Raw genomic sequence first — 72,089 nt, 5'->3', positions numbered from 1 at the left:
AGTTTTTAGGCAGATACTAAGTTAAACAGATAAAATTAATCCCTAATTTTACTGATGGAATTTCATATAAACAGTTTAAAGTAGGCTTCTTAAAGGAAATCATGGTTTTTTTTTTTTACTGAAAAAAATTTTTTTTGCCTTTGTATATTTCAGGACATGCTCTTTATCTGATTTGGAATTCTCTATAACACTAAAACATTTACACCTATTTCTGAAATATGTCATTGCTCACTAAGCACTCTGTAGGAAACCCACCTCAGAGGAAATTTTGTAAGATGGATTCACATCAATTTTCACTGTTCACTTCTTTTTTTTTTTTTAATAAAATATTTGCTAAAATGTCTGCAATAAGTCAGATCATATGGCTCCTCCACCCAGCCCTCCGTGGCTTCCCATCCCACTCAGGGGCACAGCCCTGCCCCAGAGCGAGCTGAAAGTCTCCACAGAATTGTTCCCCATCTTCTCTCTGACATCAGCTCCTATTACCTTTTGGTTCACTCTCCCCAGTGACGTGGGTCTAGTTGCCGCTCTTCTTCTTTCCCAAGCCTTCTTCTTCCTCATTTGCGTTTCTTTCTTCCTGGGCATTCCTTCCCTAGCATCTCCATGATTTATGACAGCCTCACCTGATTTGCTCAAATGTCAAGGGAGGCCTTACCTGACTGCTACATTGAACATGCCTAGCACGCTGCATCCTGTCTTCTCCCTAAATATTGTACCCCCTTCTCTGCATTATTTATTCCATACGTGTAAAAGCCTTTATACTGTTGAGCATACTATATCTTTTATTTCACTTATCTGTCTCTCACTACTTGAATGGAAAACTCCAGGTAAACTGGAGTTTGTGTCTGGATCATTTACTTTTGCATCACAGAAGTTAAAATAGTTTATAGTATGTAGAGACATTTAAAATTTTTTTGTTGAGCATAGAAATGAATGATATTACACCCAGATGCTTGCTAGCGTCATGGCACCTTGATGAAACACCATTGTCTTGAAGTTGCAAAATACTGGGAGAGGTCGCTGGATAAGAGTCAAGAAGTGGTACTTAGTGGGAGAGAGAGGTTAAAGAAAAGGTTGGAATAAAGGCAAGGAAAATGCACGAAAAAATGAAACTGTGATCTGACTTGCTTGACAATTTAAGAAGACACGTTTTCTTTTATTTAAGAGTTAAGAATACTATGGGTTTTTTTTGCGGTACGCGGGCCTCTCACTGTTGTGGCCTCTCCCGTTGCGGAGCACAGGCTCCGGACGCGCAGGCTCAGCGGCCGTGGCTCACGGGCCCAGCCGCTCCACGGCATGTGGGATCTTCCTGGACTGGGGCACGAACCTGTGTCCCCTGCATCGGCAGGCGGACTCTCAACCACTGCACCACCAGGGAAGACCAGGAGTTAAGAATACTATTTGATGAGCTTAACTAAGCTTTTGGCAAATTCGAAAGTTAAGTTTTCCAAACTTGAAACTTGTTCTCAAACCACACATTTATCTTTTTTACAACAACAAAATTGGAGTTCTTCCTAATTTGTAATCTTATGAGGGAAAAGAATAAACAATTATTTAGGCTACTGCTAACACAACTTCAGTATTTGGGTCTATATGTTTAAATAGTCATCGTCCTTTGCATAATTTAACCAAAACCATAGCTAACATTAATTTCTAAATCAACTTTTAATATTCAAACTAGAGCCATTAAAAATTCTATCTGGTTTATAAGTTAACCAAAACTTGTCTGCTATTTTTGCCAATAGATGTCAGTGGTTGACCATATTAGTGAAATGATTGCAGATGTACTTGTTTTATGCCCCTGTTAAAAGGCTTGAATTTAAAGGAATGTATCATTCCTTAAATGGTCCTTTTTATTATTTCACCTTGAGAGAAGTAATATATATTTATGATGTGATAGGGTTGACAATAGGAAATGTTAATAGATTCCTTAATTGATTGCAACTATTGAAATACTTAGGAGCTATAGGAAGCATTCACAAAATCAAAATGGCTTTTTAAAATGCTTGCTTTGTTTATATAGATTTATGTATAAATCTTTGTTTATATAGATTTACGTATAAATCTTATGTTTCCTCCCACCAAACAATTTTCAAAGTACAAGAGCAGCTGTTCATATATACAGTGTCAGTGTTTTATTCACATTCATGCCTACAATTGGAGATTTTTATTGAGGTTTCAAGCAACTTATTTAGAAACAAACCCCAGGAACATTGTCCAAGGCAGTTTGCAAATAAAGCTTTATTTTTTTATTATAAATGGTTATATGGTAGTTGAGTAGTCATCATTTCCATCTGTTAAACATGATTGTGAACATTCATTCAACATGAAATAGTCTCATTCTCAAGTCTTCCAATCAGATACAATTGTTTTTCCATTTCCTTTTCTACTATTGAATGTTTTATCCTCTTAATGTTTCTTTCCTTTAATATATCTTCTTGAGTTAGATGTAATGTTAAAGTAAAACAGTGTATGGTAGGTTTATCTAGATTAAGAATTTCAAAAAATTATTACAGTTCTTTGGAATTTGCGAGAATAGTAACACATGCTTCTCTTCTTTGGTTGATGGGAAATGCACAAGCCTCTGAGACATTTCAAAAATTTTCTTATTTTTCTCCTAGAAAACTGCCATTACTATATTGAATAAAATATTGAGGTAATATTTTGATAAGGATTTTATTGAGCAGAAAAGACATGTATGCCATCATTTATTAATTAATTCAACACATACTTATTGAGCTCCTACTTTATACCGGGTCTTAACATAATTTCTTTCTTGCCTAGGGTTATCTGATACCATGTAGAGTAAACCTTTGCTCTCTTTTTCTCTATGTATATAGATAGTGGTGAGCATGTTTTAAATAAACTATTTGAGTGAAATAAAATACAAGCCACAGAGTGGGAGACAGTATGGGAAGAATATAATCTGACAAAAGATGTGCACACAGAACGTGTAAGGAACTCATAAATAAATCAAGAAAAAGACATTCAGCCCAACTGAAAAGCAAACAGGCAAAATGGTTAAGCAAACACACTTCATAACAGAGGCTATCCTAGTAGCTAATAAACTAAAGGAAATATGCCAACCTATTTGAGTCATCAGAGAAATAAAAATTCAAATTATTAAATACCCACCATAGTATCTAAAATTTTTAAAAAAGAAATGGTGATACCAATGGTAGGCAAGGCTGTGAAGCAACAGGGTCCCTCGCACAGCTCTGATGTGGATGTAAATGTTACAACCATTCTGGAAAACTGTTTGGAAGTTTCTTTTCAAGCTGAACATATGCAAAACCTATGACCTGGTAATTCAAGAGAGTGGCGCACACATGTGTAGTGAAAGATATGCATCAGAGTGTCATTAGCAGCATTGTTTGCAAAAATGCCACACCAGAAACAACCCACAAGTCCACTTAGAATAGAAGGAGTAAATTAATTGTGGAATGTGCATGCAAGGAATACTCTGCAGCAATGGAAAACAATGAACTAACACTACATGCAACAACGTGGATGCAGCTCACAAACATTAAGCAAAACCAACTAGTCGCAAAAAATGTACAGTATAATTCCATTTATATAAATTAGTTAAAAAGCAGTCAAAACTAATCTATAGAGACAAAAACAACAATACCTTTAGGAGGGGTAATGACTAAAAGGGATCATGGTGGAAACTTCCAGAGAGATTGTAATCTTCTTTCTTGATCTGGATGGTTTTACACAGGAATGTACACTTTGGAAAATGATTGTGATTCCTCTACTTTTCTGGTCATGTTCTCTGCCCCAACACAATACTTGAAAATTGAACTGACTCTGCTTCATAATTGTTAACAGAATAATACTGATATATTGTCTTTCATTTTATAAAATCACTTTATTCTAGATAAAGGATTTTTTGAGGCTCTTCACAAGGTATGCAGATGACTTTCCTCATTCACTCATTCACATTCTTACCATAATATGTAGGTGAAAGGACGAGACTTAGGTAGTGAAGAGGGGGAAGTGAAGTAATCTAATAGAGTTCCTGCTCCAAGTAAATCCATTTAAAGCGCAAAACTTAGTTCTGAAATTTCTTGAAGATACCATCAAAAGAGAAACATAGTGGAATACAAAATTTTTTTTTGTTTTGCTTTTACCTGATACAATAAAGAATATCAAAAGAAATAAAGCTTTTTTTTTTTTGGCTAGCTCTTATGTTGAGGAAATCATGTTTTATTTGTTTTTTCTTTTTTTAAATATAAGGGTCATTAAACAACACAATGCCTGTCATTTATGGCTGTTTTATACAATATACATATACAACCAGAAAAATTCAAATCAGGAATTATGTTGCCTATTTATTTAATGCTTCCTGACAGTAATAGTTTACGTTTAATTTCTCATAGATACCCAAATCCTATCATGAAATACAAGTGAAATGGCCAAACTCCCTGGAGAAGAATGTTTCCCTAAGGATTCTGGGAAATATGTCACTCCTTCTTACTTTTAAACAGTATTTTGGACAGAATTATTACTTAATTCCACAAGTGCTTATAGATTGCTTATATTTTGTGTAACAGGTGCATAAAATAATAATGAAAACTAGAGCCTTTCCAATGAGAAAAACACTTAAAAACTAGGTTCTGATAGTTCCTTTTATCCATGCTGCTTTTGTTCTAGCCTGACATTTACTCAATAGAATGTACACTGCTTAGGTTCAGTTCATCTGTCAGGTTTTTTTTCTTTAATATATAATTTTTCTTAAGTTCTACGTTTAAAATAATAGGAGGAAATAAGTGAAATAAGAGAGACAGAGAAAGACCAATACTCTATAATTTCACTTATATGAGAATCTAAAAAACAAAAGAGCAAACATAACAAAACAGAAACAGAGTCATAGGTACAGAGAACAAACAGGTGGTTGCCAGAGAGGAGGGGACTGGGGAGAGGAGAGAAATAGGGGAGGAGATTAAGAGGTACAAACTTCTGGTTACACAATAAATGAGTCATAGGTAAGAAATGTACAGTGTGGGGAATATAGTCAATTATTACATAATATCTTTGTATGGTGACAGATGGTAACTAGATTATCATGGTGATCATTTTAAAATGTATAGAAATAATGAATCGCTATGTTGTGTACCAGGAATTAACATAATGTTATAGGTCAGTTATACTTCAGAAACAAATTCATAGAGTATTATGAATGTTCTATATTCATAGAGATTAGATTTGTGGTTACCAAAGGTAAGGGGTTGGGAGAAGGGGAATTGGATGAAAATGGTTAAAATATCCAAACTTCCAGTTATAAATAAATACTAAGGATAGAACGTGCAATGGAGGTTGTTGAGAGAGCAAATCTTAAGAGTTCTCATCACAGGGAAAGATTTTGTTTTTTAGTTTCTTTAATTTTGTATCTATACGAGATGTTGGATGTTCACTAAACTTATTGTGATAATCATTTCAGGATGTGTGCAAATCAAGTCATTATGCTGCACACCTTAAACTATCCAGTGTTGTATGTCACTTATATCCCAATAAAACTGGAAGAAAAAAAAAATGGAAAGAAAATAATGGTATGATTTAAGCTTAGCCAAAAATCACATCTCTTTTGCATTCATTTGTGTTTCAAAATTGAACGTCAATCTTTTTTCACCTTAAGGAAGTGAGCTTCAGGCTGATCCTACCTGAAGGTCAGCTGTGAGGTGGGACCAGAGACTTAGCTCACATTCATTTCCTTAGTTTTCTTCACTCAGAAGCTGAACACGCAATTATAAAGTGATAGGTTTTGTTCATGATGACACAGATGAGATAAATGCAAAAGGGGGTTATATATGTATGTATAGTATACATGTTATATGTATATATAGTCTCTCAATATAAATATATACATGTAATTTTTATTTATATACAAGTTTATGTATACTATATAAGATATACACACATATATGAAAAAGGGAAATAAGGACGATTGTTAGGAAAACTCATACTTTATTTTAAAATTTCATCTTCTTGTTCTCTAGGTTTATGTGATGTTTCTCTTGAGGTTTCTTACACAGTAAAGGAAAAATAACTGTTTATAAGCATAAATCTTTCTCTTATATTTAGCCCTAGTCCTTGGGCAACATCCTGAGACTTAATAAACTTGAATTTTATCAGAAGAAAAGTGAAGGTAATTTAATGGTCAAGACCCTGTCATAGGAAATAGGTTATTCTTGGAGCTCTCTGAGATTTAAGTTGGTGAGCTTCTCTCTGGCAAAAGGCAGTCAGAGACCAAATAGAAGAGACCCTCTCAAAGCCAGTGAAGGCAGAAGCTATAAAACCACATTCAGTTTAAAAGTACTGCTTTTATGGAGGCCACTTGCTATAGGAAAACTTAACGTAGTGGGAATTTCACTGGGGTTAGAAGACATAAGTTCAAATCCTGGTTCTGCCATTTCTAGCTGAACAATGTTGAAGAGGACAGTCATTTCTGGACCTTGGATTACCCATTGGAAAAGTTAGGAATTAGGACAAAAGATTCAGACAGTCCTTGATGGTTCCAAAGTGATGCTATGCATTCCAACACATTCAAATATCAGCAATTTAAAATAAATGGACAGATATCTTCTATGTTCTATTGAGTGTTATAATTGTTGCTGATGGAATACAAAACAAAACAAAAAACCAACCAAGAACTCACAAAAATACTCTGGTCTGCTCATGAAGGGCTCATAGTCAAAAGAGACAGAATTTAAGAAATCCAGCAAGAAATAAAGTAGATGTTAAAATAAAACTTGAATTCATATAGTTCTGTTTCCTGCTTTTCTTTCACTTGCATGGATTTGTATCAAGAACTGCAGTTCTACCAACTAATTTCTGTGTACTCAGGCAAGTTGAGCTTTGCTTCTCTCAACTGTTAAAGAAGAACACATATATCCCCCTTGGCAAGAGTTAGTGAAATTAAAAAAGATCTGTAACAAATGCAAAGCCCTTAACACTGTATCTGTACTTTGTAAGTGTTCAGAATGGCTAGTTCCCTGCCTTATCATTTTTTAAAAACTTTTTATTGGAGTGTAGTTGATTTACAATGTTGTGTTAGTTTCAGGTGTACAGCAAAACGGATCAATTATACATATACATATGTCCACTCTTTATTTATTTTTGGCTGTGTTGGGTCTTAGTTGTGGCTTGAGGTCTCTTCGTTGTGGCATGCTGGCTTCTCTAGCTGTGGTGTGAGGGTTTTCTCTCGCTAGCTGTGGCGCGCAGGGTCCAGAGCGCGTGGGCTCTGTAGTTTGCAGCACGCGGGCTCTCTTGTTGAGGCGCGTTAGCTCAGTAGTTGTGGCGCATGGGCTTAGCTGCCCCTCGGCATGTGGGATCTTAGTTCCCTGACCAGGGATCAAACCCACGTCCCCTGCATTGGAAAGTGGATTCTTTACTACTGGACCACTAGGGAAGTCCCGATCCACTCTCTTTTAGATTCTTTTCCCATATAGGTCATTACAGAGTATTGAGTAGAGTTCCCTGTGCTATACAGTAGGTCCATAACAGTTATCTATTTTATATATAGTAGTGTGTCCAACCTTATGATTTTAAACAAATTATGTTTCGTTTATTAGAAAAGGATAACTAAGAGGTCAAAGATAATAATATAGAATCACTGGGAGATAAGGGCAATAATATAAGATCCTCAGCTTTGTTGAAAGAAAACTCTTCTGTGCTGGTGGATTTTTGTCCTGGTCTCTCATGCTGTCTGGAAAGGCATGTCACTGTTCAGAAAGGAAAATGTGTGTAAGAACATCTCAGAGAGAACCTCTGGCTCCTGGGGGAATCAGAGGAACACTAATGGATGGTGAGCCAAGAAAATCACCATTATTTCAAAAGGATGGTGATCCTTACTTTATTTTAAGGAAGTTGGACATCTGTTAACAACAACAAAAATACGATTTAAAGGGCTTCCGTGGTGGCGCAGTGATTGAGAATCCGCCTGCCAATGCAGGGGACACAGGTTCGAGCCCTGGCCTGGGAAGGGCCCACATGCCACGGAGCAACTAAGCCTGTGCGCCACAACTACTGAGCCTGCGCTCTAGAGCCCGCGAGCCACAACTACTGAGTCTGTGTGCCACAACTAATGAAGCCCATGCGCCTAGAGCCCGTGCTCTGCAACAAGAGAAGCCACTGCAATGAGAAGCCTACGCACTGCAACGAAGAGTAGCCCCCGCTCACCACAACTAGAGAAAGCCCCCGCACAGCAACAAAGACCCAATGCAACCAAAAATAAATATATAAATAAATTTATAAAATAAAAAAAAAGAAATACGACTTAAAGATACAAAACTTTTGTCCTTGAACTTCACTGGCGAACTTTATTACTTCAATTGAAATGTGTCCTGGTTAATGTTTAAAGTACACTTTCTCCTTTCCATTTAAGGATGGGTTTTTAGAAATTTCTAGATAATATTAATTTGATTGCCTTATTATCATTGCTTAACACTTAGAGTGGTAATATATTTCTAATAGAACAGTAAGAATTTGGTAAATTAGTTGAAAGAATGAAAAACATAAGATTAGAATTTCTAACTACATTTTTCAGCTTACACCCACTTTGTCTGCAAAACACTGACTGTAACAGGATTAATGATACCAGTGATAACCCAAGGGGACTGTGTGATTTACACACAACCTTTAGCAATATCTTAAAAAAAATAAAGTCAGATGTTTGGTTCATTAAACCCAATATTTGTCTCTGACACTGTCTCTGACTCTGACACTAAGGGAATAATTTTAAAAGTTAGTCTATTTTCTGAGGAAATCATCCATGACGGTCTCAAAATGCTAACTATAATTCTCCCAAATATCTTAATTTTCCTTTAACATAATCTGTTACAAGCATATCATCCATTACTATGTAATGAGTATCATAGAATCTAATATTTTTAAAATTTTGGAATAACATGTAGTATCGATTTTCTCTCCTTCATGTAAAGTACTTATTTTATCTTCTCTGTTTATCTCCCTTTCAAGATTTTAAGGTGTATCACTCTTTCTGGTACTTCCATTGTTCAGTTTAAGATGTTTTCCTGTAAGGGTAAAATTAAATTCTATTTCTCATTGCTCATGGTATTATAAATGTTTTTATCCAGAGGGCCCTACTGCACTGATATATTCAGAGAGCATGCTACAGTAACTTGTACTCCTTTTTCCCCAGTAAAAATCAATAACTTTGGAGTCCATCCTCGTATAACTATTATTCAGATTGTTTTTGCTCTCAAATTCCCAAAGTATTTGTGTTTACCATCTAAACAGCTTCGCTGTATCTTCCTGTAGCTCAGGGCTTTTTTCTGTTTTGAAATGTCAGTTTGTATGGCAGAATATGCAAATTGCATTGCCTCAAAGAAACCACTATCATCCCCTCCTTCCCTTTATTAATGGAATCCCTGAGTTTTAGCTAAGCCCATTTCCCAGCTCTCTTTGCCGCCAGGTGCAGCCATGTGACTAGGAATTGTTCAAGGGCATACAGCTGGAAGTAATGGGTTTGAATCCTGCATCATAATTTGATGAGAACATTGCACATCCTCCAGTTTCCCTCTTTCCTTCTTACTGGCTGGATTGTTGGTGTGATAAGGTCATGGAACAAGAAAATAACTACTAGGATCTCTGGATGATGCTGTGGGACAGGATTCTGGACTGGCTGTACATCTCTGGATTTTTATGTGGGAGATAAGTGAACATCTCAGCTGGGTGAGCCGTTGAGTTTTGGTTTATCTTTGTTAGAGTAGCTTGGCCTATCAACTGAATAAGGCACTGAACTGAAATGTTTTTGCATATCGCTCTAGATTTATGAAGTGCCCCAGGTACCCACATTCTTTATATTTTTCTCTCTTTAGTTTTTTAGCCTCCCTCTAAATGAGTTAAGCAACTCTTTGAAAGACAATTGAGGGTACACTGAAATATATGTTAAGTTTCTTTTAGGAAGGAAAAAAGATTTCAACAAATAAAACAATAAACCAAGCCACTTAGGCATTCTAAGAAAATCTACATACCAAAACTTCTTGACATAGCTTGCAGCAGTTTCCAAGGGGTTACTGAATCTAGTTAATGTAAGAGCAATGGAAATGTAATCAATAAAATAGAAACACATGGAAAAGTGGCATAATATTTTTGCATAAGTTCATTTTGAAAAGGTTAGTAATGAGTTAATGTGTTAATCTCACAGAGGGTGACAAAGATGAGAACAATGTCTCTGTTTCTTGAATTAGAATATTATGATGGTGAATTCTGTTTCAATAAAGAGATATTGTGTATGTTCTGATTTGAAAGTGTATCTTAGATTAGACACTTTTTGTATTTGCGAGCAGTCTGGGGAGATAAATGCTTTGCTTTCTGACAGAATTTGATTTCATTTATTTCAATATTGTAATGTAAATTGCAACTTATTGGACTTATTTTCCTTCCTTCTAGACTGTGGCCTTCTTGAGGTTGGCATCTGTATTGTTCACTGCTCCGTCCTCAAAACATGTAGAATTAACCGATAGATGAATGAAAGAAAACATATATAAGTTATTTGTTGTCATGAGGCTTTGCAAGGGAATCACTTTGATAATATTAACTTATTTATGATGAAACAGGTGATTATTTTATCAAATACTCAAAACTCTATTTGAGTTCTATGTATTATAGTACATCATTTCGTTTTGGGCATTATGGAGGCTTTAAAAGTTACATCAGTGTGAGAACAGCATTAGTCCATGACAAAACTTCAAAACTGGCAGATGATGGGCTTCTCTGGTGGCGCAGTGGTTGAGAGTCCGCCTGCCGATGCAGGGGACACGGGTTCGTGCCCCGGTCTGGGAAGATCCCACATGCCGCGGAGCGGCTGGGCCCGTGAGCCATGGCCGCTGAGCCTGCGCGTCCGGAGCCTGTGCTCCGCAGTGGGAGAGGCCACAACAGTGAGAGGCCCGCGTACCGAAAAAAAAAAAAAAAAAGGCAGATGATACCTTTATTTATTTATTTTTGAGTCTTGCAGCCTCGTCCTGCCCTCTTTTGGACCAGGTGGTTAGTACGGACTTCATCCTAGACAGTCCTGGAGAGGTTGCCCCTGTTTTCTGTGTGTCCTCTGTTCTCTCTCCCAGATACCATTGAAACTTTCATCCTATCTCAGCCCCTCAGGGTCTCTGTCTCAGTACTTCAAGGTGAAATTAGATCACAAGAGCCAACAGTATTAAGATGACTAATAGTAGATTGGGCCAGGGCTTTCTTTCCTTCTCTCATGGAAGATTTTATTGAGCCAGAGACATTTTTATGCTGTAATTCTGTCTTGATTGTTAATTCATCATAGGGACTACATGACGGTAGTTTTAGAACTGATGAAACATCCAGACAAGGACGGGATGTGTGCAGTTATGTACGGAGCATCTCAAATTATGACTATGTATCTGTCTACTTAAATGGTAGGCTGTTCTGCTTGGGCTGAACTTGCTAAATCTGTATATTTGGCATTATATGCATCTAATAAAAATGTTGAATCACATTTTGCAGAGAACACAATACGATGTGTCTCTCATGTGACATTTTGGAGGCTTCATGCCAGCTTCCTTACAAATAAAATAGTGATAACATACACGCACAACTTGAATTCTAAAGTTGTTATGTAATTCAGATTAAAAAAATGAGTAATTTGTGAACCATAGAGTGCTATAAAATGAATAGTATTGTTTGTGATTAAATACAATCGGAATATAGTTTTACATAAAGACTGTGGCATAGTTTTCCTCGTAAGACTTACAGTATGTTCAACTTCACCGAGTCTAGCTATTTGTTTCCTGGTGACTACTAAGGATATAACTGAATGATATAAATACCCAAGTTCCATCCTGCAGACTTGCTATTTGATGAGGTATTTGCATTACCGTGAGAAAAAAAGAATAGAAATGAAAAAAAAAAACCCCAAACATTCCATGTAGTATACTTTACTACATCAAACTAAAAATCCCAAATACAGATGCTAATCAACTTTTATTGAATTATTTAAATAAAAGTAACGAATATTCAGTTATGCTGCAATCAGTAGTTCAGTAAACTATTGTTGAGAGAATCTCTAAATCCTATATAGTAATAATAGAAAAGCTTAAAAATTCAATTCTTCCAAATTTATGTAGAGATCTCAATTTCTACTTCCTACCAAAAACTTTGTCTCCTGTTACTGAACTGCCCTTAAAAACCAAGCCTCCAGGTTTCCAAGATTGGGAAATCTGTTGGTACTTTGGAGATTCCAACCCTTAACTCTTTTTTGTAAGTTCAGCTGTTCATTACAAAGAATATTTGTTACATTTGGCCAGGATTTATGTGTTTCTTTTTTTGTTGGTTGGTCTTTTTTTTTTTTTTTTTTTGCTTGAGGTTTTATTGATCATCAGGTGATATTAATCCAGGCTGCGCATCCATGGGAGGATACACTGTATAGTCACAAATTCTTAGAGAAGGTTTTTGTTTTTGTTGTTGTTTTAACATCTTTATTGGAGTATAATTTCTTTACAGTGGCGTGTTAGTTTCTGCTTTATAACAAAGTGAATCAGTTATACATATACATATGTTCCCATATCTCTTCCCTCTTGCGTCTCCCTCCCTCCCACCCTCCCTATCCCACCCCTCTAGGTGGTCACAAAGCACCTAGCTGATCTCCCTGTGCTATGCGGCTGCTTTCCACTACCTATCTATTTTACGTTTGGTAGTGTATGTATGTCCATGCCTCTCTCTCTCGCTTTGTCACAGCTTACCCTTCCCCCTCCCCATATCCTCAAGTCCATTCTCTAGTAGGTCTGTGTCTTTATTCCTGTCTTAGCCCTAGGTTCTTCATGACATTTTTTCCCTTAAATTCCATATATATGTGTTAGCATACAGTACTTGTCTTTCTCTTTCTGACTAACTTCACTCAGACTCTAGGTCCATCCACCTCATTACAAATAGCTCAATTTCGTTTCTTTTCATGGCTGAGTAATATTCCATTGTATATATGTGCCACATCTTCTTTATCCATTCATCCGATGATGGACACTTAGGTTGCTTCCATGTCCTGGCTATTGTAAACAGAGCTGCAATGAACATTTTGGTACATGACTCTTTTTGAATTATGGTTTTCTCAGGGTATATGCCCAGTAGTGGGATTGCTGGGTCATATGGTAGTTCTATTTGTAGATTTTTAAGGAACCTCCATACTGTTCTCCAGAGTGGCTGTACCAATTTACATTCCCTCCAGCAGTGCAAGAGTGTTCCCTTTTCTCCACACCCTCTCCAGCATTTACTGTTTCTAGATTTTTTGATGATGGCCATTCTGACTGGTGTGAGTTGATATCTCACTGTAGTTCTGATTTGCATTTCTCTAATGATTAATGAAGTTGAGCATTCTTTCATGTGTTTGTTGGCGATCTGTATATCTTCTTTGGAGAAATGTCTATTTAGGTCTTCTGCCCATTTTTGGATTGGGTTGTTTGCTTTTTGTTATTGAGCTGCATGAGCTGCTTATAGATTTTGGAGATTAATCCTTTGTCAGTTGCTTCATTTGCAAATATTTTCTCTCATTCTGAGGGTTGTCTTTTGGTCTTGTTTATGGTTTCCTTTGCTGTGCAAAAGCTTTTAAGTTTCATTTAGTCGCATTTGTTTATTTTTGTTTTTATTTCCATGTCTCTAGGAGGTGGGTCAAAAAGGATCTTGCTTTGATTTATGCCATAGAGTGTTCTGCCTATGTTTTCCTCTAAGAGTTTGATAGTTTCTGGCCTTACATTTAGGTCTTTAATCCATTTTGAGCTTACTTTTGTGTATGGTGTTAGGGAGTGATCTAATCTCATACATTTACATGTAGCTGTCCAGTTTTCACAGCACCACTTATTGAAGAGGCTGTCCTTTCTCCACTGTACATTCCTGCCTCCTTTATCAAAGGTAAGGTGACCATATGTGTGTGGGTTTATCTCTGGGCTTTCTATCCTGTTCCACTGATCTATCTTTCTGTTTTTATGCCAGTACCTTACTGTCTTGATTACTGTAGCTTTGTAGTATAGTCTGAAGTCATGGAGCATGATTCCTCCAGCTCCGTTTTTCATTCTCAAGATTGCTTTGCGTATTCGGGGTCTTTTGTGTTTCCATACAAATTGTGAAATTTTTTGTTCTAGTTCTGTGAAAAATGCCAGTGGTAGTTTGATAGGGATTACATTGAATCTGTAGATTGCTTTGGGTAGTAGAGTCATTTTCACAATGTTGATTCTTCCAATCCAAGAACATGGTATATCTCTCCATCTATTTGTATCATCTTTAATTTCTTTCATCAGTGTCTTATAATTTTCTGCATACAGGTCTTTTGTCTCCTTAGGTAGGTTTATTCCTAGATATTTTATTCTTTTTGTTGCAGTGGTAAATGGGAGTGTTTTCTTGATTTCACTTTCAGATTTTTCGTCATTAGTGTATAGGAATGCTAGAGATTTCTGTGCATTAATTTTGTATCCTGCTACTTTACCAAATTCATTGATTAGCTCTAGTCGTTTTCTGGTAGCGTCTTTAGGATTCTCTATGTATAGTATCACGTCATCTGCAAACAGTGACAGCTTTACATCTTTTCCAATTTGGATACCTTTTATTTCCTTTTCTTCTCTGATGGCTGTTGCTAAAACTTCCAAAACTATGTTGAATAAAAGTGGTGATAGTGGGCAACCTTGTCTTGTTCCTGATCTTAGTGGAAATGCTTTCAGTTTTTCACCATTGAGGACGATGTTGGCTGTGGGTTTGTCATATATGCCCTTTATTATGTTGAGGAAAGTTCCCTCTGTGCCTACTTTCTGCAGGGTTTTTTTATCATAAATAAGTGTGGAATTTTGTCAAAAGCTTTCTCTGCATCTGTTGAGATAATCATATGGTTTTTCTCCTTCAGTTTGTTAATATGGTGTATCACATTGATTGATTTGCATATATTGAAGAATCCTTCCATTCCTGGAATAAACCCCACTTGAACATGGTGTATGATCCTTTCAATGTGCTGTTGGATTCTGTTTGCTAGTATTTTGCTGAGGATTTTTGCATCTATGTTCATTAGTGATATTGGCCTATAGTTTTCTTTCTTTGTGACATCCTTGTCTGGTTTTGGTATCAAGGTGATGGTGGCCTCGTAGAATGAGTTTGGGAGTGTTCCTCCTTCTGCTATATTTTGGAAGAGTTTGAGAAGGATAGGTGGTAGCTCTTCTCTAAATGTTTGATAGAATTCGCCTGTGAAGCCATCTGGTCCTGGGCTTTTGTTTGTTGGAAGATTTTTAATCACAGTTTCAATTTCAGTGCTTGTGATTGGTCTGGTCATATTTTCTATTTCTTCCTGATTCAGTGTTGGCAGGTTGTGCATTTCTAAGAATTTGTCCATTTCTTCCAGGTTGTCCATTTTATTGGCATAGAGTTGCTTGTAGTAATCTCTCATGATCTTTTGTATTTCTGCAGTGTCAGTTGTTACTTCTCCTTTTTCATTTCTAATTCTATTGATTTGAGTCTTCTCCCTTTTTTTCTTGATGAGTCTGGCTAATGGTTTATCACTTTTGTTTATCTTCTTAAAGAGCCAGCTTTCAGTTTTATTGATCTTTGCTATTGTTTCCTTCATTTCTTTTTCATTTATTTCTTATCTAATCTTTATTATTTCTTTCCTTCTGCTAACTTTGGGGTTTTTTGTTCTTCTTCCTCTAATTGCTTTAGGCTCAAGTTTAGGGTGTTTATTCGAGATGTTTCCTGTTTCTTGAGGTAGGCTTGTATTGCTATAAACTTCCCTCTTAGACTACTTTTGCTGCATCCCATAGGTTTTGGGTCGTCGTGTCTCGATTGTCATTTGTTTCTAGGTATTTTTAAATTTCCTCTGTGATTTCTTCAGTGATCACTTCGTTATTAAGTAGTGTATTATTTAGCCTCCATGTGTTTTTATTTTTTTACAGATCTTTTCCTGTAACTGATATCTAGTCTCATAGCATTGTGGTCGAAAAGATACTTGATATGATTTCAATTTTCTTAAATTTACCAAGGATTCATTTGTGACCCAAGATATGATGTATCCTGGAGAATGTTCCATGAGCACTTGAGAAAAATGTGTATTCTGTTGTTTTTGGATGGAATGTCCTATAAATATCAATTAAGTCCATCTTGTTTAATGCATCATTTAAAGCTTGTGTTTCCTTATTTATTTTCATTTTGGATGATCTGTCCGTTGGTGAAAGTGGAGTGTTAAAGTCCCCTACTATGAACGTGTAACTGTTGATTTCCCCTTTTATGGCTGTTAGTATTTGCCTTATGTATTGAGGTGCTCCTATGTTGCGTGTATAAATATTTACAATTGTTATATTTTCTTCCTGGATCGATCCCTTGATCATTATGTAGTGTCCTTCTTTGTCTCTTCTAATAGTCTTTATTTTAAAGTCTATGTTGTCTGATATGAGAATTGCTACTCCAGCTTTCTTCTGGTTTCCATTTGCATGGAATATCTTTTTTCCATCCCCTTACTTTCAGTCTGTATGTGTCTCTAGGTCTGAAGTGGGTCTCTTGTAGACAACATATATATGGGTCTTGTTTTTGTATCCATTCAGCCAATCTGTGTCTTTTGGTGGGAGCATTTAGTCCATTTACATTTAAGGTAATTATCAATATGTATGTTCCTATTCCCATTTTCTTAACTGTTTTGGGTTCGTTATTGTAGGTCTTTTCCTTCTCTTGTGTTTCTTGCCTAGAGAAGTTCCTTTAGCATTTGTTGTAAAGCTGGTTTGGTGGTGCTGAGCTCTCTCAGCGTTTGCTTGTCTGTAAAGGTTTTAATTTCTCCATCAAATCTGCATGAGATCCTTGCTGGGTAGAGTAATCTTGGTTGCAGGTTTTTCTCCTTCATCACTTTAAATATGTCCGGCCAGTCCCTTATGACTTGAAGAGTTTCTGCTGAAAGATCAGCTGTTAATCTTATGGGGATTCCCTTGTGTGTTATTTGTTGTCTTTCTCTTGCTGCTTTTAATATGTTTTCTTTGTATTTAATTTTTGACATTTTGATTAATATGTGTCTTTGTGTATTTCTCCTTGGATTTATCCTATATGGGACTCCCTGTGCTTCCTGGACTTGATTAACTATTTCCTTTCCCATATTAGGGAAGTTTTCAACTATAATCTCTTCAAATATTTTCTCAGTCCTTTTCTTTTTCTCTTCTTCTTCTGGCACCCCTATACTTCAAATGTTGGTGTGTTTAATGTTGTCCCAGAGGTCTCTGAGACTGTCCTTAGTTCTTTTCATTCTTTTTTCCTTATTCTGCTCTGCAGTAGTTATTTCCACTATTTTATCTTCCAGGTCACTTATCTGTTCTTCTGCCTCAGTTATTTTGCTATTGATCCCATCTAGAGTATTTTTAATTTCATTTATTGTGTTATTCATCATTGCTTGTTTCATCTTTAGTTCTTCTAGGTCCATGTTAAATGTTTCCTGCATTTTTGTCTATTCTGTTTCCAAGATTTTGGATCATCTTTACTATCATTATTCTGAATTCTTTTTCAGGTAGACTGCCTATTTCCTCTTCATTTGTTAGGTCTGGTGCATTTTTATCTTGCTCCTTCATATGCTGTGTGTTTTTCTGTCTTCTCATTTTGCTTATCTTACTGTGTTTGGGGTCTCCATTTTGCAGGCTGCAGGTTCGTAGTTCCTGTTGTTTTTGGTGACTGTCCTCAGTGGCTAAGATTGGTTCAGTGGGTTGTGTAGGCTTCCTGGTGGAGGGGACTAGTGCCTGTGTTCTGGTGGATGAGGCTGGATCTTGTCTTTCTGGTGGGCAGGTCCATGTCTGGTGGTGTGGTTTGGGGTGTCTGTGGACTTATTATGATTTTAGGCAGCCTCTCTGCTAATGGGTGGGGCTGTGTTCCTGTGTTGCTAGTTGTTTGGCATAGGGTGTCCAGCACTGTAGCTTGCTGGTCGTTGAGTGAAGCTGGGTGCTGGTGTTGAGATGGAGATCTCTGGGAGATTTTCGCCGTTTGATATTATGTGGAGCTGGGAGGTCTCTTGTGGACCAGTGTCCTGAAGTTGCCTCTCCTGCCTCAGAGGCACAGCACTGACTCCTGGTTGCAGCACCAAGAGCCTTTCATCCACACAGCTCAGAATAAAAGGGAGAAAAAGTAGAAAGAAAGAATTAGTAGAAGTAGAAAGAAAGAAAGGAGGAAGGGAGGGAGGGAGGAAGGAGGGAGGGAGGAAGGAGGGAAGGAAGGAGAAAAAGAAAGAAAGAAAATAAAGTAAAATAAAGTAAAGTAAGATAAAATATAATAAAGTTATTAAAATAAAAAATAATTATTAAGGAAAAAAGTTTAAAAACAAACAAAGAAACAAAAAAAAAACCGGACGGATAGAACCCTAGGACAAATGGTGGAAGCAAAGCTATACAGACAAAATTTCACACAGAAGCATACACATACCCACTCACAAAAAAAGGAAAAGGAGAAAAAAATCATAGATCTTGCTCTCAAAGTCCACCTCCTCAATTTGGGATGATTCGTTGTCTATTCATGTCTTCCACAGATGCAGGTACATCAAGTTGATTGTGGAGCTTTAATCCGCTGCTCCTGAGGCTGCTGGGAGAGATTTCCCTTTCTCTTCTTTGTTCGCACAGCTCACAGGGCCTCAGCTTTGGATTTGGCCCCGCCTCTGCGTGTAGGTTGCGTGAGGAGGGCGTCTGTTCTTCCCTCAGACAGGACGGGGTTAAAGGAGCCGCTGATTCAGGGGCTCTGGCTCACTCAGGCCGGCGGGGCGAGGGCGGGGACGGGCATGGAATGCGGGGCGGGCCTGCGGCGGCAGAGGCTGGCGTGACGCTGCACCAGCCTGAGGCGCACCGTGTGTTCTTCCGGGTAAGTTGTCCCTGGATCTGGGACCCTGGCAGTGGCGGGCTGCACAGGCTCCCCAGAAGGGAGGTGTGGAGAATGACCTGGGCTCGCCCACAGGCCTCTTGGTGGCGGCAGCAGCAGCCTTAGTGTCTTATGCCCGTTTCTGGGCTCCGCGCTTTTAGCTGCGGCTTGCGCCCGTCTCTGGAGCTCCTTTAAGCAGCGCTCTTAATCCCCTCTCCTCGCGCACCAGGAAACAGGGAAGAAAAAGTCGCTTGCCTCTTCGGCAGGTCCAGACTTTTCCCTGGACTCCCTCCCAGTTAGCCGTGGGGCCCGAACCCCCTGCAGGCTGTGTTCACGCCGCCAACCCCAGTCCTCTCCCTGCGCTCCAACCGAAGCCAGAGCCTCAGCTCCCAGCCCCGCCCGCCCCAGCGGGTGAGCAGAGAAGCCTCTCGGGTTGGTGAGTGCCGGTCGGCACCGATCCTTTGTGCGGGAATCTCCCCGCTTTGCCCTCCGCACCCCTGTTGGTGTGCTCTTCTCCGCAGCGCCGAAGCGTCCCCCTTCCGCCACCCGCAGTCTCTGCCCGTGAAGGGGCTTCGTAGTGTGAGGAAACCTTTGCTCTTTCACGGCTCCCTCCCAGTGGTGCAGGTCCTGTCCCTATTCTCTTGTCTCTGTTTTTTTCTTTTTTCTTTTGTCCTACCCGGGTACATGGGGAGTTTCTTCCCTTTTGGGAGGTCTTAAGTCTGCCAGCGTTCAGTAGGTGTTCTGTAGGAGTTGTTCCACGTGTAGTTGTATTTTTCCTGTATCTGTGGGGAGGAAAGTGATCTCTGCGTCTTACTCTTCTGCCATCTTCCCCTCGTCCTCCTACCGTTATGTCGGATTTATGTGTTTTGAAAAAAGTTTTGTCATTTTTTGTCTTTTAGAATATCTTGTCTGCCATATTTTCAAAATTGAACACCACCATCTTCATAAAAGAGAGGGTGAATAACTCTTCCTGCTGCAATTGGATGTATCCTGGAAGGATTCCACTTTTATATATAAGCAATAGGTTTTAGTGCATTTTACATAAGTGTGCACTTATAAACATGGATTTGTGATGCTCTGGTTCACTCCTATCCAATAGGGTTTTTTACAGTGATATGGTTTATAAATCTGTGTTGTCCAGTGTGTTAGTCATTTGGCACATTTGACTATCAAGCATTTGAAATGTGGCTAATATGCCTGAATTTTTAATTTTAATTAATTTCATTTTGAATAGTGATATGTGATTGGTGGCTACCATATTGGACAGTGCAGCTCTAGACATTTATATACAGAAGCTGATCTAGTGGGCAAGAGAAATGGTTTTGACTGCAGCATGGAGAACAGTGGGAAAGAAAAGAATTAAATTAAGCACTAGCAAAAATACTGAAATGAGTGTACTAGAATTGTGGGAGCGAAAAGCTGGAAGTAAATTGGCACAATTAAGATAATGAAAATTGACAACAGAGTTGTTTTCAATGGTGCTCAAATGTTAAGATGATTAGAATCACCTGCAGGGTTTTAACAAACTACCAGACCTCAAATGCAGAAGTTCTTTTTTTTTTAATTTAAGTATAGTTGATTTGCAGTGTTGTGATTATTTCTGGTGTACAGCAAAGTGATTCCAAATATATATTTTTTTTTTCAGATTTTTTTCTATTGTAGGTTATTACAAGATACTGAATATAGTTCCCTGTGCTGTATAGTAGGACCTTGTTGTTTATCTAAATGCAGTTTCTGATTCAGTAGGTTTGGGTTGGGGTCTGAGGATTTATGGTTTAAAAAGTTTACAGGTGATGCTGATCTTGATGGTTTGAAAATTATGGTGTAACTCTGTTGTAGAGTTGCTAGCTCCAAAGTGAAGGCTGCTTGCTGGAGAGTAACGCTACTACGTGAGCCCCATGGCTTATTTCCGCTGGCAATACTCTTGCTTCCTAGCACCCAGAAGAGGATAGCATGACTTCCCCAGAGAGAGATTGAAAACTTAGTTAAGGGGTCAGATCTTTCTGCTATTTTGGACAAAGACAAACTGTGTACCTTTTGACTTACATATTTATATACTTAGATCCAATTAATAATTGGATTGATTTAATAATATTATTATACATTTATGAAATTAACTAATATACTTAGTAAGCTATTATCTATTAAATTATGATACATTTTACATGTTAATCAACATGGTCAGTGTAGTGAAACTGTTAGTTACCTACCCAACCCTTCATTCTTCCTAACATTAACACTGATTAAAAAAAATAAAAAGTTCCACTTCTTTCATGACCAAAGATGACCAAATTCTTAGTTTCAGGATTAGATCTTAAATTGTTTACATTTCTTTGGAACTAGTTATGTTAAAACTAGTTTCTTTAAACTAGTTATGTTAATTTCATTCTTCTTGCAAGTGATTGGTTTAAGAGTGAAGTATTTAACCCAAACAGTGAGAAGTTTCTTTCATTGTAAGAAAGAGGCACAACAATAGATGCTATTTTTCCCCTGGACTTGGTAGTTTGGTTATAAACCCTGAAATTACTGCAGCCCATCAGTACACAGCCCCTAACTCTGATCTTTAGGGTGTGATGCTCAGGAGGTTTTTATTTGTTTTCATTTTCTTTATCCTTTTTTTTTTCTAAATCACAGAGGTAAACAGAAGCATTCTTTGTTCCTCTTGAAGCTGTTAATGGAACAATGTCAGGAATTCAAGAAACCCTTTCTTTGATGTTACTCCTCATGTTAGTAACAAGAAATGATATTTACTAATGACAAAAGTCTAGAGGACTATTCAGAGATTTCTCTCCACCTATTTTACCAACTGAATTGTGAACTCTTTTAAAGATAAATACTTTTATATAGTGTCTGGTAAAGTTCTTGGCATAATAATTTCACAGTAAACTCTCATGCAAATGATATATGGACAAATAAATAAACATTTCTTCCTTAGCATCCTAAATAGATTTTTAAAGAAACGTTACTAGTTTATGTAAATTTACCATTGCTTTGTTTGCTGAATTATACCAAGATTTTATTCACAAGATTTATCATGAATATGTAGAAATTGCAGGATTATTTCTTGTTCTAGGCAGCTATGCTGTTATACTACATCTAATTTTTTTCCACTCTGACTTATCTGTAGAGCAAAATGACAATAGACATTACCTACTTCCTTCTTCCTTCTTTTTCTTATCAGATAAAATAACAAAGTAGAATAAATGACAAGAGAAACAATAGGATTGCCATAACCTCAGGTTATATTTTTCCAAAAAAAAAGAAAGTCCTCTAATGTGTCCTTTGGCGTGATATAACACTAACATTTAAAATGTCCTTTTCCTTTGCTTCGACATTCTATAGCCCATCAAAAAGTAAATTTGAGGTGATGTCATGTAATGTCTAGTGGATGATGGGGCTACAGAAACATTGCCATTGACTGACCTATCTCTAGCATCATAAGCAGTACCACTTACTTCTAGATGGCAGACAAGTTATATAATCAGCATGAGTTGTTTAAAATATAATTATAAAGAGATCATAACCGAAAATGGTTTGTTTCCCAAATGTCTGGATAGGTATTCACACTGTTTATCATCTTGTATCTAATTTTACTACATTAATCAGACATTTCTCAAATTTAAGTCTTAATTTATGAGATTGGGTGGTAAACAAAAAATACAAAGGAAAATCAGATATAAAATATTTCATAATATAATTCGCTTTATTTTAAATTGCCATGTGATTAAAAGTTATCCACCAGCTACAACTGAATATGTGTAAGGCAAATCATCCTATGTTTTAGACTTCTTATATTTTTAGAACATTTTTCCTAATTACTCATTTCTATAAATTCCATCAGTTGATTTTCTTTTTCCTGTTTAGAGAAGGCATGCAGAACAGTTTGCTTCCCATTTCCAGTAATGCTCCTCTACCCAGCCAGTAAGCTTGGAGTTCTTTCCCCCCTCCCAGCTCTATTGAGTTATGATTGACATATAGCATTGTGTAAATTTAAGGTGTACAATTTGATAATTTGGTACATGTATACATTGTGGAATGATTGCCACAGTAAGGTTAGTTAACACCTTTGTCACCATGTAAAACTACCATGTGTGTATGTGTGGTAAGAACTCTTAAGATCTACTCTCATAGCAACTTTCAAGTATATATAATTCAGTATCATTAACTGTACTCACCATGCTGTACATTAGATCTATAGAACTTACGCATCTTATAACTGAAAGTCTGTACCCTTTGACTACCTTCAGCCATTTCTCCCAACCCCCTATCCCTGACAACCAACAATCCACTCTTGGTTTCTATGAGTTTGTGATTTTTAGATTTCACATATGAGTGAGAGCATATAGTATTTGTAATAATGCCTTCAGATTTCATTCATGTTGTTACAAATGGCAGGATTTCCCCCCCTTTTTAATGGCTGAATAATATTCCTTTGTATCAATATATACATACCACATCTTCCTTATCCATTCATCTGTTGATGGACCCTTTGGTTGTTTCCATGTCTTGGCTGTTGTAAATAATGCTGCAATGAGCAAGGGGTACAGATATCTCTTTGATATAATGATTGAGTTTCCTTTACATATATACCCAGAAGTGGAACTGCTGAATCATATGGTAGTTTTATTTTTAATTTTTTGAGGAGCCTCCATACTGTTTCCTGTAGTGGCTGCACCAAGTGACGTTCCCACCAACAGTACACAAGGGCTCCCTTTTCTCCACGTTCTTGCCAATGCTTGTTACCTCTTGTCTTCAAACACATCATATTCAAAGCTTAATTAATGTCAACTCTTTCCACACCATTTCAGTGATTGGCACTAAAATCCATCCACTTTAACAGAGAAAATATTTATCATAATTGATCCCTCTCCCTCTCATATCGCACACTTCCTATTACACATCTATTTTCAAATTCTTGATATTTTTAAAACTTTTATTTATACAATCCACATTCCGTAAAATTCACCCATTTAACATGCACAAGTCAGTGTTTCTTAGAACACTCACAAGATTGTGCAGCCACCATCACAGTATAATTTTAGAAATTTTTGTCCCCTGGCAAAAGAAACACTTTACATATCAACTGTCGTATCACCCCCCATCTCCTCCACCCAGCCCTAGGCAACCACTAGTCTACTTTCTATCTTTTTTTGTTGTTTTTTTGGGGGGTGGGGGGGTTTGGTTTTTTTTTGCGGTACGCGGGCCTCTCACTGTTGTGGCCTCTCCCGTTGGGGAGCACAGGCTCCGGACGTGCAGGCTCAGCGGCCGTGGCTCACGGGTCCAGCCGCTCCGCGGCATGTGGGATCTTCCTGGACCAGGGCACGATCCCGTGTCCCCTGCATTGGCAGGCGGACTCTCAACCACTGTGCCACCAGGGAAGCCCTACTTTCTATCTTTATATTTTGTCTCTTCTGGATGTTTTATATAAATGGAATCATACAATATATGGTCTTTGTGATTTCATTTAGCGTAGTATTTTCAAAGTTTATCCATGTCAAAGTATGTTGCTTTACGCTTTTTTATTGCCAAAAATATTTCATTGCATGGTTATGCCACATTTTATTCATCCATTTATCAGTCTGTGGTCATTTCAACTGTTTCCACTTGTCTATTTATGAATAGCCAACTATGAACATTCATGTACAAGTTTTCACGTGGGATATATGTTTTTATTTCTCTTGATTGTATACCTAGGGGTGGAAATGCTGGATTATAAGGTAACTCTAGCTTCACATTTTGAGGGACTGCCAAACTGTTTTCTAAAGCAGCTGGATCATTTTACATTCCCATTAGAAGTTTATGAACATTTCTGTTTCCATAGCCTTGCTAACCCTTGAGATAGTCTATCTTTTTTATTCTAGCCATCCTAGTGAATGTGGAATAGTATCTCACTGTGGTTTTGATTTGCATTTCCCTGATGGTTAATGATGTGTATCTTTTCGTGTACTTACTGGCCATTTGTATATCTTTCTTGCAATAGGATCTGTGTTTAGATATTTTGCTCCTTTAAAAACTGAGTTATTTTATCATTTCGTTATTGAGTTGAAAGAGGATTTTTTAATATATGTATTCTGGGTGAAAGTCCACTATGAGGTTATATGATTTGCAAAGATTTCTTCCCAGTCTGTAGGTTGTCTTTTTACCTTCTTGATGGTATCATTTGTAGCACAAAAGTTTCTAATTTTGTTCGAGTCCAATTTATTAATTTTTTTATTGTTGTTTGTATTTTGGTGTCATGTCTAAGAAACCATTGCTAACGCGAGTCACAAATATTTACTACTACTATGTCTTCTAAGAGTTTCATAGATTTACTTCTTAGACTTATGTCTATGATCCATTTTGAGGTACTTTTTGTGTCTGATGTGACAGCTAGCGGTCCAATTTAATTCTTTTACTTGTAGATATCCAGTTCTTAGCACAATTTGTTCTTAGACTTAAGTCTATGATCCATTTTGAGGTACTTTTTGTGTCTGATGTGAGCTAGCAGTCCAATTTAATTCCTTTACTTGTAGATATCCAGTTCTTAGCACAATTTATTGAAAAGACTATTTTCCTTATCAAATCTTGGCACCATCAAAAATCAGCTGACCACAAATGGAAAGATTTATTTCTGGAATCTCAGTTCTATTCCTTTGATGTCTATGTCTGTCCTTACGCAAATACCACAATGTCCTGATTACTCTAATTTTATAGTAAGTTTTGGAATCAGGAACTGTGAATCCTCCAAATGTGTTATTTTTTTGTTTTTCAAGAATATTTTGGCTCTTCTGATCCCTTGCATTTCCATATAAATTTTAGAATCAGCTTGTCAATTTCCTAAAAATATTTCCTAAAAAATCCAGCTGACATTTTGACAGGAATTGCATTGACTCTGTAGATCAACTTAAGGAGTACTGTATCCTAACAGTAATAGCTCTACTGATCCATGAACTTGGGGTATCTTTCCATTTGTGTCTTAATTTCTTTCAACAGTGTTTATAGTTTTAACTGTACGAGTCTTACACTACTTTGTCAGTTTTTTATTTTTAATTAGTTTTTTATCTAATTATTTTATTCCTTTTGATGCTATTTTAAATATTATTTTTTAAATTTTATTTCTGGTATGTTCATGGCTAGTGTATAGAAATAGAGTTGCTTTTTGGGTATTGAAGACTTGCTTAATGCTTGAGATTTAAAATCCTAATTATTTCTTTATGTTTTTGTAGTCTCTCTCTAGTTCATTTTTGGCTCTTAACCATGCCCTTCTTTCTTACTTTCTGCGGAACCTATAGATTGTTTTTTTTCTCTTTCTACTAGATAACTACATAGTTACCTTTTTTTTTCTTTATGGTATATTAAACCTCTTCCCCTCAACTGGGAGTCCCATCTCAGTATTAGACTCTCATTTTTACTTCTGTCATCATTCTTAGTTCAACCTAGCCTCTTCCAACACATGTCAGCCACAATGATATCTTCCAAATGAATTTTGGTCATGTCATCCTCTACTTAAAATTCCTGACAACTTCTTACTATTCATATAATAAAGATCAACACTCTGTTGATATTCTAATGTCCTCCATGGCTTGTCCCTGCGTGCATCTCCATCACATTACACACGGAACACCACTCTTCTCTTTGCCCTTTGACCTCCTCTCACACTCGCCTGCTGTCAGTTCCTGGATCAGGCTATACTCCTTCCATCCACAGGCCCTGATAGATGGTGCCCTCCGCCATGCACGCTCTCCCCTTGCTAACACCGCACCATCCTCAGATCTTAGAGAAGCCTCCCATGACCTAGACCTTTGGCCGGTTTCCTTATTTTCAATTTGCACAATGCCACACTCCTTTTCTTCAAAACAATAACTCTTGTTTATAATTGAACACATAGGTTTTAGTACTTAATTAATGACTTCATCTTTCAAAAGACAATAACAGAATATAATGACAATGTCCGTTTTTGCTCCGTTGTATCTTTAGTGCCTGATACCTAGAAATGTTTCACTTAAAACTTTATTGACTAAATGAATCCTCATCATTTCTTGCAAGTAGTTGACACCTGGAGTACATTGTTCTATTGTGATTTTTGGAGTCATACATGTGAGTGGACACTGTTTAGCTTGTTAAAGCTTTAAAAGTGACAGCATTATTCTCTCTGATCAAAGGAATCTAATCAGGAATTTAAGGTTCGGGAACTTTCAGTTGTGACTACTGAATGTGTTCTGTCTTGCCTTGAGGAAGATACTTCATTATTTATGGCAGTTTTGCATTCAGAAATCTCTCTCTTCTTTAACAGACAGTCGCTAATGAGGATGGCACCTCCAAAAGAGCAAAGTCCTAAGGTTCTTAATAACTAGGTGTGGCTCTTTGAAAGTCATTTAAGCCCTTTGAAGCTCATGTCTCTAATCAGTGAAATAGCTGGCTCGTTGGTTGTAGGTGAAACAATGCATAAAAATTTTCGTTTCTTGCTCCTCTCTGTTTCCACTTGCCTCCCATCTCTCAGCTCATGGTTTTCAACCTGAGAGTACATGGTAAAATAATTCATAATCTTTTGAACCAGTGGTCTTCAAAATGGAATGCACACATACAAAGAATACTAAAGATAATCCACTGGTGTCCAAGAAGAAAATATTAGAACTTCAGTTTATAGTTATTTTTTTTAAAAATAAAGACACACACAAAGGCTTGTTATAGAAATAATACAGATCGACGCTGGTGGTCTCAGTTTCTCTTAAGTAAAATTTTAAATTATCTGATATATCGTTTCTACTATTTAATTTCAACAAAACTAACTTTCACACAATAGACGAGTTGCTTGGAAAGATTCCTGGGAAGAAACATCACATTGAAGATAACTGCCAGAGTTTTAATCTCAGCTTCTTGTCAGGCATATATTGGGTGGATCAGGAAAACAAAAGCACTCTAATTCAATCACACTATTGCATGCTACCTGAAATTTATTTTTTAAAATAATCACATATTAAAAAAATAAAATAATCACATTTTATTATGCCCTTCTTTGGTAAATAAGACATTTTTTCCCCATGGTGACTGAGAAAGAAACTCATGCCAAGTAGAGAGCATTTTGAAGATAGGTATTTGGAAATGTTTTGTTGCAAACATGTCACCCATAAAAACTCTCATTGCTCTTCACATAAAAAAGATCTAGAAACGACTTTCTAACCAGTTCATAAGAACAGCTGGCCCAAAGAACACAGAGATTTAACATAAAGCTAAATTTCAACAAAATCTTAGGCTAATTACAGATGGATTGAAAATGTGTCATGATTATTAATACAGCTGATGATATATGCCGACCATTTCTATTTAAGTGTTTTCAAGGTATTTTGTCTTGCTAAAATGTTAATGTCAGCGCTTAATCCCAATTACCAAAATACACTTTACATAGAAAGGAACTTTGGATGCTCCAACAAAAATATCGAAGCAGTTACATTTAGAAAGTTTTTGTACACTTAGCCAATAAATTATTTATTACAGTATTAATATTTGTCTCCTTTTTGAAGAATCATATTTTATGTGTATTTTTAATGTATGCAATACGTTAGCATATTAGTATGCAAATATAATTTTAAATAAATAGTTCTACATATCCTGAGGGTGCATGCTCAGTTAATTTTTTTTTCTTTTTCATGATTGGAATGAGTGTTCAGACAACTAGAAACAACCTCCAAAAAGTGATTGTTAATTATACAGCTCTGATAATGCAAATTTCACTTCTTCTTCCTTTTCTGCAATATTTTCTTTTTTTTTTTGGAATTTTATTTATTTATTTTTTTATACAGCAGGTTCTTGTTATCAATTTTATACATATTAGTGTATATATGTCAATCCCAATCTCACAATTCATCACACCCCCACCCCCACCACCCCCTTCCCCACTTGGTGTCCATACGTTTGTTCTCTACATCTGTGTCTCTATTTCTGCCTTGCAAACCAGTTCATCTGACCATTTTTCTAGATTCCACATATATGCGTTAATATACAATATTTGTTTCTCTCCTTCTGACTTACTTCACACTGTATGACAGTCTCTAGGTCCTCCCACATCTCTACAAATGACCCAATTTTGTTCCTTTTTATGGCTGAGTAATATTCCATTGTATATATGTACCACCTCTTCTTTATCCATTCGTCTGTTGATGGGCATTTAGGTTGCTTCCATGACCTGGCTATTGTAAATAGTGCTGCAGTGAACATTGTGGTACATGACTCTTTTTGGATTATGGTTTTTTTCAGGGTATATGCCCAGTAGCTGGGTCATATGGTAGTTTTAGTTTTAGTTTTTTAGGAAACCTCCATACAGGTTGTATCAATTTACATCCCCACCTATAGTACAAGAGGGTTCCCTTTTCTCCACACCCTCTCCAGCATTTGTAGATTTTCTGATGATGCCCTTTCTAACCGGTGTGAGGTGATACCTCATTGTAGTTTTGATTTGCATTACTCTAATACTTAGCTATGTTGAGGCACTTTTCATGTGCCCCTGGGCTATCTGTATGTCTTCTTTGGAGAAATGTCTACTTAGGTCTTCTGCCCATTTTTTAATTGTCTGTTTTTTTAATATTGAGCTGCATGAGCTGTTTATATATTTTGGAGATTAATCCTTTGTTCATTGATTCATTTGCAAATATTTTCTCCCATTCTGAGCATTGCCTTTTCATCCTGTTTATAGTTTCCTTTGCTGTGCAAAAGCTTTCAAATTTCATTTGGTCCCATTTGTTAATTTTTGTTTCCAGTATTCTAGGAGGTTGGTCAAAAAAGATCTTGCTGTGATTTATGTCAAAGAGTTTTCTTCCTATATTTTCCTCTAAGAGTTTGATAGTGTCTGGCCTTACATTTAGGTCTTTAATCCATTTTGAGTTTATTTTTGTGTATGGTGTTAGGGAGGGTTCTTCTAATTTCATTCTTTGATGTAGCTGTCCAGTTTTTCCAGCACCACTTACTGAAGAGAAAGTCTTTTCTCTATTGTATATCCTTGCCTGCTTTGTCATAGAGTAGTTGACCACAGGTGCGTGGGTTTATCTCTGGGCCTTCCATCCTGTTCCATTGATCTATATATTTCTGTTTTGTGCCAGTACCATACTATCTTGATTGCTGTAGCTTTGTAGTATAGTCTGAAGTCAGGGAGTCTGATTCCTCCAGCTCTGTTTATTCCCCTCAAGATTGCTTTGGCTCTTTGGGGTCTTTTGTGTCTCCATACAAATTTTTAGGTTTTTTGTTCTAGTTCTGTGATAAATGCCATTGGTAATTTAATAGGGATTGCATTGAATCTGTAGATTGCTTTGGGTAGTATAGTCATTTTCACATGTCTCTATTTTTCAATAAGTTAACTATAAATGGAAATTCTAATATTGATTCTTCCAATCCAAGAACATGGTATATCTCTCCATCTGTTTGTATACTATTTGCTTTCTTTCATCAGTGTCTTATAGTTTTCTGAGTACAGGTCTTTGACATCCTTAGGTAGGTTTATTCCTAGGTATTTTATTCTTTTTGTTTGATTGTTTCCTTAATTTTGTTTGATTGTTTCCTTAATTTCTCTTTCTGATCTTTTGTTGCTAGTGTATAGGATGCAAGAGAATTCTGTGCATTAGTTTTGTATCCTGCAACGTTACCAAATTCATTGATTAGCTCTAATAATTTTCTGGTGTCATCTTTAGGATTATCTATGTATAGTATCATGTCATTGCAAACAGTAACAGTTTTACTTCTTCTTTTCCAATTTGTATTCCTTTTATTTCTTTTCCTTCTCTGATTGCTGTGGCTAGGACTTCCAAAACTATGTTGAATAATAGTGGTGGGAGTGGATATCCTTGTCTTGTCCTTGATCTTAGAGGAAATGTTTTCAGTTTCTCACCATTGAGAATGATGTTTGCTGTGGGTTTGTCATATGTGGCCTTTTTATGTTGAGGTAGGTTCCCTCTATGCCTACTTTCTGGAGAGTGTTTATCATAAATGGGTGTTGAATTTTGTCAAAAGGTTTTTCTGCATCTATTGAGATGATCATATGGTTTTTATTCTTCAATTTGTTTATATGGTGTATCACATTGATTGCTTTGCATATATTGAAGAATCCTTCCATCCCTGGGATAAACCCCAGTCGATCGTGGTGTATGATCCTTTTAATGTGTTGTTGGATTCTGTTTGCTAGTATTTTGTTGAGGATTTTTGCATCTATATTGATCAGTGATATTGGTCTTTAATTTTCTTATTTTGTAGTATCTTTGTCTGGTTTTGGTATCAGGGTGATGGTGGCCTTGTAGAATGAGTTTGGGAGTGCTCCTTCCTCTGCAATTTTTTGGAAGAGTTTGAGAAGGATAGGTGTTAGCTCTTCTCTAAATGTTTGATAGAATTCGCCTGAGAAGCCATCTGGTCCTGGGCTTTTGTTTGTTGGAAGATTTTTAATCACAGTTTCACTTTCAGTGCTTGTGATTGGTCTGTTTATATTTTCTGTTTCTTCCTGGTTCAGTCTTGGTTATACCTTTCTGAACCTGGTTCAGAAAGGTTATACCTCTCTCAGAATTTGTCCATTTCTTCCAGGTTGTCCATTTTATTGGCATAGAGTTGCTTGTAGTAATCTCTCATGATTCTTTGTATTTTTGCAGTGTCAATTTTTACTTCTCCGTTTTCATTTCTAATTTTACTGATTTGAGTCCTCTGCCTCTTTTTCTTGATGAGTCTGGCTAAAGGTTTATCAATTTTGTTTATCTTGTCAAAGAACCAGCTTTTACTTTTATTGATCTTTGGTATTGTTTTCTTTGTTTCTATTTCATATATTTTTGCTCTGATCTTTATGATTTTTTTCCTTCTACTAACTTTGGGTTTTGTTTCTTCTTCTTTCTCTAGTTCCTTTAGGTGTAAGGTTAGATTGTTTATTTGAGATTTTTCTTGTTTCTTAAGGTAGGATTGTATTGGATAAACTTCCCTCTTAGAACTGCTTTTGCTGCATCCCATAAATTTTGGATCGTCGTGTTTTCATTGTCATTAGTCTCTAGGTATTTTTTGACTTCCTCTTTGATTTCTTCAGTGATCTCTTGGTTATTTAGGAACGTATTGTTTAGCCTCCATGTGTTTGTGTTTTTACCTTTTTTTCCCTGTAACTGATTTCTAATCTCATAGCGTTGTGGTCAGAAAACATGCTTGATATGATTTCAATTTTCTTAAATTTACTGAGGCTTGATTTGTGACTCAAGATATGATCTATCCTGGAGAATTATCTGTGTGCACTTGAGAAGAAAGTGTAATCTGCTGTTTTTGGATGGAATGTCCTGTAAATATCAATTAAATCTATCTGGTCTATTGTGTCATTTAAAGCTTGTGTTTCCTTATGAATCTTCTGTCTGGATGATCTGTCCATTGGTCTAACTGAGGTGTTAAATTCCCCCACTATTATTATGTTACTGTCGATTTCCTCTTTTATAGCTGTTAGCAGTTGCCTTATGTATTGAGGTGCTCCTAGGTTGGGTGCGTATATATTTATAATTGTTACATCTTCTTCTTGGGTTGATCCCTTGATCATTATGTAGTTCCTTCCTTGTCTTTTGTAACATTCTTTATTTTAAAGTCTATTTTATCTGATATGAGTATTGCTACTCCAGCTTTCTTTTGATTTCAATTTGCATGGAATACCTTTTTCCATCCCCTCACTGTATATGTCTGTATGTGTCCCTAGGTCTGAAGTGGGTCTCTTGTAGACAGCATATATGTGGGTCTTGTTTTTGTATCCATTCAGTGAACCTGTGTCTTTGGCTGGAGCATTTAATCCATTCGCATTTAAGGTAATTATCGATATGTATGTTCCTATTACCATTTTCTTAATTGTTATGGGTTTGTTTTTGTAGGTCCTTTTGTTCTCTTTTGTTTCCCACTTAGAGAAGTTCCTTTAGCATTTGTTGTAGAGCTGGTTTGGTGGTGCTGAATTCTCTTAGCTTTTGCTTGTGTGTAAAACTTTTGATTTCTCCATTGAATCTGAATGAGATCCTTGCCAGGTAGAATAATCTCAGTTGTAGGTTCTTCCATTTCATCACTTTAAATATATCATGCCATCCCTCTCTGGCTTGTAGAGTTTCTGCTGAGAAGTCAACTGTTAACCTTATGGGAGTTCCCTTGTATGTTATTTGTCGTTTTTCCCTTGTTGCTTTTAATAATTTTTCTTTGTCTTCAATTTTTGTCAGTTTGATTACTATGTGTCTTGGAATGTTTCTCCTTGGGTTTATCCTGTCTGAGACTCTCTGTGCTTCCGGACTTGGATGGCTATTCCCTTTCCCATGTTAGGGAAGTTTTTGACTATAATCTCTTCAAATATTTTCTCAGGTCCTTTCTCTCTGTCTTCTCCTTCTGGGACCCTATAATGCACATGTTGGTATGTTGTTGTCCCAGAGGTCTCTTAGTCCATCTTCATTTCTTTTCATTCTTTTTTCTTTATTCTGTTCCACAGCAGTGAATTCCACCATTCTGTCTTCCAGGTCACATATCCGATGTTTTGTCTCAGTTATTCTGCTATTGATTCCTTCTAGTGTATTTTTTATTTCAGTTATTGTATTGTTCATCACTATTTGTTTGTTCTTTAATTCTAGGTGTTGGTTCTTTAATTCTTCTAGGTCTTTGTTAAACATTTCTTGAATCTTCTTGATCTTTGCCTCCATTCTTTTTCCGAGGTCCAGGATCATCTTCACTATCATTATTCTGAATTCATTTTTTGGAAGGTTGCTTATCTCCACTTCATTTAGTTTTTTTTCTGGAGTATTATCTTGTTCCTTCATCTGATAAATAGTCCTCTGTCTTTTTATTTTGTCTATCTTTCTGTGAATGTGGTTTTTGTTCCACAGGCTGCAGGACTGTAGTTCTTGCTTGTGCTGTCTGCCCTCTGTGGATGAGGCTATCTAAGAGGCTTGTGCAAGCTTCCTGATGGGAGGGACTGGTGGTGGGTAGAGCTGGGTGTTGCTCTGGTGGGCAAAGTTCAGTAAAACTTTAATCCGATTGACTGCTGATGGGTGGGGCTGAGTTCCTTCCATGTTGGTTGTTTGGCATGAGGCGACCCAGCACCGGAGCCTACAGGCTCTTTGGTGGGGCTAATGGCGGACACTGGGAGGGCTCACACCAAGGAGTACTTCCCAGAACTTCTGCTGCCAGTGTCCTCGTCCCTGCAGTGAGCCACAGCCACCCGTGCCTCTGCAGGAGACCCTCCAACACTAGCAAGTAGGTCTGGTTCAGTCTCCTATGGGGTCACTGCTCCTTCCCCTTGGTCCTGATGTGCACACTACTTTGTGTGTGCCCTCCAAGAGTGGAGTCTCTGTTTCCCCCAGTCCTGTCTATGTCCTACAGTCAAATCTCGCTAGCCTTCAAAGTCTGATTTTCTTGGAATTCCTCCTCCTGTTGCTGGACCCCCAGGCTGGGAAGCCTGACATGGGGCTCAGGACCTTCACTCCAGTGGGTGGACTTCTGTGGTATAAGTGTTCTCCAGTCTGTGAGTCACCCACCCGGCAGTTATGGGATTTGATTTTATTGTGATTATGCCCCTCCTACCATCTCACTGTGGCTTCTCCTTTGTCTTTGGATGTGGGGTATCTTTTTTGGTGAGTTCCAGTGTCTTCCTGTCAATGATTGTTTAGCAGTTGGTTGTGACTTTGGTGCTCTCTCAAGAGGGAGTGTGTACACGTGTGAACCAATCTCTCTGCAATATTTTCTGTAACTGATCAACCTTTAGCCTCTGGTTTTATTCTCCTCTATTTAAAAATCATAGTTTCTTTCCTTTTGACTTCCTTATTAGATGATTCCTTCCATCCTTTTTTGGGAACACCTCATTATCACTTAAGTTTGAAAATTGTTTTTATGCTCTTTCATCTTCTTCTCTAGTTGGAGACCAGCTCATAGTCAGGGAGAACATAATTGGCAAATCCCTCAGGCAATGAGACAAACATAGTACATACCTGCAGGACACTGGAACAGGTCCCCTGGTATTCATTACCCCCGGAGGAAATAGTTGAACCATTTTCACTTCTTCACCTTCCCTGAAGGCTGCTCTTAAACTTCTCCAGTTGACCTTCTCCCCCTCATCAGGTAATCTAAGCATTAGTAAATAACAGTAATTCACACACAAATGTATCAGACTGAATCCCCTTAGATCACAGCAGCAAATACTCCGAGATACTAGGGATATGTCAAAATCTCTCATTCTCTGCTCTCCCTTATTTTGACAGGTGTTTTCGAAGTATGACTCCTAAGATATTTGTATTTTTTAAAATAAGCATTGCAAACAGATATTACTGAGAAAAGTTTGATCTTTACATTTTGCTGTTTTATTTATGGTTTAAAGTGTTTATATAGAAGAAGTATGAACTAAGACAAAGCTAAGGAATTAAAAGTGAGTTTGGGGTTAGCAGATGCAAACTATTATATAGAGAATGGATAAACAACAAGGTCCTACTGTATAACACAGGGAATTATATTCAATATCCTTTTATAAACCATAATGGAAAAGAATATGAAAAAGCGTATATATATAACTGAATTGCTTTGCTGAACAGCAGAATTTAACACAACGTTGTAAATCAACTATACTTCAATAAAATAAATTTTTAAATAGGTGAGTTTAATGCCTTTACACACACATACACCCCTCTAACTGGAATAATCTTTAAAAAGATAAAAAGATATAGTAGGGAAGAAAGAAATGCCTCCTTTGTCTTTTTATCCTCTCAGGGTGAAAACTATTCAGCAGAAATGAAAAACAGAGGTCCAAGTCATTGGAGGATAGCTTCTGCCTATAAACCCAGGACATATACATGAGGTTGCCAGCGTTACTCGGGGACGATCACTGAAAGGGCTGGGACTCCACCAGGGAAAGGCTCCAGTATGACATAAAGGAGCCGACATCAGGAACAGAAAAACATGGTCAAAGTTCTGGGAGATAAAAAAAGGGGGCTCAGTTGCAAAGACAATTTGATTAATTATGCTGAATATCTTTCTTCTCTCAGGCTGCCTTTTAGAGGTTTTACCACGTACGCTATCCCAGCAGGTAGCTAGGTCTTTGACATATCTTCTATCTGTTGAAAACCTGGTTGAAAATAAAAATTCAGGCAATCATTTGGCTTCTTTATTCTCATGGTGCCAAAATCAGTTTTGTTATTTTTTTTTAAAATCCATGTTGTAATGGAACATTTTTGTATTATGTGTATGTGACTGATGGTTATCATGTTCATGTGGTTTTCTATTAGCATATTTCTACAACCATTTACTGCAAAATGTATTTCCCTGTAGAATACCCTAAAGTCTTGAAAATTCAAAAAAAAAAAAATGATGCTCCATTCACCTTGTAAGTCATCAGATAATGGCCACTGCCAGAGGTAAGATTTTTTTTCCAGAGGTCAGATTTTGAGACAGAAAGACCAAAGTTCTGATCTCATTAAACAATCTCCCTCTTCCTATCTTTTCCATCCAGCTACTAACTTTAAAAATATGTCTAGGTTGTTGGCAGTTTATTATATCCAGAAGGAAACTTGACTTACTTTTTAAGAGGTGAAAAAATCTGAAAGTGCAGAAAATTTAAAATAGCACTTACCTTTAAGATAAATGAAATATATTCAAATTTAAAACATGGTTACCCTTTTGATTAGTAACTTACAGTCTATACAACATGTGGTACTGCTTAGAGAAAAGGTGCCACGTAAAAAACAACTAGAGTTATGAGGAAGTGCAGTATGAAAATTGTAACTTAGTTTTAAATGTCTTTTAATGCCAGTTTAACCATTTGAGGAAAAAGATCTGATATTTTCCTATAACGTTTTCCAAATCAACTAGAAATGATATTTTTTTCCTTACTAGTACTGCTCAGAATTTAAATAAAATTAGTTCAAATCAATGCACCGCTCCACATAAAAACAGGAGAGTAAACTAGAACTTTATTTTCTCACCATAATCTCTTATGTCATCAAATTAAATAAATGCAAATATAAAATTATTTCCTAATCAGTTATGTGTTAAGTGTTTAAAACAAAGGACCATACCTAGCACTTCTCCATTATTCATGGACAAGAAAGGCAAGTTAGAGGGGAAGTAGGGATGCATTTAGATATGTGCCTGTTTCTTTCCTTTACTATTCTAGCCTAAAAAAATTGTCCCAAGGAATCATTTTCCTTTAAAGAACTGTCTCAGATTAAATGAGAAAAGGAAAGAACTCAGCTGAGGTATGGAGGATTTGGGGGGAGAATAACTAGGTCCCAAACAAACCACAGCTCAGTTGATACAGAAATAAATTTTAGGAACGATCACAAGTGCAAACTCCAGGACTGTCAAGAGAGAGAAAGCATAGCACCATGTTTAGAAGTCCAGGCAGCCACATACGGACCAGCCTAGAATCCCCACCTGTTGCGTTTATTGATCAACTAAGCATTTCTTGAATAAATATGGGCACATACATTCATAATGTGATGTAGGTGTTCTAAGTGTTAAGGGAGTCTTGATGAGGCAGAGGGATATAAAAGAAACACTGATTCCCCTGAGTTATGGAGTTGCTTGTGTTAGCACAAGCTTTTCACTGGTCACTGTTCTCAGCCGAGTGATAGATAAAGCTTCTCTGGTATTTCCAAAGAAGGTGTAGTTGTCTCGAGAACAAAATTCTCCTGCTTAATAAATATAATTGGTCTCAGTTTGGATTATAAAATATAATGCATTCTTTTCTGCTTAAGAAAATATGTATGATTCCAATTTGAACCAGTTATTCAAGGTTTTATTCTTTAGGGGAAAAAAAGTGGCTACTTTAACAATTCAGGTAAATAGCATTTGAGTTCAAGTTGGTATAAGTTCTGCAGAGAGTGTCTAACAACTGGAAACTACTGTTATTATTGAAAGTTGGGGAATGCCTGAGAAAAATCTAAGAGGCTTAGTGGGAATCTATTAAGAAGATAATGTCAGCGAAGGGCTTTAAATGTGAAGAGGTGCAGTGGAGCCTGCTGGAAACCAGTTTCCCCCGTGGAAGCTCTTGTCCACAGTGGGCATCTCTTGCTCATGTAATATTTTCTAATCACAACGTTCCATAAACAGTATTAGGAATGTGTGTGCCTCTTAGCAAGATAATATGGGATTTATATCCATCCTTTAGCTATGAGACTTGTTGCCTTTTACGAGGAAGTTGTCTCTAACTCGTGAATATGGCTAGGGGCTCAAATCATTCAACTTCTGCCGAGTTCCTTTAGTTTTTCCCTTTACATCTAATTTATTTTCCTATAGGATCATTCTGCTTTCTAGTTCTGGTTCTGGATGCTATTTAGAATTTGTTTAAACTGACCTTTACCTTTCATTTTGATTTCCCTATGGAAAAATAACATCAAGTGATCCGTATTTTGTATGTAACCGTAGTATTTTTGGAATATAGGTAAAGATTCATCTTTATGTCAAGTCACCAGATTGGATGGCATACTTGATAAAATGTAAATAAAGAAAGCAGCCATATGTAATTCAAGGTGGGTGGGAAAGCAGGTGAAGAGGTTAGTAATGAAGATCAACAGGTACTCTTGGGCCAAATAAAACCCCAGTACAGGTATCTTATATGTTGGGTGCTGATTTTTAGGTTTTGGTATAGTTTAAGAGATTTTTTTTTTTTTTTTTTTTTTTTGGCTGTACGCGGGCCTCTCACTGTTGTGGCCTCTCCCGTTGCGGAGCATAGGCTCCGGACGCACAGGCTCAGCGGCCATGGCTCACGGGCCCAGCCGCTCCGTGGCATGTGGGATCTTCCCGGACCGGGGCATGAACCCGTGTCCCCTGCATCGGCAGGCAGACTCTCAACCACTAGCACCACCAGGGAAGCCCTTTAAGAGATTTTTAAAAGGATGATAACTTTGCCAGCACTCTACAAGCTGGCTTATTTATAGATGAGACTAGAAACTGGACAGCTAAGTTAAGCACAGTGTGGTGTTTATGAGGGCAAGAACTGAGGCAAGCAGGAGTGGAGAGCAGAGGCCAGATTCTAGAGATATTTAGGAGATGCCATGTAGAGTGCTTGGTGGTATTTGGATTTGAGAAATGAGAAGGTGTGATAGATGACGCTACATTATTTTAACATGCCATCAGGTATTTATAGTTATAAATGCTAAGTTAAAATGTGGGACGTTTTTACAGCAAGCCAAGTTCCAAACTAAAATTTAAAAATCGTGAGCCAGTTGAAAATGTGTGTGCACGTGGGCAAAGGCAGACCCTGAGCTAAGAAAAGAGAAAAATGTTGTATGGATGTTATGGATGATCTCTTTAATAATTCCTTTAGTGCACTCTCACGTTGGTTTAAAAAATAATAATAGCTGCCAGTTGTTAAACACATCCTGCTGAACTTAACCACTTGAACTCAAATACTAGTTTATCTACTTGAATTGTAAACATAACCAAGTAAAGTAAATGAAAAAAGGAAATTGACAAATAGAGATAAAACATGCTAATGATTTTGTTAAAAACTTGAGCCCAAAGACCTTGCTTTGTATCTTTGACAGCTCTTTATTAAGATACATGTTATTTTATGTGCAGTGGTATTAATTGTGTCATTTTTATTTGAGCGTCTTCGTGTCATCTTGGACCAGAAAATTAAACCTTCAGGACTATGGCATCTCTATCTGTAAAACGGAGGTAGGGAGTTATATATCTCAATGTCTTGGAAAGGCTTAAATGAGATAATATGCACAAACTAGCATGTAAATTCCCTGGAAAAGATCGATTGCCCAACCTAGTTTAGTAGTATTTTCCCTGACCTTTAAGGTAAACGTACGTGAGTAAAGAGATATTTGTAGAGCATGGCCTTACAGATAATACATAGATCCATACAGCTTCATATTTGTTCTGGGAATTTACAAAGAAAGCCTCTCTTTGACTTATGACAGAGACGGGAAGGGTCCAGCTATCAAGCCAGATTACTTGGTTGATATTTATTTGAAATCAGTGCTGGAGTATATTCTGATTCCCCCATTCTGGGAAACGTTCCCTTCGTAGGAATCTCCCTTTCACTTTTGTGAATCTCTGTCATAAAACTTATCAGTGTATAGGAACTGAGATATGATTCGTGCAGTGGCTGTGTTTCTCAGGCACAGACTAAAGGATGCAGGAAACATTATGGACTTTGTAAAGCTGATTTCTTGCCGTGAGTTGCCCTGGATCTTTCAGACAGAAGGTGAGGGTGTTTCACCTCCTATGGTCATTGATCATTTGCCCCCATAGGTTACCCGTCAGATATCTGTTGGCAGGTAGCACTTGCCATTTAAGCTAGGAGGCACTCTGCTCCTTGAGGGCCTGGAGTTTTGGTCAGGATGCCTGTGGAGTCACTACCCATGGCGCATCCATTTCATAGCGGGCTCTTTCTGCTTCTCTGGCATATACTGCCTGGAGATAAAGTTTTCATCTTCCTACTTTCAAGACCTCCAGCCTTGTCTGTCTTTCTCCAGTCTGATGGGAGTGGAAGTGATGGGAGTGGAGGAGGCGGGGCACGTGTGTGTGCGGCGTGTGTGACTGGAAAGAAAGAAGCATACTTCCTCCTGCTTCCGGCCAAGATGATCTCTTTTTGTAGCCCTGACACATTTCCCTTTTATAGCAGCGAGCGCTGAGAGAAGAAAAGAACCATGAACCAAACAGGCTCATATCTCAGAATTCCACCAAGAGATTTGCCTGCTGTGCCTGCAACTATCTTTGAGAGCAGGATGTATATATATATATATTTTTAATCATATTTCACTTCCAGCCTTAGTGCAGTATCTAGAACATAGTGTTGCTGAATAAATATGGTACTTGTCAAAAGATAAAGTGAAGTCCACCATTAAAAAAAATCTTGTAAAGAGGGTCACTCTTATTTAAGTCCTTAGAAATCTCTCATACTACATTTTTTTTTTTTTTTTTCTGGTACGCGGGCCTCTCACTGCTGTGGCCTCTCCTGTTGCAGAGCACAGACTCCAGATGCGCAGGCTCAGCGGCCATGGCTCACGGGCCCAGCCGCTCCGCGGCATGTGGGATCTTCCCGGACCGGGGCATGAACCCGTGTCCCCTGCATCGGCAGGCGGACTCAACCACTGCGCCACCAGGGAAGCCCCTACATTTTTTTAAACTTAGATTTTTTTAATTAATTTTTATTGGCATATAGTTGCTTTACAATGTTGTGTTAGTTTCTGCTGTACAGCAAAGTGAATCAGCTATATGTATACATATATTCCCTCTTTTTTGGATTTCCTTCCCATTTAGGTCACCACAGAGCATTGAGTAGAGTTCCCTGTACTTTACAGTAGGTTCTCATTAGTTATCTGTTTTATGCATAGTATCAATAGTGTATATGTGTCAATCCCATTCTCCCAGTTCATCCCACCCACCCCCCCTTTCCCCCTTGGTATCCATACAGTTGTTCTCTATGTCTGTGTCTCTATTTCTGCTTTGCAAATAAGACCATCTATACCAGTTTTCTAGATTCCATGTATATGCATTAATATATGATACTGTTTTTCTCTTTCTGACTTACTTCACTCTGTATGACAGACTCAAGGTCCATCAATATCTCTGCAAATGACCCAATTTCATTCCTTTTTATGGCTGAGTAATATTCCATTGTATATATGTACCACATCTTCTTTATCCGTTCCTCTGTTGATGGACACTTGCATTGCTTCCATGTCCTGGCTATTGTAAATAATGCTGCAGTGAACATTGGGGTGCATGTGTCTTTGTGAATTATGGTTTTCTCTGAGTATATGCCCAGTAGTGGGATTGCTGGGTCATATAACAGTTATATTTTTAGTTTTTTAAGGAACCTCCATACTGTTTTCCATAGTGACTGTATCAATTTACATTCCCACCAACAGTGTAAGAGGGTTCCCTTTTCTCCACACCTTCTCCAGCATTTATTGTGTGTAGATTTTTTTGATGATGGCCAATCTGACCCGTGTGAGGTGATACCTCATTGTAGTTTTGATTTGCATTTCTCTAATAATTAGTGATGTTGAGCATCTTTTCATGTGTTTGTTGGCCATCTATATGTCTTCTTCGGAGAAATGTCTGTTTAGGTCTTCTGCCCATTTTTGGATTGGGTTGTTTGCTTTTTTGATATTGAGCTGCATGAGCTGTTTATATATTTCGGAGATTAATCCTTTGTCAGTTGCTTCATTACATTTTTTTTGAAATAAGACATTCTATTTATAAAAAAAGTTATTAGTATGAAACTGTTCCAGTCAATGCTAGCTTTGGATACATAGAGAGATTATCTGACAGAAAAACTAGAAAAGGAGGCAAATAAATTTAACAGAAATTTTATATCCAGGTGTATGATTTCACGATTGCAAATGTAAAATGTCCTTGTGATGTAACTATTTAAAGGCCATTGAAAAACAATTTCATTTGTTAGATTTTGGAGCTCACAACTATAGAAAAACAGGGCAAATTTTAAAAACCTAGTGTTATAGGGCTTCCCTGGTGGCACAGTGGTTGAGAGTCCGCCTGCCGATGCAGGGGACACGGGTTCGTGCCCCGGTCCGGGAAGATCCCACATGCTGTGGAGCGGCTCGGCCCGTGAGCCATGGCCGCTGAGCCTGCACATCCGGAGCCTATGCTCCGCAACGGGAGAGGCCACAACAGTGAGAGGCCCGCGTACCGCAAAAAAACAAAAAAAACCCGTAGTGTTATAAAAGTTGGTAGCTGTGCTTGCGATAAAATTTTCAGTGAGCATTATACATGGTATATTAATCAGTTAGTGTTGGGATAATTAATGATGCATAAAAATAAATAGCTCAATGGCAGCTGTCACCAAGTGTTTATTCTCCTTCCCATGTCTGTGGGGGGGCTAGGGTGGATCTGCTTCAGACTTCATCTTGAGTTCAGATCTGCTCAGTTTGTCTACGCCTTCTCCTTGGACCAGCAGCCATTGGAGGAGAAATCCACAGCACAAGCCAGATCCTGCAGGTTACAAGCTTTCCTCACTTCAGGCCCAGCAACACTCCACTGATGGACATAAATCACATACGGAGCCTAGAGCAATGGAGTGATGGAATGTTATTCTCCCGTGGAGCCTGGGAGCCATGATACCAGGAGACAGAGGGAGAGGAAAGGAACAATTATAAGCAGATAACATGAATTCAAAGAGGTTTTGTCTACAACACTTTAGGTGGAGGATAATATGACCCTGATGTCAAAGAAACGTGAATTTTAATAAAATTATGTCATAATCAATGAGTGAGAATAATTTTATTTCAAAATCAACATATTGTATAATACACTATGTACATTTTTCGTGGAAATATGTAAAATATTTTTAAAGTCCAGAAATTAGTATACAAAGCGTTTGACCATTTTCTCAACATATTTAATTAAACTGCTATGATAGTAAACCTCCAAAATTTAGCAGATTGTATGAAATTTACCTAATTTTCATGTAACAGTCCAGAGCGGTTGTCCCAAGTCAACAGAAATACTATTTCACACACTTATTCAGGAACCTGGGCTAGTGGTATAGATCTGTCACCTTCCAGGTCATTGTGGTTTTCCCCATCAAAGTTAGGTAGAAGATTCGGGAATGGTGCATCTCACTTGTACTTATGTTCCATGGAAACATCTGATAGCCAAGGGAGCTGGGCAACAGAGTCTAGCTATGTACCCAGGAGGAAGGGAAGTGCAGATGTCAGGGACCAGTTTAGCAGCCTCTGCAAAAGCCGACACAAGTCAATACATTCAAGTTAGTTAAAAAAAAAAAAAAGGCTCTTCTAGCTGAGATTTGATAGAATAGCATTTTAGCATGCATTGCCTTATATTTGTCTATACATAGTATTTGTTAAATATTGAATAAAATACAATGATATTAAAGAAAAAACACTATCGATTAATTTCTTTGACATCAACACCTAAATTGTGACAGAGGGAAATAAAAAAATAACAAGTTCAGGTTCAGTAAGAAAATTTGTAGTTTTTACTTACAAAGCATATTGCCTTGAGTATGATCCATGATAATGTATGTTTGTTGACTGGATTAGATTTTAGTAATAAGGACACAGTGGAATACATATTTCATTATATATTTTTGAACGAAAAAAGTTTGACTTGATGGAATTACAAACTATAGACTGCTATGACTGAAAGTATTTTAGCACGAAAAGAATCTTAAATCATTAGATAATCCTTTTTCCTTTTATTTTTTTAATTCCCTTTTCTTTTTTAACTTCTTTTTATTATTCCCTTTTCTTTTTTAACTTCTTTTTTTTAAGTGAATACCAATGGCAGTTTATCTCAGGAAATTACAACAATACTCTTTAATTACTTACCTGTCAACTATAACTGATTACATGGCTTTTTTTCTTTACACAATCTGTGAAGTTTATGCTGTCAGTTTTGTGTAGGTTTGGAATTTTGTGCAGTGTTATATTTGGTAATGACAAGCTTTCGAGCACCACCCTAGTTTTAAACAAACTGAAGTAAAGAAAATTTTATGTTTCAAATACACTTTGAATTTTGTGTCCAGATTTTAACTGATATAAATAAAATAGTATATCTTCTAAACATATGTAACTTACATCAAACTGCTGTTTATAGTAAAGAAGCAGGGCTCAAGCTTCCAATACCAGAGGACAAACACCCTTTTTTCTAAGTTAGTTGCTTTAATTTCATGGAAAAAAACAAGGTTTATAAGTATTTTTCTCCAAATGTAGCCATCCTAAAATATTCAGTGTTAACTATGCTTTTAGTACTCTATTTTAAAATATTGCCTCATGTAAACTGTTTCAGAAATGGAAAAGTCACCCAAAGGTGCAAAAAAGAGCAAAATGAGTCATGTTTTATATAGAAAGATTACAAGTTTATTTTAAGCTTTAATACAAACATGAAGTTGATATATAAATATAATTATATAAGTATTTTTATTTGTATATCCTCTATGGAATTCACTCTGAATTAACTTTCAATATATTAAGTAGAGACTGAGCAAAAGAAATTTTAAGACAACACATATACTGGCATGTTTATGCACTCAAACAGGATAGTTTGCAAGATCATTATTTCCAGACAGTCTTTGCTTTTTAGATATTTCTTATTTCATGCATGTTTTACCTAGAGGGATGGAAAGGGGCATTCTCTAAAAATATGAAGTGATTATCCAAAAGTACAGGTTACTCCTAGAAAGATATTGCTACTCCCCAAGAATCGTGGGGTCATGATGAAATCAAGGACATCATCATCTCCTGGCCACCCTCCACCTTCCCCCCTTGCCCTGAATAAGTCATACTGGATTTCTCTGTTACAGAACTGTGTATTTCTTCTTCCTTGAACTACTATCAGGCAACTCTTACTGGCTGAGTCATCACAACGTCTTCCAGTATAATTATATTATGTAAGGCACTAATATATTCCAGTACATCCTTGATTTTTAATGACCTCAATAGGTCATGCAGTTCAACAGCTGCATCTAGCAGGACCAAAGTTACATTTAAAAAAGAATTATTTTTATTTATTTATTTATTTTTGGCTGCGTTGAGTCTTCATTGCTGTGCGTGGGCTTTCTCCAGTTGCGGTGAGTGGGGGCTACTCTTCGTTGTGGTACATGGGCTTCTCAATGAAGTGGCTTCTCTTGCTGCAGCACGTGGGCCCTAGAGTGTGTGGGCTTCAGTAGTTGTGGCGCACGGGCTTAGTTGCTCCGCGGCATGTGGGATCTTCCCGGACCAGGGCTCGAACCCGTTTCCCCCGCACTGGCAGGCAGACTCCTAACCACTGCGCCATCAGGGAAGTCCCAGGACCAAAGTTACTCTTCAAGACTGTACATTAATTTACATTAATTTAAGGAGCGCCATTTTAAGCTATTTTCTAGTCCTCTTTGTACATACTTACCACACTCTGTTAAAAGCATTTATCTATCTGTTTCCTCAACACACTATGCCTGCCTCAAGTATAAACACACACACACACAAACTTGTCTTGATCATTTTCATATCTCTATTATTGAAGTATATTTGATTTACAATGTTGTGTTAGTTTCAGGTGTACAACAAACTGATTCAGTTTTATGTATATTTTTTCAGATTCTTTTCCATTATAGGTTATTACAAGGTATTGAATATAGTTCCTGTGCCGTACAGCAGGTCCTTATTATTTACCTATTTTATATATAGTAGTGTGTATCTGTTAACCCCAAGTTCCTGATTTATCCCTCCCCCCACCTTTCCCCTTTGGTAACCATAAGTTTGTTTTCTATGTCTGTGAGTCTGTTTCTGTTTTGTAAAGAAGTTCTTCCGTATCGTTTTTTTTTAAGATTGCACATGTAAGTGATATCATATGGTATTAGTCTTTCTCTGTCTGACTTCACTCAGTATGACAATCTCTAGTCCGTCTATGTTGCTGCAGATGGCACTATTTCATTCTTTTTTATGGCTGAGTAGTATTGCATTGTATATATATACACCACACCTCCTTTCATCTGTTGATGGGCATTTAGGTTGCTTCCATGTCTTGGCTATTGTAAGTAGTGCTGCTGTGAACCCTGGGGTGCATGTATCTTTTTGAATTAGAGTTTTTGTTTTATTTCCGGATATGTGCTTAGGACTAAAATTCTTTCTAAGCCTCATTTTGCTCATCTGTAAGATGAAATTAATACTGTATACATCACAAGATAGTTGTGGGGGTTAAATGAATTCATGTGTATGATCTTTCACACATACATTTCCAGAGAATCTTACTGACCGTACAAATTTTCTTGTTACATTTATTCCAAAAAAGTCATTGAGCAACTCTTACCTAAAAGGCAATAAATAAAGAATGGTCAGGTATACAAAGCTGAAAGACATGGTTCCCGCCCTTGAATAGGGAAGGTAGCAATTATTTATTGTTGCAAAATAAACTCTCCCTAAGGTGACCAGCATTCAGATTACCTGGGTCTGAGGGGATTCCTGGGACAGGAAATGTTCAGTTTTTAAACGAAGACAGTCTGGAGTAAACTGGGTCAAGTAGGTTGCCATAAATCCATCCCAAACCTTAGTTGCTTAAAGCAAAAATGGTTAATGGTGTCTTGAGAATCTGGCTAACTCTTCTGCCGGTTTCCTCTGGGCTTATTTGCGCAGCTATCTTCAACTGGAAGGGCGACGGGGCCTCTTCAACTACATGGTCTCTGATCCAACCTTTTCACAGCATGGTGAGTGATCTCAGTTGTAGGCCCCTACACCCCAGTGCTCAAGCAACGTATCAAGCCTTTGCTCCCCTCACATTTGCTCCTGTCCAGTTGGCCAAAGCGAGTGTCAAGGCCCAGCCCTACATTAGTGTGGGAGGAGCATATACACGGACATGGAGAACAGGAGGCACAGCTCCTTTGGAGTTGTTACTACAAAGGTCTACACTTACCCAGCAAGTTAGTGTGTTATGGTCTTCCTGTCAGGTGTGCAAGTAATAGGATAGAGGTGGTAGAGAAAAACCAAAGTGGGAGGGAAAAGCAGTGGGCTGGAATTGAGAGCCCTGGGCCAGAGACTGAACTCTACAATACTTGCTTTGAATACCTTAGTTACCTAACTTCTAGGAGCTTCATTTTGTCATCAGTAAAATTACCCATGCCACCTTCACAAGGTCCTTATGTTATAAAAATGTAAGTTTAGGCTTCCCTGGTGGCGCAGTGGTTGGGAGTCCGCCTGCCGATGCAGGGGACACGGGTTCGTGCCCCGGTCTGGGAAGATCCCACATGCCGTGGAGCGGCTGGGCCCGTGAGCCATGGCTGCTGAGCCTGCGCGTCCGGAGCCTGTGCTCCACAACAGGAGAGGCCACAGCAGTGAGGGGCCCGCGTACTGCAAAAAAAAAAAAAAAAAAAAAAAAAAAAAAAAATGTAAGTTTAATGTATAAAAATGCAAAATATTTTTCATTTAAAATTTTGTTTGATTGAAGTATAATTCATTTACAAAGTTGTATTAATTTTCTACTGTATATCAAAGTGATTCAGTTTTACATATATATACATTCTTTTTCATTTTCTTTTCCATTATGGTTTATCACAGGATATTGAATATAGTTCCCTGTACCATACAGTAGGACTTTGTTTATCCCCATTTTCTGTGTAACAGTTTGCATCTGCTAACCCCAAACTCCCATTCCATCCCTCCCCCACACACCCTCCACCCCTTGGCAACCACAAGTCTGTTCTCTATGTCTGTGAGTCAAAATATTTTTTTAATTAACTAAATTATCTTAGGATATGGCTCTTCCTACCACTGAAATCTTCTGATAAGGGTTAAAATCCTGATAAACTAGCACTTTATAATAATTCTTTTTAGAAATTTTTAATGCAATTACGTTACTTGTTTTAGCTATGTTAAGTCATAACTTAATTTTCCTTACTCTTCCAACTTCTCGGTTCTTTTTATTGATCAAAAAAGGATAATTTCCATTTGGGGGCATTTTGAGTTAAAATGGAAACCAGTGTTTATCCCAACTTGGAATAAAAACCATTATCAATACACAGAAATAACTACATCCTAGTATTTAAATATCGTATTTTAATGCATTCTTGCTTTAAATGCAGACAGTCCCTGACTTATCATGATTTGACTTAGGGCTTTTTGACTTCATGATGGTGTGAAAGTGATATGCACTCAGTAGAAACCATACTTCAAATTTTGAATTTCCATCTTTTCCCGGGCTAGTGATGCCACGGCTCCCTGTCAGCCCAGCGACCACAGTCAGGAAGGTAAACAAGCCATATGCTTACAGCCATTTCTGCACCCATACAGCCATTCTGGTTTTCACTTTCAGTACAGTGTTCAATAAACGACATGAGATTGTCAATACTTTATTATAAAATCGGCTTTTGGTTAGATGAGTTTGCCCAAGTGTGGACTGATGTAAGTGTTCTGAGCACGTTTAAGGCCGACGAGCCCAAGCTGTGATGGTTGGTAGGTTAGGTGTATTAAATACACTTGCAACTTGTGATGGGTTTACTAGGCTGGAACCCTCTGTAAGTTGAGGAAAGTCTATAATGTGATTTCCATGTTGTTCGCTCATGTTAAATTCCTCACATTTTGATTTCTCTTAAAAAAATAAACGACGATTTATTTTGATCTTAGTAGGCTGTATTCATTTAGTCATGTTCAGCCCATGCATGTGCCTTTTCCGTATGACTAGGACAGAGTGTATCTGTATGAAATCCACTTCATAATGTTTAACTCTGTGTTATATAGGTGACTTTGGCAGTATATTTTCTTTTTCATTTGAAGAAACCCATTATGCAAAAATTTTTCTTAGGTAAAAGTGTAAGAATCTGAGTTCTAACGTTTGTCTAGGTTCAAATGTCAGCTCCACAACTTAATTGCTGTGTGTCCTTGAACAAATTATTTAAACTTTCTGTGCCTTTTCTATTGAGTGGTGATGATCATGGTATATATCTCATGGTATTGATATGAATATTTAATGATTTAACAAGTGCTGAAAGCTTAAAACAACATCTGGCACAGAGGAGTGTCTGAGTAAATGTATCCTCTGTAACTACTACCATTATTTATGTCTCATCATAAAACAAACTCAATTTTTCCTTCACCATTTATTTAATTACGTATCCATTCAACACATATTAATTACCTGCTCTGTGTCAAGCATTGCTCTAGTAAAGGGAATCAGGAGTGCCAGGGTGAAGTGACAGGAGTACATTGCAGTCTTCAAGGCAGTGCTCACTGAGTGGATGCTATTTGTGTAGGGATTTGAGGAGGTGCTGAAATAAACAGTAGTGATGCCTGGAAGAAGAATATGCCAGGTACAAGCACAGCCGGGCACCAGTCCTAACGCGGAAGCAGGTGGAGGTATGCCTGAGGTGTTCAAAGCACAATGAGGCCAGTGGGACTGGAGCTGAATGACGGAGGGAGAGTAACAGGACTAAAAGACAGAGAGATGTAACAGAGGCTGGGTCACACGGAGACCCGTACGCCATTGTAAGGACTTGGCTTTTCTGCTGAGGAAAACAAGGAACTGTTCTAAGATTTTGATTTAGTGTTTTAAGAGGCTACCCTGTTGAGTAAAGATGTAAAGAAAGAAACACAGAGACCAGACTCCACTGATAATGATCTTGCCAAGGTTATCAAATGCATTCTTGCGCCTCTGCCCTAAGGGTACTTTTCAGTCCTTACGTTCCCCAAATTTCCAGCAGTTGGGGTTACTGTGGATCATTTGTTACCCTTTGTAAAGCTCTCATTTCCTGCCTGTTCTGATAGCATGTCTCTTCATGTTCCTCATAACCCCCCACCCGCCTTTTTCTTTATCCTATTTATTAGCTGCACTTTCTGTTCCTATTAGTACTGGTGTTGCCCAGACCTCTCATTCTATACTGCTCTGTGCAGTGGCACGAAGGGTAGTTAAGTGCTTAAGAGCAAAGACGCTGGAATTAAGTTGACCTAGTTCACCAGCTGGTGTGTGTGTTTGGGGGAGATAGTGAACCTCTAAGGTTCTACAGAATGAGAAAGTAAAGTTACATACTTTATCTTGCTTTTATGCAGACCAAATCATATGTTGTTTTGAGGACTGAAGTAAATGTGCTTAACCGAGTGCATGGAACATGGTAAGTGCATAGAAGTGAGATTATTTTACCACCTGGCAATGCAAGGCATTTCCAAAGCTTCAGTTTCTATCAAGAGGCTGATGGCTTCCAAGTGTATATCTTAAAGCCACATATGTCACATATATTTCTGTAACGTCAGACACCTATATGCAGTTTTCCTACTGGATATTTCCAATTTAATTGTTCACGACATCTTACACTCAGTATATGGAAAGTAGGGCTAATCTTTTTACCTCCCTCCTCCAATCTGCTCTCCGTCTTGTGTTCTCAAACACGGTACAATGGTGCTAACATCCACTCAGGTGAAGACAGAATCTTGGACACCATCTTTGGTTTCTCTTCCTATCATCAGAGAAACATTATCAACTACCAATCCTCATTAATTCTAGCCCTTAAATATCTTTGGAACTTGTCCACGTTTTGTCACCCGTTTATCAATTGCCCCAGTCCAGGACAGGTAACCCTCTCTCAGCCGGGTTATTGAACACATTTCTAAGTTGCCTCCCTGTATCCAGAATTGCCCTTTCCAATTCGTTCTTCACCTGGAAGCATTTCTCAAATGCAAATATCAGCACATTACTCTTCTTGAAATTTTAGTCCATAACCATAACTTAACCATAGAATAAAGTAATACACTGCATAGTGGCAATCAGTTCTGTCCTTGAGTGAGTTCACATCTTGCTTTTTCACACCTTTCTAATATCCACTTTATGCCACACAGTCTAGCCATACTACACTTCTTTAAAATGTTAACCAGGACTTTCCTTCTGCCTAGAACCTTCTTCCATGACAATTCTTTGTATCCTGGACATTTTCTCCAATCTCTCCTCTGAGGACTATTTTGGGTACCTGCCACGCGTTCTGAACTCTATACTTCTAACATTGTCAGTACCACACTAATTTAAATTTTTTCTTTATTTTCTCCCTGTGGACTTTAATCTTTATAAGGGTCAACCCATATCTGTCTCGTTCAGGTTTAAATTCCAATACCTGACACCTTCTTGGAACAAACAAAAGCACAAATATTTGGTGTGGTTTCTAGGACTGTGCTGGTACTAGGCATGCCCTTAATTTAATGAAATTATCTCAGACTTTCTTATAAGTCACGCTTATTTTTTTTCCTTGTTGTATAATACTGTCATTAAAATAACAACGCATGTCACATTTTGCATCCTTTGGGCTCAGAGTTAATTTTGTAGAGCAGCAGATTTTATTTTTATATAAGGAAGAACTTTCTATTAATCATAGCAGTGGATGTAATCAGGACAGGGCAACCAGTTCTTTAGAATAGATAAAGTTGAGTTTATTGAACTACTGGAAAAAGGGCTGGCATAGTATATATTAAGCTTCTTAACCTTATTTTTCCCTCCAAATTCCTCCTCAGTGTCATCAGTTATAGTTGTGCTACAGGTTATTCCTTCTCTCACCTTCTTTCTCTTCTTTATGAATTTATAACAGAGAATTTGTGGAACCTACTGGTTTATAGTGTCATTTTTTTTTCTAGGAGACACTACTAAAGAATGTAGCTGGACATTCTTTTGACGGTTGAACTAAATGATTCATATGGTCTTTTCCAAAACTATAATTCTGAGAGTCTATGGATCATGCCATATGGAAATACGGGTTTGACCATTGACATTTATCAAAATATTTGTTTGTTTCATAACATTGAAGTGCTAAAAATCACTTTCAAAATTGAACCTTAAAATTAGAATTTTTTAAGTTTTACAGCCCAAACTCCTAGCCTCATCTTTCTCACATATCCCATGCATTCATTTATAGTGTATTGATAGAATATCCATTTAGTTAGGCTGAACATATGGCAGGGAAGAGACAAATACATATACCACAAAAGACTCAGAGAGAGAGAAAACTGATCTTGGTTTAGAATTAACATCTTTTTTCTCATTCAATTCTTCAAATATTTAAGTGCCTATCATATGAAAAGCTTTATGTTTCCTTCTCCTTTGGCAATACTTTTTGCTCCTGGTTAATTACATCACAGTATATTTAGTTGTAGCCAGCAAACCTAGAATATCCTAGGCGTCTCTTTCTCTCTGACCTTCTCCATCTAGTCAAACTCTAAGTAAAACACATGACTCTTCTTTGGTGTCTCTCCTCCATTTTCATTTACTTTATCCTTAGTATTCATCGTGTCTCATTTGGACTATCAACTAGTTTCCTAACTGGTTTCCTCATCCCCAGGCTGTTTCAAGAACTAGGTATACCCCCTCCCTCTCCTTAAAAGTCCCTGTTGGTGTCTCCCTGACTCCATGAGAAAGTGCATCCTCTTTAACATGGCTTATAGACCTTAAAATATGGTCCCAAACTGATTCTAGTCTAATCTTTCTAGTCACATTCTTTGCCATTCCCTATACTCACTATTCTTCCTCCTAGCCCTCACACTACTGTGCATCAATGAGGTTCCAAACCTTTAAATTTCAGATATTTTTTCATTGCCTGGAACAGTACCCCCAACTTTTTGATTAAAAATTATCAATAATCAACTTAGATTTTACCATCTCTGTGAAGTCATCTATAATGGTTAATATTATGTGTTCACTTGGCTGGAATATGGGTGCCCAGATACCTGGCTAAACATTATTTCTAGGTATGTCTGTGAGGAAGTTTCTGGATGAGGCCAGCAGTTGAATTGGTGGACTTGGTAAAGCCAATGGTCATCCCCAGTGTGGGTGGACATCCTACAATCCATGCAGGGCCTGAATAGAACAAGAGATGGAAGAAGGGAGAATTCACCCGTTTCTTTCTGCCTGACTATGCCGAGAGATCTGTCTTCTCTTGGTCTTGGAATGAGACATATGCCGTCTGCTCCCCTGGTCCTCAGGCCTTTGGTCTGGGACTGAACTACACCATCGGCTTTCTGGGGTCTCTAGCTTGCAGGTGGTATATTGTGGGACTTCTCAGCCTCCATAGTTGTGTGACCCGATTCCTCATATAAATATCTATATTTATCATCTATAGCTATCTATATCTCCTATTGGTTCTTTTTGTCTGGAGAACCCTTTCTATTATATCATTCCTGATTTCTGTGAGGACTTAATTGTTAAAGGACCTGTGTTTCAGAGCAATTTATCCAATATAGTACATTCATTAAGTACTTAGATTCTGAAGTTAAATTACTTTGGCTTCCTTCCAGGTCTAGCCCTTAAGAGTTGTGATAACTTGTTAAACACAGCATTTCTATTTACTTATGTGTAAATTGGGGATCATGCTAACACCTAAGATTTTTATGTGGGAATAAATGAAATAATTCAGTGGAAGTTTGAAATAGTAGACTTTCACTACAACTGGTAGAGTGTAATTGTACTGGCTTTATTGTAATTTGTCTCTCCTGTTGTACTTTTGCCCACTAAATTTTGAATATCTTGATTTCTGAAATTGTATTCCTCTTCTTTCAATCTCCCTTGTTGAGCAAAGGCTCTGGAATATAGTAGGCATTCAAATATTTACTGAAAGTGTAATAAAATGAGAAAGATATGCACCATAATTGAGATATTTAAAAGTGCTATTGGATGTCACATGAAGGCCAATGGGTCATGGAGATGTTCAGAAGGAGGTAACATTTGATGGAGGAATTAAACAATACAGCCAAGGCAGGAAAATCCGAGCAAAGAGATCACCATAATCAATGACAAAGCTGGGAAAGAAGTAGTCGAATTATCATGACATGTAAAGTATAATTACAAAATAAATATGCATTATAAAGACCTTGAGTAGTAGATGTAAGTTCTTTTAATACATTGACGGATTTTGAGCAGGAAGTAGATGTGATTCTAAAGGTGTTTATGAATTAAAATTAAGTTGATAATTAACTTAAATTGGAAGACCTTGGAAGAAGTGATTCCAGGACGGCTTGAAGTGTTGAACTTGGAGGATTTGAAGAATTATTATAGTTAATATTATATTCAGGAAGGCCAGGGACCTATTGATTCTGGACTGAGATAAGTTGAATTTTGGGCTTGTTATTTTTGAAATAGTAGGGTGAATGTCTTAGTTCAGGCTGCTATAACTAAAATACCATAGACTAGGTGGCTTAGGCAACAGACATTTATTTCTTACAGTTAAGGAGGCTGGAAGTCCAAGATCAGGATGCCAGCGTGGTGAGGTTCTTTTTTTTTTTTTTTTTTTTTTTTTTTTTTCGTGGTGAGGTTCTTGGTGAGGGCCCTCTTCCTGGTTTACAGAGGGCTGCCTTCTTGCTGTATCCTCACACAAAGAGCTCTGGTCTCTTCATCCCTTATAAGAGCACTCATTCCATCACAGAGACGCCACCCTCATGACCTAATTACCTCCCAAAGGCCCAGCTCTTAATACCATCACCTTAGGGATCAGGGCTTCAACCTATGACTTCGGTCTGTAGAAGTGACTATATTGGCAGTTAGAAACACAGGTCTGGAAGAAAGATGCGGGAATCAAACATTCAGAGGAAATAGCTGATACGGTGGGCATTGAGGAAATTGAGAAAGGAGAAGAATAAGGATGAGGCTTAGGACATTGAGGATTTCTGAACTTGAGGGCCAAGAGAAAAAGGAATGAGAAGAAGGTTCAAAAAGAAGTGGTCAGGGGATAAGAAAATGAGAAAACTGTAGCATTGCAGAAGTGAAGGCAGGGCAGTTTCAGGAAATACGAGTTCAACTATGTGATGGATACTGATTCTGTTGAGAAATGGACATAGGGAACAGAGGCAAAATGGAAAGCTGAAAGGAGCTTACGGCCTAGAGTCACACAGACCCTGGGTTTATACTGTCTGGCTTTGCCTGTTCCTAGTTATGATTCCTTGGGCAATTTACTTCCCTAAGCCTCAGTTACTTAACTGATAGAATAGAGTCAGTACTAGTACCCACTACATAAGTTTGTTATTAGGATTAAATGAGATCACACATGCGAAGCTCTCAGCACAGTCCCTGGTGTATAATAAGTGCTTATGTTGTGCAGAGCAGCCCTGCCCATTAGACCGCTCTCTCGTGACACGTGTTCTATTTCACACTGTCCTTTGCAATACTCACTAGACACATGTGACTGTTAAGCACTTAAAATGTGGCTAGTGTGACTGGCGAACTGAATTTCTCCTTTAATTTTGGTTTGGGTTTTAATGACCACTTGTGACTAGTCTGGTCTAAAGTGGGCTACCCAAGGCAGGCAGAATGCTATTTCTCTCTCGTATAACATTCTGGGGATGAGGGATGGAGGCTGGTGAAGATGCTCTGGTCCATGTGGCCTTTCAGGCATTCAGGTTCCTTTGGCTAAAGTCTCATCTTCATTTGCATATCTGACACCTCCTCAGATCCAGGTCTGTGTTCCTGCCCTTGGAAGGTGATTTCTTTTTAAGGAAATGGTGCAGAAGTGACACACATCACTTTTGCTCAATTTCCATTGGTGTGAAACTGGCCACATGGTCTCAGCTAGCTACAAGGAGGGCTGTGTGCTCAAATAAAATCAATTACTTTTAGAAAGAGGAACAGAGAGATTTAGAAACAGTTAACAATCCACCATACAATGTGGTAAGTATCAGTTGTTAGTCTACCTATGAAGGATATATTTTATATCTTAGTAATGTGTGTGGTTGGCACATTTCCTCAGTTTAGAGCTCTTGATCACTCTCAGAGTAATCAGGGTCCATTTGTACCAGACCTGCTTGTCAAATCCCACAGGTCTCCAAGAAAAGACATTTGCAGATTACTTACCACGGTATAATTTTTGGCAGGATACATATATGGGGTAACACCCTTTATTCGCTTACCAACATTTATTTCTCCTCCACCTTAGTTAATGTGTCTCACATTTCTTTGAGATAAATTTTTTCTCTATTATCAACATTCTACTCTTGTTTGGATCCCACATGAGTTCCTAGGGTATAACTCTTGCAACTATAGAACTGGGGGAGGAATTACCTCCCACTTGAGTTTCAAGAGTGAGACTCCACTGCCTAAAATTCACACTCGGTGTGAACAGTGATTGATACAGAAGTGGGCCTTTGGAGTAAACATGCAGCATATGCGGGGATCTTAGGGTCTTGGGAATTTTGCTTTTGGGGTCACGGAGGATGAGAGGCTTGGACTGCTACTTCTCAGAGTGTGGCTCACAGAAGGTTGCACTGAGGGGCAAAACAAAGGATGTCGGCACTGTGTTCTTGATTTCTAAAGCCATACCGGATGCCTGGGAACCAGAATTTTCAGTTCATGAGCCCAAAGTTCCTTTTCAAAAATTCCACTTGAGTTGCGCTTTCTTGATGGTTGAAATAGAAATTTCCTAATAATGCACAAAGAAATGGTTAGAGGAATATCTTTGTCAGCAACGATCATTCCCAGACTCCAGTTTTTTCGAATGTGGAAAAAGATTAGCTTTCATAATTGACTGAAAAGTTACATTAGCCATTGGTTTCTAGTCGGAAAAACAGAAACCACTCTAGGAATTTCAAACAGTGGAAACTTAATTCAAATAATTGGTTGTAAATCAGTGAAAGGGTTGAAGGCAAATAAGAAGGGGAATGTGAGGTTATAATGTTATTAAAATATGCAGAAAGCTTCTACTTCCTGGACTGGAGGAATAAAAGGGAAAACAGCCCTGCCCAGAGGCCTCAGTCACTTCTGGTTGCAAGAAGCCCAGAGACTGCGCTTCCTCTGATGTGGCGCGAACTTGTTCTGCCACTGTTGTCACTAGAATCTGAGCCCACAAGCCTGTTGCTGGAGCTGCATGGTAGGCACCATCACAGCCACTGCCTGACATGGTTAGAACTGTGCTCCTAAGAAAGAGCCCAGGGGGTTTTCTTGTTTTGGGTTTTTTTCCCCACCATTCTTGCTACAATGCTAGAGGCACTGCCAGAAGCAGAAAACAAAAAGGCAACGCCTTTCCCCTTTATTCTAGCCTCCCATTTCCTGCTGGGATCACGCACTGGCAGAATCAGAAGGGAATCCATCTTGCAGGGAAATTCAGAAAAATGTATCTTGCCAGCTCCCAGCCCCTTCTGATACAGAGGAGGGTGTAAAAGATCATAAATGGAGCTAAAACCCATATATAAAGGACCAGAACATCACTGAACATTTCTAGGTTGAGCATGAAAAGAACAGCCTGACTTCTCCTCCCATGTCTTACTTCTGGATCTCAAAAACAGCGGACTTAGTTTAATTATGTTATTGCCCTTTATTCCTAAGGAATTATACTGAAGGAGTCTATCTAACAATCTCCATATTGGGAGGCATTCTTTCTTTTAATTAATAAATATGTCTGTCAATCTTGAAAATTCTTTAACTGCTGGAAAAATGCTCTCAGACCGTAGGAATCTATAGATTCCACTTAGACAGGTATTGACATGTACATTTTTTTCTCACGATCAATGGGTCCTAGCTCCATCTACTGTGATTATAATAAGATTTATTTAAACTCCTTAAAGCTCAGCTCAAAAATCATAATCACTAAATTTGGGAAACAAAATTCAAAATATTCAACAGAGTAGGGACAATTTTCTCTAAATTTGTACACGGTAGGCATTTTTTGTTTGTTTTTGTTTTTTTGACTCTTCTAACAGCACACACAGCACTTCTCCCCTTTCACCTTTCATCCACATGCAGTGAATTTGAGATGTACCAGTCTGTAACCATCTCTGAAATTCACCATGCCTGATAGAGCCAGTTGTACTTCAGCTTAGAACACACTTCCTTGTACAAACTATTAATCTCCAATACCAAGTATGATTTGTTTGGAGAAAGTTTTTAACAGAAGATTAAAAAAAATACTTCTGCACCCATGGCAACTATTCAGAAACCCAGTTTAGTTGCCCTATTTGTGGTTTGGGTTACATACCAGATACAGAAATACTGTCATAAAGGATCTGTCATTGCTAAAAAGAAAAATGCACCTGAAAGTGCTGAGATGTAGTTGGATTAGGATGTATTGTGCAAAGATGCTGTTTGGTATAATGTTTCTGGGCTTACCTTTGAGAATGCTATTTTGACAGAGAAATTAAGTCATTATTTACCACAGAATGATCCAAGAAAATGAACTCTGTATCTCTCTGAAAATGCAAGTTGATGTAGGAAAGTTTGATGGAATCAATGAATCAATTTGCTGATATATTTTTGCCACCTCGGTATAGATCATTAACCTAATAGATTATGTTTTGTAGTAGGTGCATGTTTTTTTTTTTTTTTTTTTTGGTGTATGTACTAAAATTATATTTGGAACCTTCCTTTTTTTTTTTGCGGTACACGGGCCTCTCACTGTTGTGGCCTCTCCCGTTGCGGGGCACAGGCTCCGGACGCGCAGGCTCAGCGGCCATGGCTCATGGGCCCAGCCGCTCCGCGGCATGTGGGATCTTCCCGGACCGGGGCACGAAGCCGTGTCCCCTACATCGGCAGACGGACTCTCAACCACTGCGCCACCAGGGAAGCCCTGGAACCTTCCCATTTTAATGGTCACTTAACCTCCACTGTGTAAAACGCTTAAGTGAATTTAAGCATTTGTATTAAAACCCATACCATCTGTCTCAGACACTAAGCAGCTAGAAACTTCCGGTTTCTAGAAAAAATACCAAGGGTATTTTTTTTTTAGAGACATCGGGAAGTACTGAAAATGTTTGTCCTCAAGGATCCATCTAGTTTTTCTCATTCATTCTCCACCTTTCAGTCCTAGTTACTTAGAAAAAAAGTTACGATAAAGGGATTTATAGCTACATATTAAAGACTTCTTGAGCTATTTTCAAAAAAAATCATTCATAATTTTAAAAAGATTATAATAAAATGATAATGTTTATTTACAAATAAATGAATCTTAATATTAGCATTTTAAGAAATACACAAATTATTTTGGAGAAAACAGGTAACTCATTCATTAATTCAAGAAACATTTATTGAACACATATTTCTTGCCAGATATTTTCTCAGTTTGGGGTTATCTTTATAAGGTAAGTGAAAGAAGGTCCTTCACTTCCCAGAGTTCACAGACTAGTGAAGAAAAACTGTAGATAAATAACTGTAATATACAGTGATAAATTCTACGATAGAGGAAACAATAGAGAACAGAAAATAATACTCCTATTCCAAAACACAGACCTTGTTAGCATAAATCAGGATGGAAACTTGTGCTGAGCTGTAGAAGAGAAGGAAAGTCAGAAATTGTGAATAATATGAGGGAGTGATAGTGGCAGAGAACGTCACTGTGGGTGTGATCTGAGAACAGAGGTAACCAGAATCATATTTCATATGCAAACAGTGATATTACCGGGCTGCCTTCAAGCCCTATTACAAAAATGTGGTTGCTGATAGAGAGCCCTCCCCAGGATTGAGGGTGCAATAGCAAAACAGAAGGAAGAGCCTAAGTGATGTTACAGAGAGCCACCCAGACCTCTGCCGGTACAAGAGGTGTATGGAAGGTACTGCTCCCAAATCCATCTCAGCACCAAGATTCTTTTTAAGAGTCTACCCTGAGGAGGAATCGAGCAGGAGAAGAAGTAGGATGGTTATGGGGGTAGAGAGTACTCCAGACCCCTAAAATCAAATCGTGCAGATGGCTGTGTATGTAAGACCGACCCATCCCAAGGGACTTAGCAGATCAAGTTGGCGGGAGGGTTTCACAAGGAAGCTCCACTTGCCTTTCCTTAATTCACAAGCTCTTTGCTTTGTGTTCTCTGTCTGCACTCTGACAAATAAATGCACGCGTACTGACACAGCTCTCGAAGAGCAAAGAAGCAGGTCAGAGTCAGCCCAGAATACTGCAAATAGCAGCACTGAAATCATTTTCCAGGTTGATGAAGCCAGTTCTGCCAGGAGAGTGCTTCAGTCAGACTTCCCAGTGGGTGCTGAAGTTCAGGTGAAGTCAAGTACGTCCTCCAGAAACCTGGTGTTTCAGGAACTCTTAACTAGCAAACAGTCTCTGTGATTTGGCCAGAATTTTGATTGTCTGCTTGACACAAAGAGGTTGTTAATTTCTCACTGATGGTGGGTTTTTAATAGAGAAGAAAAGGAACATTGAGCCAAGGAAAGTGAAGCATAAAGATTTTCAATCACTTCTTCGTTTGTTTTAGTACCACCATTTCAAAGAAAATGACTCCATCAGTTTAGTAAAAATGTGGATTTTTAACTTATCAGTTATACAAGACTATATGATGTTTTCTGGGGGTGTCATGCACTTTTGTAACTGCACACCTTTTTATACCGTTCTCTAAGCCTCTTGCCTTTTACCTACCTTTTGGAAACTTATTCTTCAATACTCAACTGAAGTGGCCCCTCATCCATTTTTTTTTTAAATTTATTTATTTTTGGCTGCGTTGGGTCTTCATTGCTGTGTGCAGGCTTCCTCCAGCTGCAGCGAGTGGGGGCTACTCTTCGTTGCGGTGCGCGGGCTTCTCACTGCGGTGGCTTGGGCTCTGGGTGTGCAGGCTCAGTAGTTGTGACACGTGGGCTCAGTAGTTGTGGCACACAGGCTTGGTTGCTCTGCTGCATGTGGGATCTTCCCAGACCAGGGCTTGAACCCATGTCCCTTGCATTGGCAGGCGGATTCTTAACCACTGTACCACCAGGGAAATCCGCCCCTCATCCATTTGGCCGTCCTGAAGACCACTTCTCCAGGAAGAATTAAATGCACCATAACATACTGCTAGTGAATTTGTCACGCCACTTATTTCTGTTCTTCCTATTATTATAATGAGATCTTTGCATGTCTTTTCCCAACCTAGATTAAACAACTTTAACAATAGCTTACATTTATCAGCCTTTCACCAGATGCCTTATTTCATGTCATTCTTAAAGTACTTCCATAAGGTAAATGCTGTTATTAGCCCTTTTTACAGGTAAAGAAACTGAGACACAGAGGGTACTTTTTCAAGATCAGTCTAGCAAGCTGCTGAGTAGGTTTCTAAGCCCAAGAAGTCTGACTACAGAAACTCTCCTAATCACTAAGCTTTAAATGACAGATTTTATATGAAAGAAAACTTTATCTCTACATAAGGATTCAAAAACAAAAGGCCACATTTTGAGGTGTAAAGCAGTAAAGGGGACAATCCAGTTATGGTTCAATATAATGATGCGTTTCCTCCTATGTTATCAAAATGCAGCAGCTTGGTTAACTCACCATCTGTATTACACTTAAACACAGAACATGCTTTATGGTAATTTCTCTCCTTGACTTGCATTTTGTCACTTTCTTTGAAATTAGGTCACAAACATACTTTTAAAACAGCCTTGAAGCAAGAGGTAGAACTTGCAGAAAATTAATTTCTCGATCAAAATATTTCCTGGGAACTTACATTAAATTCTAGGCATCTTCTTTTAAGAAAGATCCCACTGTCTGCCTTCTAAGACTTCAAATCTGAGATTTTTCTTCTCATTATTTCCGTGTTGATGAGAAGGAAGTCAATCTTCAGTTATTTTTAATTGCATCACTTTATGTTTTTTTAATGTATGCATTGTGCAGTATAGGTTTTTACCAGATTTAGGTGTGTTGTTTCTCAGGAACGAATTTATTGTATTTCATTCATTTTTAATTTGTGCTCCTGGAAGATATAAAGCTCAAAAATGCTAGATATTTTATAAGACATTTAAGGTGAATATGCATGTCAGTACTAAAAATTAGGTGAGATTAAAGACTCAGAAATCTGTTTAATTCTACAGCAGAAGCATCTGCTTTCATTTGAAAGAGGAAAACATTTCTCTGTAAGTAGGAGCTACTTGCCAAATAATGACGTCACCCTTGCTTATTGCCGAATGTTCTACTTCCTGCTTTGGTCTTACCTTGACATTGGGTCAGTGTTTTTTACTAAATTGTCATCTTCACAGCTGTGTTTAGCGATTATCTTTAAGAAATACACATGCAGAAATGAATTATATTTATACAAAAGTCGTTTCTCTTTTCAAAGTTTGCTACTGTAGTTAGGATTGTTGTAATACAAACAACAGTGAACAAAATCTTCAGGCTTCCACTTCAGATTAGGGTAATTAAAGGAAAAAAAATATGTATCTCTTACATAATATAGCTATGTATGTAATTGACATAATATAACTGTATTATTTTTGTAAAGAATGATAGAAGTCCTCTAATTTTAAATAATTCTATTATTTAATATTCCCTGCAAGAAAAAATGGAAAACTGCTGATGGTGTGAGTGTTTTCGGAATATTCTGAGCCAAGGTTTTTCTTAATTCAGTAGAAAACACTTTTATGCTCAAGGGTCTAATTTAGTTATTTTAATGTTTACTGTTATTGATGTTACAGATCAGTTCCTTTTCAGAAGAGATGAATATAGGAGAGATGTTTAATGATACAACATACAAATAACTAGGGGTTATTATTTAGACGTAGGATGAGGAAAGTATTGATTGAAATGAAAACAAAGAAGGACCTGACATCAAACAGGAATATATCGGGTATGTGAGGTTTTAATTCCAGAATTCTGCCAGTGAGTTAAAATCTGTATATTTAAATTTAATGTTGAACAAAACAGACAGTAAGGAAGTGCTTTTATAGGAAGAAATGAATGAGTATGATGTTTTGTCAGTAGTATTGCTTATAGGAAAGAAATAAGTGACAATTTAGAAGGAAGCAGATGACTAACGTGTTACTGAATATTGCAACAAGCGATTCAGGATGTGAAATGATAATTGCAGAGTTTGTATTTCATGTCAAATTTCTACATTATCTGTGTGTGTTAAGTATAGAATCTGTTTTATGTCTTCAGAACAATTAAAAATATCTGTGACACCAGCGAAGTGCTCTTCTGTTTCCCAAGTTCAAAACTTTCATCGTGTATTGCTAATCACTCTTTTCTCCTATTCCTCATGGTGAATATTATATTTTTATTTTGATATAAAATGTATCCTGTTTCATGTTAAATTTTGGTTTCTCTTGACTGTGTTCTTCAATTTTTCTTCTACCACACAAATTGACTAGCAATGTCCTGTGACATACAATCACTCCACGAACTTTTATCTAAATGGCAATTTTGAATCACTGCAGCTTACATTCATTTTTTTAGAACTCCTGCACAAGAAAGGTCATACTTTCTTTCCAGAATGGACTATTTTTCCTCAAGTCCACTGGTCTCACAGGTGTTGATCACGTGAAACTTGAATCCATCCCACATGGATTCCCTTTGTTTTCTTAATGTTCATTCAATTCACGTTTTTCTGAATGCAGTTGGTTCAACATGTCAGACTTAATCTAATGCTCTATTCCTTAGACTAATGGATCATTAACAGACAGATAAACACACACACAAACACAGACACACACACACACTACCACACACAAATCCCCTTTTATTGCAGGAAATCTGCAAGCTGTATCCTTAAGACATTTCTTTCTTTTTTTAAATTTTTATTGGAGTATAGTTGATTTATAATGTTGTGTTAGTTTCAGGTATACAGAGAAGTGAATCAGTTATACATATATATATCTCCAATCTTTTTTTTTTTTTTTTTTTTTAATAAATTTATTTATTTATTTTTGGCTGTGTTGGGTCTTCGTTTCTGTGCGAGGGCTTTCTCTAGCTGCGGCAAGCAGGGGCCACTCTTCATTGCGGTGCGCGGGCCTCTCACTATTGCGGCCTCTCTTGTTGCGGAGCACAGGCTCCAGACGCGCAGGCTCAGTAGTTGTGGCTCATGGGCCTAGTTGCTCCGCGGCATGTGGGATCTTCCCAGACCAGGGCTCGAACCCGTGTCCCCTGCATTGGCAGGCAGATTCTCAACCACTGCGCCACCAGGGAAGCCCTCTCCAATCTTTTTTTATTTAGATTCTTTTCCCATATAGGCCATTACAGAGTACTGAGTAGAGTTCCCTGTGCTATATATCTATTTTATATATAGTAGTGTGTATATGTCAATACCAATCTTCTAATTTATCCCTTCCCCCGTTATCCCCTGGTAACTGTAAGTTTGTTTTCTACATCTGTGACTTTACTTCTGTTTTGGAAATAACTTCATTTGTACCCTTTCTTTTAGATTCCACATATAAGTGATATCGTATGATATTTGTCTTTCTTTGTCTGACTTACTTCACTCAGTATGACAATTTCTAGGTCTATCTATGTTGCTACAAATGGCATTATTTTGTTCTTTTTGTGGCTGAGTAATATTCCATTGTATATATGTACCATATCTTCTTTATCCATTCCTTTGTTGATGGACATTTAGGTTCCTTCCATGTCCTGGCTATTGTAAATAGTGCTGCAGTGAACACTGGGGTGCATGTGTCTTTTCGAATTATGTTTTTCTCCGGGTATATATCTGTCCAGGAATGGAATTGCTGGGTCATATGGTAGTTCTATTTTTAGTTTTTTAAGGAACCTCCATACTATTCACCATAGTGACTGCACCAATTTCGATTCCCACCAACAGTGTAGGAAGGTTCCCTTTTTTTCCCACATCCTCTCCACTTAAGACATTTCTTCCTGTCTTTGTTTATGGAATGATTAGTAAATTTATAGGTGTTAACATCTATCTGTACACTTTACAACAACATAATAATATTGTAAAATCATAGCTCATGATATTTTTCATATTTGTTACATTTTTACTGTAAATATCTGTCATCCTGAATGCCAAGGGTATGTATCTTCTGTTAGAATGATGACCCAAAGCTTTGAGAGATGGACAGAATAAGAAGATATAAGTGGGAAAAGGAGGAATTAAATAAAATCTCAGATTAGACATAGCAAAGTATTAGTTTTAAATATGAAAAAAACAACTTTACAATGCACAGATGAGTTTGAAATGCTTGTGAAAGTACATACTAAATCCTGGAAGCAATTTGGAATCCATGTGTGCAAATTATTCTGATAAGGCTTGAATCAAACTGATTTGCCCATAACAACTGCAACACAGTCATGTATTATAACAACATATTTTATTTCTCTTAGATGATTTATATAGATAATTAAAACTAGTCTCAGAATGTTAATTCCAATAAAGGGCATTTCTTATTGTTTCTTATAGGGTACAGTTTGCAGATAGTCAACATTTGAAGCGTACAACTATCTTCTCTTCTTCGTCCTTTCTGTTTACTTGCTTATTCATTTTATCCTTATACCTGACACCCATTGTACACTCCCCACTCAACATAGGCAACCATGTCCGTGTGCTTAATACTGCATTTATTATTATTATTGTGTCTATTATGTTGTGTTCTTTTTCAAATGACTACTTGGTCCACAGACATTGAATATGCGTAAATATGACTATATGGCATAATTTAGTTATCTTTTTAAAAGTAATTGGGAAAATTCCCTGGCAGTCTAATGGTTAGGGCATGGGTTCGATACCTGGTCGGGGAACTAAGATCCCACATGCCGCGCAGCATGGCCAAAAAAGAAAAATTCAGTTAAGATTATAAAAACAAATTTAAGAAAGTAAAAGCAATTAATACATTTCTAAGATTATTCGTGTTCGTAGGTTTCTCTCTAATGTGTTGCTTCCAGCTGCCTCACAGTACTCCATGGGGCACATCCACCATGTTTACACATTTATTGTCCCATCTCTGTGAAAGATCCTTCAAAGAATATCTGTTTACATTGTCCTCTAAACTATTAATATCTTGTGAAAATTTCCCCGGATGCGTGATCAGGAGCAGATTGTGTATATTTTATTTAACTAAGTAACTGAAGACTGCTCTCCAGCATGCTCTCAGCAGTGTGCCTTTCCCCAGCAAAGAGTGAGGGCTTGTCCATGCCCAGCACTTGGCTTTACACAGCTTTCCAGTGGAACTAAAGTGATGAGTTATTAGTGCTTTTATGTGCATTTCTCTGGTAACTATGATTTCAAGCACCTCATCTTCTATTTGTCAGCTTGTTTGGTTTTTTCTGCTGGAAAGGGTCTGACATGTCCTTTGTTTATTTTTGCTTCAGGATTGCAAAGGTTTTTTTTTTGTTGTTTTTGGTTGATTATCAAATTTATCGGTAATTTTTTGCTTCTTGGGTTATGCTTTGAAAGTATTATTTAAGAAGCTCTTTTTTTTTCTCGGTCATAGTAATTTTCCAACATTTCTTTTGCTGAACATTTATTTGACATTGAGGTCTTTAGTCTGCCTAGATTTCCCATTTTTGTATGGTCTTGGGTAGGGATCCAGTTTTATATGCGTCCATATAGTCAGTCCATTTTCCCACACCAAACAATCCTTCCTTTTCTTGTTGATTTGTGGAGTACCCTATTGACAGGGTGTCTGTATATATATCTGTCTGTGAGCTCTCCCTTTTGGTCTATTGGTCTGTTTGTCTTTCTTTGCACCAATGGCTTTTGAATCAGTCAGAGCAGGCTATATTATGCTGGGGTAATAAACAACTTGAAAACATTGGTCACTTAGAACTACAAAAGTTTATTTCTTACCCATGCTACAGATCCATGGCAGGTCTTCAAGGTGCTCCAATCATTAGCTTCTCGGGAATACTGGCTTTTGGAGCAGCGTGTAACTTAGGCATTGCTATTCATGAGCCAGAAGAAAAGACAGACTAGAGGTTTTTATGTTGATAATTAAATAAATGCTCCAGTCCAGAAGTGACATACCTAACTTTGGCTTGTAATTTATCATCCAAAACAGGGGTTCAGGAAGTAACATTCAGAACTATTCAGAAATATTATATCTTGGTCATAATTTCTGAGTATCAAATTCTCTTATTTACACATTCTTAATATACATCTTCTTTATTCTCTCCCTTCCAAACAGAGGGCTACTTAGTCCAGTTTTTAAAAATTATTTATTCGTGTTACTTCATATCTCCAGGTATCTCCAAATTGCTCTCCAGTTTGCCTTTCCTGACCACCTCTGTCTCCAGTTCATCAATTAATGTAATTGTTCTGAATTCAATACTGATATTTTCAATAACCAGCTCAAAGTCTGTGACTTTCCCTCACTGCCATTTGGCATGGCATTCGAGGCCTTTCCTCTACTTGCTTTTTTCTTTCTTAAATTATCCTCTAGCCACACTGTAAGTTTTGTGTTTACGCAAAGCACTTTATACCTCTCTGTCTATGTTCAGTAGCTTTATATCCTTCTGTGCCCTTCTCTCATTTGCCACCTCTTAAATTTTAGGATTCCCTTCATATTCTAATACCTCAGTCTTATTTTTATCAAAGCAATCATGGTGCCTTTTGCCCTTATTAGCTTATAGATCCACACAAGTCTAATATAAGTGTCTTGAAGAAGCATGTTACATGGGATCTGTCTTTAGATTACTCTAACATGTGCTTAGCATTCACTGATCTTTTTTTGAAGTCATGAATGCATAAAAGAATAAGCAAATAAAATATACTAGTGATCATCAATTATGAATTTCTACAAGGTTCAGTTCTGGGATTTAACAAGAGTTATTTTGATTCTTGAGCACCTCTGAAATTTTAGGACATGTTGAAAGGTTTATCCACCTAGATTAGGCTGCCATGATTGATAAGTTGCCCTGACTGTGCAGAAGAAAGGCTTTAGCAAAGAGTTGCTGGAAAGGTTCTATGGCTATTACAGCAATGGTTAAGTAGAATTCCTATGTTAGGTAACAAGTATTGGCCATTCTTCCTGTACATCACTTGGAATTTGACATCTAGACAATTCAGAAATTTTACCTCTAGTATAAATGTATAAATAAAAACAGTACGATTACATATATATGTACAAACATGCTGACATTATATATCACATAATGTAGTTAGAAAATAAACATCCCTAAGATAAGTTTCCAGTGAGTTTACTTAGATGACCCTAAGGTCAGGTGTTCTAGCCGTGCTACAGATATTTTGCATCTAGGAAAATGCATTATAAACAAGGTCAGGTGTTCTAAGGTCAGGTGTTCTAGCCGTGCTACAGATATTTTGCATCTAGGAAAATGCATTATAAACAAACTGTCAAATATAGCTTTTCCAAAGGATACACAATCCCAAGGAGCCATTGATTTGCACATTGCTTAGCAACATAATCATAACATTTCTAAAATCTAGAAACTGAGGATGCAAAAGATATAACCCTGTGGTTGGTTTCGTGCCCTGTTGTGAGGTATGGAGACATTTTTTCTGTTATATGCAATGAGCAACTTAAAAAATACAGTTCAAGCAACTTATTTTTATGTAGTTTTTCTGAGGAGCATATTTTTTTAAATAGTTTTGAGAGTTTCCTGCATTCTGTATCTCTTATTAGATTTGCTATGACCCCGTGGTGAGAGGAATGACTAAAATCTGGGGGGAAATAATTAGAATTTAAAGTGTCTTTGACATATTTGAGAAATGGTGAGTAGTAATGCTTTGTGTTACCTCCATTCTCCAATATATTGCTTGATCTGACTGCTAAAAACAGAATACAGAAAATTCATTTGAATTTCAGCAGGAGTAATTTGGATCAAGAATAAGAAAACTCTTTCTGGTTCAAAGAGAAGTTAGACATGAAAGTGGATTACTGATGAAAGCTGTATTTTCCCATTCACTGAAAATCATTAAATATGGACAAACCATGATTTGAACCAAAAAGTTAAGGTATAGATATTGGAGTAAAATTGATGGCCAAACTCTAAATGACTGTTTCCTCTTTTGCCTGCTTTATATATCAATATTTTCTTTTATTAACTTTAGACAAATAAATGAATACATAGTCTATCTATATGCCATAATTATTTTAATAAAATCATAGAGTTGTTGTTTATTGTAAATTAGAAGTTTTTGGTGAAGTGGTTTAGGTGAAATTTCCACACAACCTACATGACAGTGACAAACCAAGCAATCAGTCTTCTCTCTTGAGCATTTTTTTTTTTTTTTTGTGGTACGTGGGCCTCTCACTGTTGTGGCCTCTCCCGTTGCAGAGCACAGGCTCCGGACGCGCAGGCTCAGCGTCCATGGCTCACGGGCCCAGCCGCTCCGCGGCACGTGGGATCCTCCTGGACCGGGGCACGAACCCGTGTCCCCTGCATCGGCAGGTGGACTCCCAACCACCGCGCCACCAGGGAAGCCCTAGGCATTTTAAATGTAAAGCACAGAGTTCTTTTAGGGAAAGGAGTTGACATATACACAGGCAATCAGCCGTCTCTTACTGATGACACTCTATAGTAGAGAATTTGGCCTCGTCCAAAGAGAGGTCTACACTTTGCCCTTTGGCTTCTAAGAGGTGACCTATGTCATATATGAGCCACGTGCCTTTGTTTGGGTGAGGACTGACCACATCCAATAAACACAGAGTAGGGGCTGGCCACGCCAGAAAGACCAACACGTGATTTTGGATAGGAGCTTTGGGTCATGCAGTATCAGTGGACCCAGAGACTGAGTTCAGTTATGTGGGCAATCAGTCCATTAATCAATCATGTCTACATGATCAATCTCCAGTAAAAACTCTGGATATCAAGACTCAGGTGAACATTGTTGGTTTGCAGTACTCGTGGCATATTGCCACGAGTCTGGAAGGGTAATGCTGCCTGAGGACAACAGAAGCTTCAGATTTGGAATGCTCTCAGATTCTGCACTGTGCATCTCTCCCTGTGGCTGATTCCTATTGGTATCCTTTCCCTGTCATAAACCATAGTCGTGCATATAATGCCTTGAGTGAGTTCTGTAACTCCTTCTAGTGAATTATTGAACATGAGCATGGTTTGGGGAAACCCCCAAACCTGTCAGAAATGAGAGCAGTCTTAGTACTGTGCCTTCAAACTTTGCATTTTTGCCAGCTCTGTGTAGACTTGTAAAGAATTATTTCAATCTAAATTTCAAGAAAACAGAGCTTTCTAGAGAAAGGTAGAATATAGACTTGAAGGAGAAAATAATTGCCCTTTAACCTCTTTATAATCATACAAACACAAAGGCCTAGCAGCTTCCATACAATTGTGGAATAATGTCATTTTGATCCTTTTTCTACTTTAAGTGAAACTAAGTAACCTTCCTAATCACTGCTAGTATTGTTCATTAAGTTAGGGTGCAGGAAAAAATAATATGAAAGTAAGTTGCTACAGTTTCCTCTTCTATAGGTGGTTAGGAAATCAAAGTAATCCATTTACTTAGTAAATGGATTAGAACACCACCCACAAAGGTGGACTCTAATATTTTCACAATTAAAAAGGCCCATCAAACATTGTGTGTCATTTTAAATGGTAAAATGGTATACTGTACAAAGTACTAACCACTCTGCTAATTGCTCTACATAGACTACGAGTTTATCATTAAACGAACCCTGTGAGGTAGAATGCTAATTTTGTTCCCCTTTAGAGGTGAGAAAATTGAGAAAAGCAAAAGTTAAGTTACTTGTTTATTGACCCAACATGCCATATTGAAAACTTATAAGCAACTAAAAACATTTTTAGATGGTGTTTGAAGGCAGTAAAACATCTTTTAAAAATTTTTTATTTTACTTCTTTATTTTTTTGCGGTACGCGGGCCTCACACTGTTGTGGTCTCTCTCGTTGCGGAGTGCAGGCTCAGCGGCCATGGCTCACGGGCCCAGCTGCTCTGCGGCAAGTGGGATCTTCCTGGACTGGGGCACGAACCCCTGTCCCCTGAATTGGCAGGCTGACTCTCAACCACTGTGCCACCAGGAAGCCCTAAATTGTTATTTTATATTGGAGTATAGTTGATTAACAATGTAGTGTTATTTTCAGGTGTATAGTAAAGTGATTGAGTTATACATATACAAGTATCTATTCTTTTTCAAATTCTTTTCCCATTTAGGTTATTACAGATTATTGAGCAGAGTTCCCTGTGTTATACAGTAGGTCCTTGTTGGTTATCCATTTAAAATATACTAGTGTGTACATGTCAATCCCAAACTCCCAATCTATCCCTGCTCCCTATCCTTCCCCCCGGTAACCATAAATTCCTTCTCTAAGTCTCTGAGTCTATTTCTGTTTTGTAAATAGGATCATTTGTATCATTTTTTTTTTAAGATTCCACAGATAAGTGATATCACATGATATTTGTCTTTCTCTGTCTGACTTACTTCACTTAGTATGATCATCTCCAGGTCCATCCATGTAGCTGCAAATGGCATTATTTCATTCTTTTTAGTGGCTGAGTAATAATTCCATTGTATATATGTACCACATCTTCTTTATCCATTCATCTGTTGGTGGACATTTGGGTTGCCTCTTTAATCCTGCAAATGTAATCATACAATTAAAAATGAGCATTGGACAATTTCCTAACTAGAAATAAGAAATAAGGGGCTAGAATAAGGATATAGTTATGTCACACCAGAGTGTCTTTTTTTTTGGCCACACCACACAGCTTGCAGAATCTCAGTTCCCTGACCAGTAATCGAACCTGGGCCACAGCAGTGAAAGCCCAGAATCCTAACCACTGGGTCAACAGGAAACTCCCCACACCAGAGTGTCTTGGTGCCTGAAGACCAAGACTCCCCAGTGAGAATCACACAGAATCAAAAAGAAAGAGAAATTAAAAATGCTCAAGAACTAACTCTTTTCTTAGTCATTTATATTTAAAAATGAATTTTTAAAATAAATTTACCTTTCAAATCTGTTTCTCCTTAAAAATGTCATTGCATATTTTATATATGTTTTAATATATTTTTATGTCTCCTTTATGTGTTCTGCATGGAACTTTATTCCATCATTTGAAGAAACCAGAACACATGAGAAATAAAATGAATAAAAATAGTATAAGGAAAGTAATGAGGTTAACACAATAAATCATGCTTTTGAGGTCTTGCCAGATGTTGTCTATAAATGCCTCTGAGGGTGCTCCCCAAACACCATGATGCAGTAAGGTTAGGATGCTACATACCAACTTCATTTGTAAACCTGACAGAGAAAATTTAAAAAGATATAACTAGAAAAAAAAAGTCATGACTCA

At 37.6% G+C, this 72,089-nt stretch overlaps 1 long non-coding RNA gene across 2 annotated transcripts; it reads left to right on the top strand.

Moving 5' to 3' along the window:
* The first annotated feature begins 13,232 nt into the window (after window positions 1-13,232).
* On the top strand, window positions 13,233-41,888 carry LOC116743598. Of its 2 annotated transcripts, XR_004346819.1 has the most exons (4): window positions 13,233-13,291; window positions 22,461-22,465; window positions 29,231-29,344; window positions 41,838-41,888. It is a non-coding gene; the product is annotated as an uncharacterized LOC116743598 (long non-coding RNA). The 2 variants fall into 2 exon arrangements; XR_004346818.1 differs by lacking the exon at window positions 41,838-41,888 and having other exon boundaries at window positions 29,231-29,414.
* The last annotated feature ends 30,201 nt before the right edge of the window (window positions 41,889-72,089 follow it).

This window comes from Phocoena sinus, chromosome 1 (assembly GCF_008692025.1).
Source record: "Phocoena sinus isolate mPhoSin1 chromosome 1, mPhoSin1.pri, whole genome shotgun sequence".
NCBI classification, from domain to species: domain Eukaryota; kingdom Metazoa; phylum Chordata; class Mammalia; order Artiodactyla; family Phocoenidae; genus Phocoena; species Phocoena sinus.
The sequence above is the reverse complement of the archived record's forward strand: the minus strand, read 5'-3'. Positions and strand labels throughout refer to the sequence as shown.